The sequence below is a fragment of the Cannabis sativa genome, chromosome 7, assembly GCF_029168945.1.
Source record: "Cannabis sativa cultivar Pink pepper isolate KNU-18-1 chromosome 7, ASM2916894v1, whole genome shotgun sequence".
NCBI lineage: Eukaryota > Viridiplantae > Streptophyta > Magnoliopsida > Rosales > Cannabaceae > Cannabis > Cannabis sativa.
The window spans coordinates 59,921,949-59,994,037 of NC_083607.1; the positions used below are offsets into that span (position 1 = coordinate 59,921,949).

General features: G+C 31.5%; 5 protein-coding genes across 5 annotated transcripts in view; 3 read left to right on the plus strand and 2 right to left on the minus strand.

Annotated features, from left to right (window-relative positions):
* Positions 1–17,538: 17,538 nt before the first annotated feature.
* On the minus strand, positions 17,539–19,411 carry LOC115697370 (small ribosomal subunit protein uS7). Its single transcript, XM_030624349.2, has 4 exons — positions 19,142–19,411; positions 18,218–18,489; positions 17,927–18,130; positions 17,539–17,817 (listed from the first exon to the last, which is right to left on the minus strand). The coding sequence occupies exons 1-4, from the start codon at positions 19,211–19,213 to the stop codon at positions 17,763–17,765; spliced, it is 603 nt and encodes a 200-aa protein (XP_030480209.1). The 5' UTR covers positions 19,214–19,411; the 3' UTR covers positions 17,539–17,762.
* Positions 19,412–20,856: 1,445 nt separating this feature from the next.
* Positions 20,857–23,486, plus strand: LOC115696773 (aspartic proteinase NANA, chloroplast). Its single transcript, XM_030623658.2, has 2 exons — positions 20,857–21,655; positions 22,534–23,486. The coding sequence occupies exons 1-2, from the start codon at positions 21,081–21,083 to the stop codon at positions 23,360–23,362; spliced, it is 1,404 nt and encodes a 467-aa protein (XP_030479518.2). The 5' UTR covers positions 20,857–21,080; the 3' UTR covers positions 23,363–23,486.
* A 372-nt stretch (positions 23,487–23,858) lies between these two features.
* LOC115697371 (prefoldin subunit 6) lies at positions 23,859–26,449 on the minus strand. Its single transcript, XM_030624350.2, has 5 exons — positions 26,289–26,449; positions 26,068–26,138; positions 25,801–25,925; positions 25,152–25,212; positions 23,859–24,104 (listed from the first exon to the last, which is right to left on the minus strand). Exons 1-5 carry the CDS (start codon positions 26,374–26,376, stop codon positions 24,048–24,050), a joined length of 402 nt encoding a protein of 133 aa, XP_030480210.1. The 5' UTR covers positions 26,377–26,449; the 3' UTR covers positions 23,859–24,047.
* Positions 26,450–49,540: 23,091 nt separating this feature from the next.
* LOC115696775 (potassium channel KAT1-like) lies at positions 49,541–56,070 on the plus strand. Its single transcript, XM_030623659.2, has 11 exons — positions 49,541–49,629; positions 49,865–50,083; positions 50,256–50,414; positions 50,497–50,554; positions 50,636–50,953; positions 51,722–51,961; positions 52,469–52,567; positions 52,676–52,711; positions 53,554–53,739; positions 54,045–54,267; positions 55,498–56,070. The coding sequence occupies exons 1-11, from the start codon at positions 49,541–49,543 to the stop codon at positions 55,629–55,631; spliced, it is 1,761 nt and encodes a 586-aa protein (XP_030479519.2). The 3' UTR covers positions 55,632–56,070.
* Positions 56,071–69,138: 13,068 nt separating this feature from the next.
* The window catches only part of LOC115697463 (protein DUF642 L-GALACTONO-1,4-LACTONE-RESPONSIVE GENE 2), a 5,807-nt gene continuing 2,856 nt past the window's right edge, over positions 69,139–72,089 (plus strand). The window contains exon 1 of the mRNA XM_030624479.2: positions 69,139–69,423. Within this exon, the coding sequence (XP_030480339.2) occupies positions 69,345–69,423 (79 nt within the window). The 5' untranslated portion in view covers positions 69,139–69,344. The remainder of the gene's footprint in view (positions 69,424–72,089) is intronic.

Genomic DNA, 72,089 nt, shown 5'->3' on the forward strand with positions numbered 1-72,089 from the left:
GGGTAGCCCAAGAAAATACATTTTAGAGCTCTAGGCTCTAAATTACCAATGATTTGTAATGCATATGTTGCACATTCAAAAAATTCAAATGAGACAAGTCTGGTGGTATATCAGACTACCTTTTTTTGGTGCTTTGAATTCAAAAACACTTGATGGACATCTGTTGATCAAGTATGCTACTGTAAGTAGTGCTTCTCCCTAGAAATCATTAGCTAAACTAGCTAGAAATAGCATGCACCTTGTTTTGTAATCCTTTCTGACACACCATTCTATTGTGGAGTTAGCCTAACAATTCTGTGTCTTTGAATATATGCTCTTTTACAATATGTGTCAAACGTATCATTTCAAAACTCTAGTGTCTTGACCTTTTTGTTAGTAAGATTTCCATTACAATTTTCCATTCTTGGAACTTAGCGAATGCATCATTTTTATATTTTAACAAAAAAAAAACCCAAAATTTCCTAGAGTAGTCATCAACTATAGATAGAAAATAGCTACAACTCCCATGAGTAGGTACTTTTTCTAGACCTCATAAATTAGAATGAACTTATTCAAGTATATCGTTAGATCTTTGTGTCATAACCTTAAACTTAAGCCTATGATGCTTACCCAAAATAAAATACTCACAAAAATTAACTTTACTTAACTTTATATTTGCATAAAATATTTTGCTCACTCATTAGTTAGAAACCTCATTCACTGATGTGCCCTAGTCTTCTGTGTTATAGAGTTGCTTTATAGTCTTCAGGTGAGTTTGCTACTGTGTTGTGGAAATTAGAAATGGGTTCCCCTCTGAGGAAGTACAGGCCCCCTTCTTTGTAGCCTTTTATTATAGTCATGGAATCCTTGCTTAGTTTCATTGTACATATTTCAAATTTATTCATAACACCAAGGTCATCTAGAACACTTATAGAAATTAAGTTTCTAGCTAGATTAGGTACAAGTCTTACCCTTGTTAAAGACTTTATGACATGTTTGATTGTTTCCTAGGATGACCTTCCATCCTTTAGATTCCCTGAAATCAATAAGTAAACATGTATCATTTTGTCATATAAAAAGTACAACCTGAATCAAGAATCCATTCGTTCTTAAATTTAGAGCTAGCAATATAAGCTTCTCCACTTTCATAGCCATCACTCAGATTGGCTTCTGTTTGTTTATTGCTCTGTTTTGAGAAGTAATTATCTCCTTGGTTTGCATCATGTCTTGATCATCAGGTTTGTTCTTCTTATTTCTTTTCCAGTTATAACAGTCCCTCCTAAAGTGCCCTAGCTTTCTACAGTGAAAGCAACCATTTGGATATTTGTGTCCCCTGGATTAAGACCTGCATGTACCTTATTTTCCACCTCTGTTGAGACCCCTACTATGACTTCTCCCTCTATTTTCCACGGCTTCTTCTAATAAGGCCATCCTCTGTTTAGGTTAAGTTCACCATTAGAACTGCCCAACTTATCATTCTTTACTTCCAAATCTATAAACTTTAAGGTAGAAATAATTTCATCCAAAGTTATGGAAGTCTTTCCATACATGATGGTTATTTTGACTTTTCTATAAGATTCTGGTAGAGAATTCAAGATGATGATTGCCTGGTTTTCATCACTTAAAGATTCATTCTATTTAGAATTATCCAACTCAATGTCCATCCTTAGGAATTCATCTAAGTTCTCAATGTCCATCCTTAGGAATTCATCTAAGTTCTGCTCAAGATTCTTAGATATGTTCATCTTAAAACTAAAGATTATTTTCTTAAGAAAGATCTTATTGGTTAAAGACTTTAGTTGGAATTTCTCTTCTAGTTTTCTCCAAATCCTTGTTGGAGTCTCATCTTTATCTACTAATCTGGAGATTGCATCACTCACATTAAATATGACAATTCAAGTTGTTGTTTCTAGGTATTCATCTTGTTGAATGTTAGTTGTATTTTCTGGCCATTCAATAGGTTCTTCTAACACCCTTAGTAAATTCTATTGAGCTAGCAAGGATTTGATTTTCCTCCTCCATACTCTGTAGTCACCTGAACTATCAAATTTATTAATGTTAGTATTAATACTACTCATATTAAATCTGTCAGAATTCAAATCAAGGATAGGGTTAAGGATTTCTAGTAGATCATTTAGTGGTATATCTAACAAATCACACCAAGATCAAGGCCATCTTCTTGATCCAATCTTTCTTGTGATTAAGGATCAACCTCCTCCTGATATTAAGGATCAATTGCTTCATGACCTTGAATATCGATTTCTTCCAGTATTGCTTGTTAATTGTATCAAACTATACCTTTAATTCTTGGAGAAAAACCTTGCTCTGATACCACTGTTAAGATCTGCAGTTCCTAACACGCTCAAGATACACAATTAACACAAAGTTGATTTTATGTAATTTGCAAATTTGTTATACGTCCAACAAGCCAAGCCTCTCACGAGAATAACCCTAGCAAGAGACTAATTACTCAATCCAAAGGTTCGAGATTCAACTCAATATTGTATCTCTCTGAACCAGAGAAGCACTAGGGTTCCAAGATCAAGTAGATCTAACTTGATCTCTCAGATCAAACACACACATATAAATCATAGTATACAGTATCAAGAACACGAACACACACACAACACAGAAGAGATTATGGTTAGAGATTTAGAGAAACAGACAGTGTAACGAAGAAGAGAATACCAAAATTTGATCTCAGAGTTTACCCCGAATCAGTGGGCTACGTCTCCATCAAGCTACCTCAGAGTGCTTGATTTTCACTATGAACAACAGGTAATTACAACTTCCTTTTAGATTTCAAACCACAGTTTCTTTTGGTTGATAATCAATGTTTTCTCTTTGTTTTTCTTTCTCTTCTCTTCTCGATCTAATTCTTTTTGTTTCTCTCTTTTGTGTACGGTTACAAATGAGCTAGCTCGAGGGCTTCTCTCTCTCTCTCTCTCTCTCTCTCTCTCTCTCTCTCTCTCTCTCTCTCTCTCTCTCTCTCTCTCTCTCTCTCTCTCTCTCTCTCTCTCTCTCTCTCTCTCTACAACAATAGCTCACAGAAGAAAAATGGCTTCAGGTATGAAATTCCAGCTCTTATTTGAAATTTCATAGGGTATAAGAATAGATTAGGTAGTTAGAGTGTTTGTTGCCGATCATCTTTCTTCTTGATGTAATCTGTTATTCGAGTAAAAAATTTTAACTAATTTCTATTTTGAGTCTTTGTATTTATAGTCCTTTTTATTTAGTCCGAAGGGCATGTATTTTCTATTTTGTATATAACTTAATTTCAGATTTATTTAACACTCTCCTTACGTAAGTCGGATTATCCAGTTAAACTTGTCTTATCTTATGTAATATTTACTTATAAATCAATGCTGTTTCAAAATATATAAATATATATAATGTTAATATTTTGAAAAGAAATTATTTGAAAATAATCTTTGGATAGATCCAAAGGATACTTTCTTGAAATTATTATATATTTGGACTTTCAATATATATATTTCTTCCATTAGTGTCACTTCACAACAACAACAACAATAAAAAAGTCAATCAAATACACACATACATACATGTATATAGAGAGAAATGTTAATGTCTAATACATTTTTACGTGCTAATATTGTTATTAGTTCAATCAAATATTCGGTCCTAAATAACTTAATACAATAATTTTTAAAGAATACTGTAAGTCTATTGTAAGACGATACATCTAGAACGTATTCAACACTATTAGTACCTACTAACAATACTCATATATATATATATATAATATTTTAGTATTATTATATTCTGTTATATATTATATATATGTATAGGTGCAGTAATTATTAATAAGAAGCTGAGTGTAGCCCAACTCATTGGTACTTGTGGCCAATACAAATTTAGAGCACGAGCAAAATGGGCTCATATTATTATTATTATTTTTCATTTTTGATAAGTGTACAAGGTTATAATGCTCCATTAATTTGTGCTCAGAATGGCCAACATTACACTTAGATTATCTTTTGTCTTATGTTATTATATTATTTCTTTCAATCAACTACATCCAAAAATTATTAATAATATAACTAATGGATCGAAACATAGTTAATTAGTTTATATAATATTGAATGTAAAAACCTATATAGCATGATTATTTATTGGTATAATTTTTACTTTAATCATTCTATGGGAAAGTTACACAAAAACATGTTGCATAAGAAGTAACAATATTATAGAAATTGTTTATTAGGCACATGTAGTATTTAACACTTTTTAAGTAGCACTTCAAGATTAATTAGTGATATTTCTTAAAAATTATTTTTTGAAATTATATGAGACTCAGTACTTAACTATATTAATAACAGTATGATACTGAAAAAAATACTAAACACTAATTATATATTTTAGTAATTCTAAATATCATATATATTGTGTATATGTGTATGTACGTATTAGTGTACTTTTCCAATCAACTTTCCACTCAAATCACTCTTTGCTTCGTAATGTGCATGCTTAGTAGAAAATCATTTATATGTATACATATATAAACATGTGTAGTTATATGACTAATCAAACCTTAAATTTTCCATGGCTTTTATTTTATGTCATTATACTTCCCATGATTGTTTAATAATATGATCACCTAAATATTATGATCCACATCATCATTACAATTAGTGGTATATCACTATATTTTAATAATTGGTTGATTATAAGAATTAAGAAGTTAAATATATTAATTGTTAGTGTCTTTCAATTGAGTCGGCAATCCCCTCTTCTACTCGTACGAGAGAATCTATATAAATATATATATATATATATATATACACCTTATTCCAATTATTATTATACTTTTAGTCACAACAAAATTTGTTACTAATTATAAATTATTATTTCTATGTTGTGACTAAAAGGTCCGTAGCTAAATGTATTAGTCACAGAAATTACAATTTTTTGTGACTAAATGTATTTTAGTCACAATACTTGTTGTGATTAAAACTAAATCAGTGACAACTTGTAATTGAATACTACGTTTTAGTCACAAGTAACACTTTGTTGTGACTAAAAGTCACATTTAGTCACAAAAAAATTATATTGTAACTAAAAAGTTGTCACTAAATAGTGATAGCATAACTAAAAATTTATGCCCAAACTATTTAAACCAATATAAATTATACAAGCTTTTCTTTCTTCTAAAATGAGAAAGCCAAGAATAAATCTTCCTCATAATTCCATTCATTATACACTTGCCTATTATATAAAGAATTATTTCTAACCTCCCAAATATTATAGACCATTGCATTCAAAACATCAATATAAACTTCTCTCTTGTATTTGGTCCTTCTAAATTTTTGCATCCATTTCAGGCACTACTCCAAGTCATTTTGTTGAGCATATCCCAAATAAAAGAAAACAATTTCTTCCTCTCTTTGTCCCTTGGCCAAAGCTTGGAACACATAAGCAAAAACGCTAAAGTTCATAGATGTGAACTTAATCAAAGTCATTTTGCTTCGAATCAAGTCTTTGGTCATAACACAATTTTCTTTCAATACCAGCTAGAGTTTCGTGGAATTTTATACTTCCACCAATCATGATTTTTGAGATAGATTGAGTGAATCTACCGCACCAAAAGATTGTCTTTTTTGGTAGCAATATCTCACACATACTTACAGCCCCTACATTCCAGTGTTCTATATCTTTAAATCTAAGGCCACCATCACTTTTGGATTGACAAATAAACTTCCAAGCAATCTAACCTGGACTAGAGGAATTGAAGTCACCTTTCCATAAGAAGGCATTGCAAATACTATTAATTATCCCAAGAATATACTTAGGTAGAATCATGAGTTGACCCCAATATATGTATGAATGGCCAACAGAACAAAGTTAATCAAAATGTATCTATTAATATAAGAGACATGCCTTAAGCTCCACATTTTTGATCCTAGCTACTATTTTCTCAATAATAAGTCACAATTAGCCTTAGATATTTTGGAAGCACGGACTGAAATACACAAGTATCTAAAAGGAAGAGTACTTTGAGAAAACCAAAACTATCAATAATAAACTGAACATCATTATGAGACATACCCGAACAAAAAAAAAAATTGATTATTTGCTTGCATTAGATTGCTAGCCCTGAGGTATCAAAAAATTATTTAAAGGCCTGTTAACGTAGATTTTCGTTAACTAAAAATAATAAGCTTTTTCGTAATAAATATCATACATAAATAATTACAAACAATGCATAAATAACTCGGGATATTTTTACGTAGTTTTACAGTTAAATTTGCATACTCCACGTTAGCTATTTTATTAAAGATTTTTCTGAATTCCAGATACAATATATGATGGATCGTATCTCTTTTTCTCTCCCAAATTTTTCGTCCCTTTTTCTGTGGGATCTGCCCCTATTTATAGGAAGATAGATTGGCAGTTAACTGCTTGTTATTCTTATCCTTTCGATGGTTAATGCTGATTTAGACAATAGCATCTCGCTTGACTTATCGATGGTCAATGTTGATTTGGACATTTGTATCTTATGTATTTTCAAGTTGTTATCCTTGTCTGTTATAATGTCAATCAAATGCTAAGTGTTAGCAGATGATTCGTTTTACCAAGTTCCTTTAAAATAGCAAGGTGGATGTCACGCTATATGTAACCCGCGGTTGCTTTGGGTAATCACCTTTTTTCCTTCGAATAAACAAATTATTTCTTTGGGCCTGTGTGCCCCAAGACAAGTATATGTCTCGTCGATATAGGTTTTAATAGTTTTCTATCCTTGTCTCGCTTAAGACTACATAGTCAGCGAGTTATGAATATTTTCTATTAATCCTTTATTTAACGAGTTATTCTTTTTCTTCGCATTAAATAATATAACTTCATTATACCAAGTGGTTCATATTCCACTATATGTGTAACGTCCCCGCTTCAAGCCTCCATTGGGTCCTTACACCCACGGAAATAATGGCTCTTATACACGAGTACGTCACTCTGGCTGCTTCCTGGATTGATGACTGGCCCTACAGACCAACACGAGTGTTTTCAGCGTGCTTTGTCCTCACTCACACGCATCCTGGGAAAACTTCCCAGGAGGTCACCCATCCTGAAATTGCTCCAAGCCAAGCACGCTTAACTGTGGAGTTCTTTCGAGATGGGCTACCGAAAAACAAGATGCACCTTGTTGACATAAGTAGTACCAATCAATCCATTTAAGCCCTCTTTAACTGTGTAGTCCCATACCTACACAGTCTCAGAATCATCCCACTTGACCTTCCCCAGGCGGTGTGGGATTGCACAGCTTACCCGATATTTCCCCTTACGGATCACGGGACTACTGACTGTCACAATCACCCCCCCTTACGGGGTCCGACGTCCTCGTCGACCACACTTCCGGCTGGGTCAAGGCTCTGATACCATTTGCAACGTCCCAATTTTATCGGATGTCCCATCGGGGACATCCGATAAAATTGGGACGTTACAAACAATGGAGGCTTGAAGCGGGGACGTTACAATATGACACGTCTCATAATTAACAATTAAAAGTGTTAGGCTATTTTTAGCTAAAGTTTCAGGTCACTTTTTATAGTTGTTTTTCTTTTTTGATATTATTTTTGGAATAGAATTACACTTGTCTTCTTTAGTTCCAAAATTTTGACGCTTGGAATAGATAAATTGGTCAAATTTCAGAAAACAATGATCTATAAAATAGAGAAAATTTTGTAAGAAAATAAAGCTGGAACTTCAAGCTTAAATTCGACCATGTTCTGATCAGATTTTAGAAAAAAGTCAAAACATAAAAGTTTTAGATCTCTTTTTCAAATTTCTAACGCATTTTGAATTAACTCATTTGGAGTTTGTATGTGAAAGTTATATATATTCCTGAGAGAGGTCGAAACAAGAACATTTTGGCCGCGACTAATATTTGTGGCTGCGAGGAGCACAACTTATGGTGATGCACGAGATGGCCACAAAAATGCCTTGAATTCAACTTTCTATAGCCCTTGCAGCAAGGCTATTGGTGGTCGTGGCGCTGACTCTGTACGGGTCAAGGAGAACTTCATCTTTTCTCGTTTTTGGGCTGAAATCTCTTTTTTAAGGAAAGAGGGTCGTGGATTATAGGGAGATAGACATTATAGAACCCTAAAAATAGAAAAATAAGAAGCTTGGAGCGAACTTGGACAATCTGTGACAATCCTCCATCTAGTTTCCTTCTCTTCTCTTGATTTTTTATGTTTTATATGTGTCTAGTTTAATTATAGATTTAATTATGAACTAAACTCCCTATTTAGGGATGCGATGGGTATTGTTTGGAATTATGTTATGAGTTAATATTAGTTCATTGTTATTTCTTCCTTGATTGCTTGATTTATTCATCTTTGTGTTTATTGCATCTTTAAACTTAATCACCTTATACATGATTTATGATCCTAATGTGAAATCTGAAAAGTGAATGTTAAGAATACTCTAAATGAATAAACATAGGTTTTGATGTGAAAGGAATATATTTGCATAGCTTATGTGACTTTTAGATTATTGCTTAACGTGAATTGTATGTTGATCTATCTCAGAGATTCAGTAGTGGGCATGCAATTTAGGACCTTAATGATCTGAAAAGAAATTAGGTTAATTTATCTGTCATCATATAGGAGGAAGAAGAATGGTAAATTAGTGTTAATAATTGGGTAATCAAAGCAATTGAAATCATATGTCTAATTTCACATCTATTGTTAAACCTTTTATTTGTTTATTTTATTTAATTTGCTTAGTTTATTTAGTTTTAAATTTTATTTATTCAATTGCCGAATAGAAACAAAAATTCAACTGATTGGCACTTAACTACAGTCCACGTGGAAACAATCTCACTTACCTGAATATTATTGTTAATGATATGTATACTTGTGTCTAAGATCCACAAAAATCTTATCTCTCTTTTATTCTCAATCAAATATAATCTTAGTGTAAATTCTTAAAACTTGGCATAGTCAATTTATGAATTTTAATTGATTTTTTTCCAAATGAAATACTTGAGTTCCTCAAGATGATGTTATCGTAAGCATTGTGGGGACCATGGGCCTATATAATCAAGTTCTGAAAAATTTGATCTTAAATTTACCACTATAAATTTTTTAACTTATTAATTCCTCATGACTCCACTATAGACTAGGAATTTACCACTAGGTCTGGGTTCGGGTCCGAGTTCGGGTTCAGGTCCAAGTCTAGGTCCGGGTCGAGGTCTGGGGTCTAGGGTCTAGGGATGGGTCCGATTTTGGGGCTGGGGTCAGGGTCCGGCGCCCGGGGCCCGAGTTCCGAGACTAAAATCCAAGTCCAGGTATGTGAGCAAAAAAGTAAAAAATAATGTTAAACAAAAAAATAGAAAATAAAAAACAACGTTTTGATGTTTTCTACTTTCTAGTTTTTTAAAACTCAATTTTCAAAAAACTATTTTTAAACAATTTAGCCAAACACCTCCTATTAGTTTTTGAAAGTTGTCTTCTGTTTTTAAAAACTGAAGTTTTAAGTTATGAAGCCAACAACCTCTTAGAACATGTTTGGCATTGTTTTCCAGTTTTTTGTTTTCAAAAATAAAAACAAAAAATTATTTTTCAAGTTTTCGAAACACAAGTCGTCTTTGGTTAATATTTTTTAAAAAATAATTTTTTTATTTTATTTTATTTTTTGAAAAATAATTCAATACTTTGAGATCCGTTATGAACAAGACCAGACCTGGATTCAGACCCTACCCCCGGACCTAGCCTTAGACTCGGACCCCGACCCTGGTCTAGACTCGCACCTCGGCCCTAGACTCAATCCCGGTCCAAGCCCCAAACCTCGACCCTGGATTCGACCCCGATCCCGACCCTAGACTTGAACCCCAACTTGAACCCCGGCCCCGATCTTGACCCCTAAGCCTGACCCAAATCTCGGACCCCAGACCCGAGGCCGAGACTAAGGCTAAGCTGAAACCGAAGCCAGGTCGGGCCTGGGGCCGGGACCAGGTCCGAGATCTAGGTCTGGGGTCGAGACTAAGTTCAGGTCCAAGTCTGAGTCCAGGATCCCGGTCGGGGTCCAGGGCTCGGGTCCAGAGTTGGGATTTGAGTTCAAGATCTGAGACCACCAGGGTCCTCGGGTAGTGATTCAAGTTCGGGGTCGGGTTCGGGGTTCGGGGTCTAGGGCCAAGTTCGGGATTCGGGGTCCGGGTTTAGGTCTAGGGTCGGGGACGGAGGCGGGGCCAGGTTTGGGGTTAGGGTCCGATCTGGGTCCAGGTTTGAGTCTGGGGTCCAAGTCCGACTCCGGGATTGAAACCGGTATGGGGTCCGGGTCTAGGGATGCGACCAAGTCTGACTCTTGGGTCTGGGGCTAAGGCTGGGGTCCAAGTCTGGGTTCCGGGCCTAAGGTTTGGGGTCGGGGTTGGGGCCCGGGTCTAAGGTCAGGGTTTGGGTCTGGGATTGGGACCAGTATGAAAAAATTATGAGTATGATGATGTGAGATAAAGTAGAAAAAATATTGACTAAAAATAGATTATTTTTTGTAACTTTATTTTCTGAAATTGTTTTCAAAACAATACTAAATGCACGCCTAATTGTTTTCAAAAAAAATAGTTTTTTTAATTATAATATCAAATATGTACTTAATTTCTTGTTGTTTTCTTGTAATAAAAAATCATTCTAAATGTGTTTGGATAAAAAGATAAATAAATAAAATCTCTTAAATCTAAAAGTCTTTTGGGAGAATAAGCTAAGATTTTGAACTTCTCACGATTGGAATTTAGAGAACCTAGTTTCTCAACCACATTTCACATTATTAATAATAATGTTTGAAAATATTACTATAATTGACCATTAACAAGTAATAATCTTGTTTGAAAATATTACTATGATTGATTAGAATAATAGAAGAGTTTTTATATGCATGTTAATTTGGATCACGTAATTATCTTTCTAACGGTATATAGTTCATTAAAATTGAACTTATAGATCGAAAGTTAGAACTAAAATAGTGTGACAAAATTATTCAAAAATAATTTAATTAAAAATTATCTAAAATATTTTGTTAAATGCTTACAAGAATTTGTTGAAGTTAAAAAGAAACAATTTGTTAAATAAATATTTTTAAAAAAATAAATAAACATAATTAAAAATATACTCTACTTTTTCTTTAATAAAAAGTTGCACACTTCATTAATTTTATAAGTCGTCCATCATATCAAACATCACTAATAATAGAATTAACATTGAAGCAAAAGTTACTTGTCAAATAGTGATGAGCAATCTTATTTGAAGAACACATAATAAAAATTAATAAAATATTGCTAGAATACAAAGACTTATAATTCTGAATAACTAAACCAAATGATGAAATCAAAGGAGTTGAAGTAAGACTGCAAACACAACTAAGAGAAAATTCAACCTCGTCGCTTGATCCAACTAAGTACCTCATTTACTCTTATTGTCTCTGCTCGCCACCTCCGTGGATCCCAACCACATGTGTTTTTAAGACCGTCTCCAATGGCACTTTAAAAATCTATTTATAATGTAGTTTTTTTTCAGAAAAATGCATCCTAGAAAATGTCTGAAAAAACCTGCTACGGAACTACCGAAAAGGGTGAAAAAACCTATAAGTATAAATATAATTTCAACTGTAATCAGACAATTGGAAATCAGACAATGACAGAGCACATCTGTAACTAGAAAAGCTTTATTTTGTTTTGTTCTCATTCTTCAGTTCCTTCTTCTCGCATCCAAGGGGAACTTCTCATAGTTAGAATCTTTTTGCGGTGGGCTGTTCATATAAACTGAAAAATCGCAGTTTAAATTCGGACCACGACAATCCAAATCACTGTAAACCGTAACCGGGAAAAATATTTTTGGTGGTTTGGTCAATCCGGACCATTTACGACATAATGGTTCGGTTGCGGTTAGTAATAAATAGTTAATGGTTGAACCGGACCGGACCGCACCATTTATAATAAATAATTAATTTATATATTTGTTATATATGACTATATGTATAATTTTGAACTTTTTTGTGTGTCAAGTTTTTTATTGCATGAATTTTGAATTTTTATGTTATGTTTGACTTTTGAGAATATTTTTTATCGTTATTTATATGTTATAGATCTATTACTTATCATGTTAAATATATATATATATATTTTTTGAAAAATAAAATTTAAAATTTAGAAAAAAATAGTACAATTACTTAAAAAAATAAGAATAATTATATATTCCACTTAAACCGTGGTTTCGAATCAAACCAAACCGTTCTTAATGGTTTGGTTTGGTTTGAAAAATTTATTGGTCTGGTTTGGTTTCTAATATTCAAAAAACTGTTATACTGGTTTGGTTAAAAAACTATGAAAATTCGGACCAAAACAATCCATGAAACCCTTACTCTCTTATCTTTAACACGTGATAGGTCGGGTTTTTAACTACACCAACTAGGTAGGAAAAAAGAGAAAGAGTTCACAAATCCCACAAACTAGGCTGAGAAAGAGACTTTTGTTGTGGAATTTCAATCCACAAAAAAGAAAAGGGTTTAGAATCGAATGATTAGAGTGTTGGGTTTTATGCCCTAAATAAAACTCATTTCAATATAATCAGATTTACTTATTAATATAGATCAGAAATAACATTTAATGTTGCATGGTTCACATGATTTATTTCATGATTATATGTACATAATGTATGAATTCATCTGAAACCCTTTTCACATACTTGATCCTGTTTATTGTGCCGTCAACACATTGGAAAGTAAACATGACTATGTGAATAAAGTTTCCTAGATTTATCAGACATAGGGTTTTACTGATATGATAATCTACAACAGAGTTTACTTGCATTTGGAGAAATGCTATGTTCTTTCCAGAGCATTGGTTAAAGTAAAGCTCAGGTTGGATGCATGGAGTATGCATCGGAAGGGACCGATATTGAACTTTGACTTAGATTTATTAAACTTACCGTAATATCTATTCAAGTCAATATCGCCTAGTTGATCCTAGATCAAATGATCTTAATCCTGTTATGATTAGGCTCAATCTTGAAAGGTTATTCGTGTTCTTTGATTTGTTAGTTAAGCCTACTTTTAGGTCAGGGTGATACGTACATTTTGGGAACATGGTAGTGCAATTGAGTGAGAGCGCTAGCATAAACATGGAATCTATAGCTTCTATCTGGCGAATAGTAAGCAAAGGATGATCTCCTTCGAGCTTGACCAAACGAACATAAATGGTGGAGTACTCATTTCACATAAGCTGAAATATCATTTATACGGGGTCAAGTGTTTTAAGGAATAAATACATTGTAGGGTGTAACGGTAATTTAATCCCTTAACAGTGTAGATCATTCATATAGAGGATCAGTGATCACATTAGGATTATAACAATGGATAACTAATGATGTGTCTATATGGTGGAACATATAGAGCATTCTATATACTGAGAGTCCAATTCTAAGTTCTATGCGTGGATTCAACGAAGAATTAATAAGTTAGTGAATTTTAGTAATAAATTCTTGATCTACTTATTGGAAGCTCGGTTATATAGACCCATGGTCCCCGCACTAGTTGAGATAATATTGCTTGTAAGACTCATGTAATTGATTTTGATTAATCAATTATAATTCTCAAATTAGACTATGTCTATTTGTGAATTTTTCACTAAGTAAGGGCGAAATTGTAAAGAAAGAGTTTTAGGGGCATATTTGTTAATTATGATACTTTGTATGGTTCAATTAATAAATATGATAAATGATAATATTATTTAATAATTATTTATAGTTATTAAATAGTTAGAATTGGCATTTAAATGGTTGAATTAGAAAATTGGCGTTTTTGAGAAAATCAGATGCAGAAAAGATAAAACTGCAAAATTGCAAAAAGTGAGGCCCAAATCTACTTGTATAGGGCCAGCCAATTTTGTAGGAAATTTAAACTGATTTTTTCATTATTTTAATGCCAAATAATTCAAACATAACCCTAGTGGAATGCTATAAATAGATAGTGAAGGCGTCAGGAAATTTACACTTAAATTTCTACACTTCTGATTCAGAAAAAACTGAGCCTTCTCTCTCCCTATCTTTGGCTGACCCTTCTCTTTCTCCTTCCCTCTTCAATTTCGAAAATCTTAGTGTGAGAGTAGTGCCCACACACAGCAAGTGATACCTCAATCATAGTGAGGAAGATCGTGAAGAAAGACTTTCAGCGAGAAGGAGTTTCAGCATCAAAGATTCAGAGAAAGAGATCCAGGTTCAGATATTGATAATGCTCTGCTACATAAAGGAATCAAGGGCTAGATATCTGAACGGAAGGAGCCATTATGTTCCGCTGCACCCAATGTAAGGTTTCCTAAACTTTATATGTGTTTATTTCATCGTTTTAGAAAGTTCATATTTAGGGTGTTAATAAACATACTTGTGAGTAGATCTAAGATCCTGGTAAAATAATTTTCAACATAGAATTCCCACGCTCTCGAGCTTCTTTTTTCTTCACGCCAAATGAGATGATGATTAGTTGTTCAGGTTGAGTGTGTGCTCTTGATCACAATCACTAAAGGGGGGGAGGGGGCTGCCTTTTCAATCAATCTCTAGCCATTGTGCGAGTTGTAAGGAGTCTTGGTCTCGAGTCTAGCTGGAGGCCTGGAGCAGAAAACTTTAATTCGGCAAGAATCTTATTTTTTGGTAGTACAAAAGGGGAATTAGCCCAAAATTGCATTAGAAACATATTAAGCACTTCTGCCAGTCGACGAATGTGGGCTCCGGCTGTAGCAATGTTGAATGAACGGTAGCTTTGGAACAGACCAGGTAACTTTAAATTAAAGGTCACTACAAGAAATGTCACTTTTGCCAGCACATTTTTGTGCTGACAAAAGTTAGTATTAGGCTGGTAAAATAGAATTTACTTGTGATGTGTTGGCAAAAGAGGGTTGACAAATCAATGTTGGTATTAGAACTTTTGCCAGCATAAAATGAAAAGCGCTGGCAAAAATGACTTTTCCCAGCGCGTAAATGCGCTGGTAAAAGTTAGATTTTAGCTACTGCAAATGTAGGCTGGTAAAACTTTGACATCTTTGCCAGTGCAGTTTGCGAAATGCGTTGGTAAAAGTTACTTTTACCAGCACCGTAGCGAACTGTGCTGGTAAAAGTGACATTTCTTGTAGTGGGTGGTCCCGATCTTAGATTCTCAAGAATCGGTAATTATTTTGGTGTGCCGATTTAAGTGGTACATGAGTTGGGTTTAGAACTTCGTGAGACAGTTCAGTTCCTTTCTACCGTTTGAATTATAGGGAGAACTACGAAAAGCCAACCCTAGTCCATTTTTGGGGACTAGCCCGCTCCCCATTACTTAAGAAAGAAAGGAATAAAGTAAGATAGGAGGCCCGCGAGTCGTATTGGTGACTCCAACAAATGATCATTGGAGAAGGCAGTGTAGGGTTTAGTGCCTCAAATAATGAGGCTGAGTTTGAGGAAGTGCTCAACGACCTTCGGGCGGCACTGGAATGGAAACTATACGAGATTTTTGGTTGAGCAACTTTAAGCTTCTTATCTACACAAGCAATCAAATTGAAGTCATGGAACATGACTTCCTTAGGTCTCAAGGTGAAAGTAAAACCTATTATTTTAGATCACGACATTCTTCTTTTTTTTTTTTCTTTACTTTATAATAGTTAAATAATTTATTTATCAAGTAAATATTTTTATTATATTCATAAAATAATATTATAATAAACAATATAATTTTTAGTATTATGGTTAGAATTAAAAAAAAAAAATTAATGCTAAAATAATACTCTATTTTAGTGTTAATTTTATACTAAATTTAAATTTTGGCATTAGAATTGCACTAGCATCATTGTAGACAATATGTTGTAGAGGAGTTTGTAGATACCTCATATTCTTAATTTATATTGGGTCATATTTAGGATTAAATATAAAAGCAAGCCATATTGTATTTGACACCATATAATTTGTTGTTTCAAATTTATTATCTCCTAAAGCTATATTCTTTGGCTAACACTCCATTATAAGAGTTACTTTTTTTTTCTTTGTTATATTTTGTAATGAATAATTTGCATATTTAAGGAAGAGCCTTGATATTAACATTTCTTTGTCATTTCAACTTCTTTTCACAAAGAAAATGAGAGATATTTGTGGTGAGTGAATTATGTGATCCTTGTCTTTTTAATTATCTGAATCATAATTTATTATTTTGGTCTGCCACTCCCATTCAAGTTAATGAAATTTGATTGGTGAGAGAATGATACTGATAGAACCTTCTTAACTATTTCTTGCAATTTTGCAGCAAAAAAGAAAAACTATTGTTGCTGGAAAAGCCCAGATCTTCATTGGGCCAACATTTTGAACCAAACGTATTTTAAAAAAAAAATAATAATAATAATTACAATAATTACAATAGACACCATTTTTTTATAAAAAAAAATTACATTTTTTATGTTTAAAAATTTTTTATTACTTTTTTACGATTTTTCATAGAAACAACATAAAAATAACAACAAAACTACATAAAAGTAACATGAAAATAACATCTAAATAAGAACAAAAAATTAACAATAAATTAATAAGAGTACAACATAAAAATAACGTATAATCTATAAATAAAATCAAAAAAATCGTAAAAATATTTTAAAAAATTTTAAACCGTATTTTTGTAATTTTTTTGTTGTTTTTGTGTATTTTTAAAATAATCCTAAAAAAAAATTACATTCTATACTCACTTTTTATTTCCTATTTTAATTTTTACTTTTATTTTACTACTCTTTAATTTTAAACATTTGTACAGAATTTTATTTACATAAAATGCGACCTTTTAATGTATTTTTTTTATATTATACTTGTTATTTTATTGTTGATTTTTATTATTTGTATATTAATTTTTATGTTATTTTAATATTATTTTACTATTATTTTTATGTAATTTTTGTTGTTCTTTTTATAAACACCATAAAATGTAAAAAAGAAAATTTTTAAACTGTAAAAAATTTACTAAAAATAATAGTTCATGTAAATTTCACAAAAAAAAAAAATCAACACAACTCAAAACTGTAAATAAGTGTTTTGTCAGACCTCGTATTTTAAAATTTTAAAAAGCCCGCAAAAATACTAGTCGTGTTATCCCAACAATTCTATAGGGTAAGCTCGACACGTCCAATATTTTTGTATAATATTTTACTCAAATCGGCTTAAACTCGTGCTGCTCCATATTTTTACATTTTTATTACAAGCTAACTACTAAACTATTTTTGCAATTTATAGTTTTCATATTTATTATCAATTTTTTATATATATATATAACGAAAATGATTATTCTTCAATAATAGCTCTTTTATATGCTTTTCATTCCATTAAGAAAATTTACATAGGAATCAAATGTGATGTTGAAATTGTGAAAATTATAATCTAAAAAAAAAAAGCATCGAACCTCCATACACAATATTGGAATTAAACAAAATCCAATATATCATATCATCTTTTTCATGTAGCAAAATCTATTCAATTAATTAGATTGAACAAATCCCATTGTGGCAAAATTGAAACATTTTGCAAGAATCCAAAATAGAGATAATTTAAGTAACAAGAACAAAATCCATGATGCATATGCAATAAGAGCCAAGATATTATATCTTCATACACTGCAAATTATCAAAGAGAGAAAAACTCTTCCTTCCTAATACAAAGGGAAGCACAAAAATTCCATCTTCATGTTCAAAGCATACAAAAACTAACTCAATAGAAATTTTATCTAATTAATAAATAAAACAAAACCTCATGTGACCTCCAAAATGTTAGACGAAATTAACGATTGGCCTTGGCAACCCTTTCGATCTCGTCCTTTTTCTTTATCGCATAGCTGTATACAACAAAATGGACAAAAAGAAAAATCAGTTAGTAACTACAATCGAAGGAGCTTGTTCGAGGTTAATTGACAGAGCACGTCACAAAAAGTCGTCAATTATTACCTGTTGGATGAACCTTTGGCGGCGTTAATGAGTTCATCAGCCAAACATTCAGCAATGGTCTTAACGTTTCTGAATGCAGATTCACGAGCGCCAGTGGTAAGAAGATAGATAGCTTGGTTAACCCTTCGAAGAGGAGAAATATCAACAGCTTGACGCCTGACCACACCAGCAGATCCAATACGAGTGGCATCTTCTCTCGGTCCACTGGTTTTACAACAAACAAACCAATCAAACATCAAGACAAAATGTACAAAAGAAACATTTCAACACAAATGAAAAGCATTCAAATACCTGTTAACAACTGCATCAACTATAACTTGAATTGGGTTCAAGTCAGTTAGCAAGTGGATGATTTCCATGGCATGCCTAATAATCCTCACTGCAAGAATTTTCTTTCCATTGTTACGGCCGTGCATCATGAGCGAGTTTGTAAGCCTCTCGACGATAGGGCACTGAGCCTTCCTAAACCTTTTAACAGAGTACCTCCCAGCAGTGTGAGGAACATAAGTTGCATGTTTCGCCGGTACAACTCCAACATAATCAGCAAGCGAAATGTCACTTACCTAAAGGAACCAAAGAAAATAAGTTCAGTTAAACATTTTCAATTGATGAGAACTAAAGAAATTTCTATATGAACCCCAATAACAGGGCACTTGGGCATTGAAGAAACATAAAACTATGGCTTATTAAGCAATGTAAGTAAATTAGATCAAAATTCATGAAAACAAATCACCTATTCAAGTACAAATATAGATATAAGAGACTAAAATAAACAGGGCAAAGACTTGGAATTACCAAGAAAAACCATAAACATAACCGAGAAAGAAGAGTTCTATAAATTTCAAGTTATGTCATTTATTTTGAGTTGATTGTTAAAACAAAAACAATAATCTGAAATTTAAAGCTTATGTAAAGGTGTACATGTTCGCATTTTTGTGAATATATTAGATCAAAAATATACACATGTGAGCTAAAAAAACAATATTGGGCAGAAATCATAAACATTAACGATGAAAAGATCAATAATGTCAAAATATCTCAGTGAATTATAATGATTCTAGCTTTAAATCTCTTCTAAACAAAGACATTCTATTAGCTATAATGGCTTAAGAATCATTACTTGAATACAAAAATGAAAATCGGTATTGAAAATCTTCTTTCGTGAACTTAAGATCCAGAAAAAAAAAATCTAAGGGAAAGAACAGAACGGGGTACCTGAACATCCTCGAAGCTCCAACGATTGAAAAGCTTCACTTCGTGTTGCTCCTGAACGATCGCTTCAGCCATTGTTAGAGTACAGTCGCCGACACCGTACAGGCCAGAGAGAGAGAGAGAGATGGAGGGAGGAGGAGGCGTCTGCGTTAGTGAGAGAGCGAAGAGAGAAGCAAAGATAAGAGTTTGGAAAGTTAGGGTTAGGGTTTGGTTAGGGTTAAGGTTAGGGTAGAATATTTGGGCTGGGCTTCTTCTTCATTTGGGCCTTTATTTCGTACAAGGTCCATATTGATAAGGGGAGTTGTTTTATAAATATCTGAAAAAAAATATTTATATTTTAGTGATTTGAGGCATAACCTTAAGTTTAATTCTAAATAAATATCTAAATTTAATTTTTAGTAGTAATATCTAAGTTATAATTTTGAAACTTTTGTAGGTACTTGATTCTTAAGTGTTAAGTAAATTACACGTGGCAATTATTGATTAGTCTTAGTCATTTATTTTAATAAAAAAAAATTAATTTAAATGTACCAATAAGAAAATGACACGTGTATAATGATTTAATATTTAACAGTGAGGTTCTGTATTAAAAAAATATAATTTAGGTATTATTATCACCAGAAATTAAACGTAGATATTTATTTGCAACTGAGAGTTAAACTTAGGTATTTATGCCGCAAATTACTCTATATTTTTTTTTTATAATATTCATCAAATCGCCCACCCTGTACAAACCGCCAGCACCACACTACATAGAAAATACAATTTAAAATCCTTTGCGGTACGATTGTGATTTTTATTTTTCCAAATTGCACAGTGCAGTACGATTTACGGTTTTGAATTTAATAATTACAGTTCAAACTGCATTGCACTATATATTAGAAAGTTACCAATTTTTACAATAGAATTTTTATTTTTTTTAAGAACAAATATATGTAACATATGTGTACATTATATTATTTTTTATTAAAATTATTTTAATAATTTTTTTTTATATTGCCAAAACTTTATTAGATTAATTTTTGAATTTTCATTATGATTAATAATGATAGTGTAAACCGTTCAAATTGTACCGTGCCACACAGTATTTTAATGGTGTAATTTTTGCAATTTTAAGATCTCACGTTGCGATTGCAATTTGAGAAATTACAAAAACTACGTACGCAGTTTGATTTGAAAAAATATTACAACTTGCACTATCCGCACCGCAAACACCCCAAAATAAAATACTCCACATGTCTCTCAGAATACTTTCACAATTAATTCAAAAAATAAAATCATTAATCAAAATATTTGATAATTAAAATCTAATCCTAATAATTAATTTTATATATTTTATAAATCAAATCAAATCATTTCACTTACCCAATATATAACATATAATTTATTTATAAATAGAGTGTGATAAAAAAAAAATCACGTTACTATAAAATTTTAAAGAGCATAATTAACAAATCGTATACTATAGGAGCACAATTTGATATAGTGTAAATAATTCATGAGCAAAAATACTAAATTAAGCATAGTTACTCAAATTTTTCTTTTATTATTTATCAATACAGATTTAAAATTTTTAAAATTGATATTTATAATTAATTTATTTTAGTAACTATCATTACCTACCTTATATAAAATATTTTAGTATCTACGGTAAGATCAAAACTGATAATCTCACCAAAAAAAGGTTTATATATATATGGTAAGATCAAATAATTGTGAAGTATTTCTATATATATATATAGGCTATATGAAGAAAAATGACCTGTGTAATCCTAGTATATATATATATATATTATATATATATAGCCTAAAAATTTACATGCAACGTTGGCCTCATATGTAAAACCGCCTTACAAATTTTCTATGTCCTTCATTCAATTCCATCTTAAAAATCTCAAATCTCTTCATTTCATCTCAATTTTCAGTCCCAACAAAAAAAAAAATGAAAATGAACTTCCTCCAATCATTTTCCCTCCTACTCCTCTCTCTAATTTTCGCCACAACAAATAACATCATTCATGGTTTTCACGACGACGGCGAAATTGTAAGGTTCGAGTTGATCCACCGAAACTCTCCCAAACTTTGTGGCCACGATGGCCACAATGTCTTCTTGGGAGAAAAACCGAAAACCCAAATGGAAAACCTAAAGCAGTTTCACCAACGAGATGTTTCCAGGAGGGCCATCCTTCTGGAAACATCGTCATCATCAGTGAAACTGCCTATAAATTCAGGGTCGGATTATGGAACTGGAGAGTACTTTGTTCACGTGACGATCGGGACACCGGGGCAGAGATTCGTGTTGGTTGCGGATACGGGGAGTGAATTGACATGGATGAATTGTAGATATAAAAATTATGAGCCTAAAAAGAAGGGTAAAGAGCCCATATTTAAGGCTGATGAGTCTTCTACGTTTAGAACTGTGTCTTGTTCTTCTCGTATGTGTAAGATTGATCTTGCTGATCTCTTTTCTCTTGCCAAGTGTCCTACTCCTTCCACTCCATGTGGCTATGATTACAGGTAATATATATATATGTATATATGTATATGTATGTGATCTTCTGTATATATACGTATGCATGTATACGTATATATATTATATTTCATCATATTGTGATGTGTTGATCATATATGAACAAATTAAAATTGGCTTGGTTGTTGGTTAGGATTAAAAAGAGGTTGAGAGACATTATTGTTTAGCTATTCAATTTTATTTATTATTGGAATAGATAAAAAATATTAAATTCTTCTAGGAATTCTAAATATATGACTTGAGATAATTATTGTTTTTTTAAAAATATATATATATATATATATCTACACATATATATAGGGTAGAAACTTGTTAGGTAGAGCATCATTTTTGTTTCTATAACTTTTTCTATTTGTAAGAAATTATATTCTAAACTTTTGTATGTGATGTTGTATAATATAGTTGTAGTAGATATTTTTGTTAGTTTTTTAGATTTATGATCTTAAATAAAATATATATTAGACTGATATAAAATAAAATAAATACAGTTGTTTGATACAGTTGTTTGAATCTTATTTTCGGTATCTTAAAATTATTTAGAATTTCTAAAAAGTAGCCGGATGCCTAATATAAATATAATTTACATTATCATATAAATGAATTTGCATTTTTTATACCAAAAATAGGAAATCCTTTTTACATTTTTTTTAATTACATGTAAAAAATTATTAAAAATAAAAATATATAATTTTTCATTTTTTTTCTAATGTATTGTCATTAATTGATATAAACTAAATAAATAAATAAAGACTGAAAGAAGTTAAAAATATAAACATTTGGATTTATTTATTTAGTTTGAAAGCCTTCATTAATTTAAATTTAGTCCCTTTTTGATTTCTTATTTTGTTCCTTTACCAACTATTAGGTACCTACAAGGTTCTGCAGCATTGGGCTTCTTTGGCAATGAAACTATATCAGTAGACCTCACCAATGGCAAGAAGAAAACATTGAACAATGTCCTAATTGGCTGTACTCAAACGATTAAGGATGAGCAAGGCATTTTCAAAGGAGCTCATGGTGTACTTGGCTTAGGCAATGGGAAGCACACATTCACATCAAAAGCAGCTCAAGATTTCGGTTCCAAGTTCTCGTATTGCTTGGTCGATCACTTGAGCTCCCAAAACTTGACAAACTACATAGTGTTCGGTTCCACCAGGCCTAAAACCGCGCTCTCGAGCCGTGTGCAGCGTACCCCTCTTGTTTTGGGAGGCGCTCTCGGTCCACTCTATGGCGTGAATATTGTGGGAATCTCAGTTGGGGGTCAAGTGGTAAACATACCACCGGCTGTTTGGGATGTCAACCGTGGAGGTGGAACGGTTCTTGATTCGGGAACAAGCTTAACGTTTCTAGCAGAACCAGCTTACAAACCCGTGACAGCTGCATTCAGCAAGTACATGTCGAAATTGCAAAGATTGCCTGACGATGGAGGACCATTCGAGTTCTGTTACAACTCAACTAGGTTTCAAGACTCTTTGGTGCCGTCGCTAAAAATCAAGCTTGCAAATGGTGCTGTGTTTGAACCCCCGATGAAGAGCTATATCCTCGATGTTGCACCAGAGACTAGGTGTCTTGGATTTGTTTCGGCTAGTTGGCCAGGCACATCTATCATCGGCAACATCATGCAGCAAAACCACTTGTGGGAATTCGATCTAGGGAAAAGTCTCTTAAGCTTTGCACCCTCTACTTGTACTTGATTAATTCTTACACATACACATACTATTGTGTGTTACAAAACCCCAAGATACTTTCATGATCGTATATTCCACTGTGGGATTGCTAAGATTTCAATACTATTAACTAAAATTATTGCTACTAAAACACATCAATTAACAAAGTTAGCAAAATTGGACATGGTAGCAAACTAACAAACCTAGTATGACATTAATCAACGACGATAAGCATCTCGGGACAAAGACAAGACACTAGAGCACTCGATCACAAGCACTTAGTTTAACAAAGAAGATAGTATTTTACCCTTTTCTACAAATAGGAAGAAGAGAGAGCCTTCTAAGAGAATTTTCTAAGCTATATTTGGACCGAGGCACGTTAAAAAGACATGCACGATTGTCCTAACCGCTACCATTTCTTTGTTCAAATGCTTCGATTGTCTACAAATGACAGTACTAATTCATTATAAGCATTCCAGCTACCCAACAGTGTAAACAGTAAAACAGTTTGATATACCACATGAAAATAAAATAGCCATTTAACATATATATATATAAGATTGAATCTAACACAATACTAAAATCACAATAAAGATTTGTAAAAAGCACCATAGCTGAAACTACAAACAAGAAGGAAAATAAATGCTTCATTCAAGCTTTTAAATTAAAGTCCAAAGAAATTGTTACATCTGATAGCATTTGACTCATCATGTTAGGCCTTGGCTTTTCCAGCCTGAACTGATTGGATTCTCTGTTGCAACTTTAGGATCTGCAAGATGACATAACCGATGTAACTAATTAATATTCATCTTGCATTTTCGAGATTCTATTACAGTAATCTTTTGAAAGCAGGACATAACAGAAAATCGACTAGAGTACACGCATGTTCATCCACTAGTAATTCAAGAATAACAAATGTAAATTATACAAGCACATGAAACTTTCTTCCAGCCTCAATTAATTCAAAATTAATCAGAAAACAAAAGCTTATATAAGTATGAGCTTTAGCCACCAGAAATGAATAAGGAGCTTCAAATAAAGACATGTTGCCAATGCATTTATTCCTATAGAATCATACTTAAGCAATTTTTGAAAGTCTAAATTACCGATGCAATGCTACCGGTTATATGTTATGGCTATTTTTTTACTTTTTTTTCTGAAGTTTAAAGCTCACACATCAATACTCAAGTTCAGGTGAACCTTCACTTGATTTGTGGAATAGGTTCAAACGCTAGTTGCGTCTCGGTCTCAGGTTTCAATATGTAATTGAAGTTGACTTTCATGTCTTCTGCAAGTTTTGTGATTAAAATGTCCAATTCATGGTATTTGAGTTTGTAAATTAAAGTGAAATGTAAAAGGGTCCTACGATTTCCTAATAATCTGTATAATGAGATAAATAATATAACAATGTTGAAAAAATTCTTACAACCTATTAAACTATGATGAACTATGAAGCTTAAAAAAATGATGATTTTAACCTTATAATTAAAAATTATTTGGAGATACAAAAAGGGCAGGCAGGACTAGCTTTCCACATCATTTCGAGGAATCTAAAAGCTGCAAGATCATTTTAGATTCCGGATTCCCATCCCTACAACACCTCATACCTTATGAGTACTAAAGCCTTAGATCTATTCTACTTCAGAGCTATGAAAGATAGACCTTGATGAGAATCAACAAATAAGTAACCAATGCAATCAAAGTTAACATAACAATTCACAATAATACATACTCGAAACACACAGATACATATCATCACAACCTATTCACAAATCAATATACTAATAAGACATATGAAGTGAGAAAGAAAACAAACCGCTTCTTTTTTGCTATTTTGCTTCTCTTCTAAATCTTGAAGAGTTCCATCAAGCCGTTTCCTGTTTTGCATCAATACATAAATTTACACTCAACAATTTGCACTGACAACTAGAAGAGATCAAAATATAAAGCAGTGAAAGCAATTGTACATGTTATATGGCATTATGTTATGAACTGCAATTGCCTAAAATGCAATACAAACGAAAGAAAAACCCCATTATGATTGCTTAGTTATCATATCTTAGCTCCATAACTATGAACTCAATATAGAATAAATCGAAACTTTACCCCTGAACTATTACACATGTAGGATTGATGTGGCCAGAAACTACACTAATATTACAGTAATTAGGCCTATTTAACTAACTTAAGCTAGCTAGAACTAAGTATAATGATCTTAAACATTCAAATATTAACTCTAAAAATACGATAAAGAGTCTCTGATTTTCTCTTTAGAGTATTACCTATGCGATTATTTTTTGCATAGACTCTCGAATTACAGTAGACTAACCATTAATCAATCTTACATTAAGAAACCAAACTGTTTGCCAAAAATCCTATTTTATTTTTTCATATATCAAAAGAAAGCTCCAAAGTTTTAGTTTTACAATGATTCATAAAACAAGAAAAGAGAAGCAGAAACATACAATTCAGCAGAGATGTATTCAATTCTCTTTTTCACATTTGCATTAGCCTCTGCCAAATCTTGCTTCACAAGAACTGGACCAATCAATTTGTACACATTTGCATCTTCATTCAATAGGTCTAACTCCTAAAAACAAAAATTCAGATTAAAAATCAGTAAAGGGTATTCAATTTATGATTATATAAATCAATACAAATCACTTGGGCCCCAAAAGATTTTTACACAAAACCAAACAGAAATTGGGGGAAAAAGAAAATGAAAAAATAACCTTGAGGACAAGCTCGTTCTCGCCTAGTTGAATGGTGTACTTCTTTCTCACTTGGTGGTTCTTCGAAATATCTGTTCAAAAAAAGAAATAATAACATTTCAGATCAATATTCGATCGTAATGATCTCCATGTGCTTGAAGAAATGCATGAACAATATATATATATATATATATTAGGTCTAAAGGTGAAATTTTGAAGAGAGTATGGTAATGGGATTTTACCCTTTTGAAGTTTGCTTAGATCGTTAGCTTTGTTCTCCAATTCTCGCTGAAGTTCTTTGACGGCGGAGGAGGAAGAAGATGAAGCCATCGTTAAGCTTTGGAACTGTTGTTGTGAGTTACTCAGAGATCTTTTATTCTTTTTCTCTGTTCTGTTCAAAATTAGAAAAATACCATATTTTAACACATTTTGCATAAATACTTAAGTTTAATTTTGCAGATAAATATTTAAATTTTATTTTTTACGACAATAATACTTAACTTATATTTTTAAAAAATTTATAAGTATTTAGCCGTCAAGTGTCAAGTAAATGATTACATGGCAATCTCTAATTGATTCATATCATTAAATTTTTATTTTTATTTAAAGATTATGTTAAATATACTAAGAAAATGATACGTGAATAATAACTTCATACTTGATGGTCATGTATCTATAAAAGCTCCTGAAATATAATTTAGGTACTATTATCGTCAAAAATAAAACTTAGGTATTTATCTACAACAGAGAGTCTAACTTGGGTATTTACGCCGTAAATTACTCTAATTTTTTATAATTTTGGTGCAAAAATATAATTTTTTTTTTTTTTTCAAAAATGATATTTTATGGGAAAGTTGAAGAAAAAGTTGAAAAATATAGTAAAATGAAGTAAGGATAACTAAGAACCTTTACGATAACTAGACGAGTAACTAGTTACCATGGGGTAATCGTGTATCTTATGTTATTTTTTACATATTTTTTAACTGTTTTTTAAAAAAAATTCATAAAAAATTTTTTGAGAAAAAATTATATTTTTACAAATTTATATTTTAAAAACCATAAAAATGAAAATTCTCCTTAATTTTAATTATTTTATTAAATAGTGACATCCTACGAAATTTTGAGAATTTAAAATGATTTACAATATAGAAAGTACAGTTTTTATAATAATCCATAATTTAAGGGGCACAACTTTTTTTAATAAAAACTTAAGGGGCATAATTTAATATAGTATAAAATATTTAAGAGACAAAAATTCTAATTATTCAATTTAGAATATCATATTTTATTGTAAAATATTATGAATTAGATTATAAAATGTAAATATTTAAAGCTTGAGAAGTATAAAAAGATAGTATGAAGTATTTAAATATTTCATTGGCATATACAATAAATTTTAAGAAATTTCTAAAAAATTTAGTTTTTTTTATATGTATATATGTATTTGTAAATGTATTTATAAAAACTCAATTTTAAATGTTATATCTTGATGTTTAAGGTTTTTGTTCCTCCTCTCTTCTTTCTCCTCATTCTTCTCTACAACTGAATAACATCATAGACTAACACAAACTTCCTCCCTGACATTAACTTAAACAAGAGAAAAACATGTTAATTAGATAAACTAAATAGATAAGTTATAATCATTGTTGAGGTGTTAGGGTGTCTTTTCTTTATTAAGACATCTATAAATATATATATATATATATATATATAATATTTGGACTAGTAAAAAAGTATTCCTAGTCAATATGGGACTAACCACAAAAGATAATTTTTTATTTATTTTTTTCTAACAAGATTTCTGTTAATAGATTTTTTTAAGGCATGTTTGGTACGTATGATTAAATTGGATTAGACAAGTTAATTTGTCTAGTCTAATGATATAATTTATCCAACTAATTCTATCTATTTAGAGTTATTTATCACATCTAGCAGTGTATGATAAATAATCCATATAAGTAGATTTTTATTATTTATCATTTTTTTTATTTTGATTTTATAAATATATGTTGAATTTAATAATAATTTAAATAAAAGAATGGTTACAAATTTATTTATATATTTTTTTGTTAAAACTTATTCATTATAATTAATAAAAAATATATAATTTTGAAATATCATATATAGGGATCGAAATTGCAGCCATAGGTATGAGGCCGACAAGAATAATTTTCTATCCTCGAATGTTAAACAAGAAATAGCACCCCCACCCCGATGGTGACCCATTCAAATTTTAATTTATTTTGTAATATTATTTCAATTATTATACATTAACTCTATTTAGCTTAGCTTCTTATATAATATACTAGATGAGAGTTACGTGGCGAGCCACGTAAATATTAGTTTTATATAAGTTCTAGTGGTTTTTGTTTAAGAATTCAGTAACTAAGCAACGACAACAACAATGGTAGATAGATCTATTTAAGTTTTTCATATTTGTAAAGATTATAAATCTAAACTTTTAATTTTCTTGATTTGAGATTTTGAATTGTTCTGATTTATTTGTTTATGAATTTATTGAAATACTTGAATATTTATTTGTTCTGATTTATTCATACTTGAATATTTATATTGATAATTGTTAATGAAATTAGTCTGTAACTTTATGTTTTTGGAAAAAAAAAAGTATTTTTTAATATAGAGTTTAAATTTAAGAATACAAAGAAACATAATAGAATAATTTATATTAAAAATGATAAATACTTACGTCAAAAAAAAAAAAATAGAATACAAAGAAAAAAAATTAAGAATTAGATATTTTGAAAAAGATAAAAGAAAACTAAGTATATGTATATAATTGATGTAATCGCATATATTTATTATTATAGCTTTTTATTTATTTAAAATAATTAATTTTAATAAAAAAATTAAAACAAAAAAGAGAAATTAATTTTATATATAAATAACTTAATATGATAATAACTATATTATATTATATAATTTTTCATACGTAACCGATTAATAAAAATTAAATATATAAGATTTGTATATGACATTTTTTATTATTAATTTGGTGAACAAAAGGAAAATGGGTGAAAAGTAATTCACGTTAAAAGTAAGATGTGGTGAATCCACAATTCATCTCATTCAAGAACACACAACAAAGAACAAATTAACATAAAACCAGAAATCGAAAATCCAGTCCAAAAACCAGCAATGAATTCTAACCAGTAAGAACTTTAAGCAATCAACAATTAAAGAACTTTGAACAGATAAAATGACACCTTTCTTTTACGAGGTTCGAACATAGATCAATGTAATCTATGCCTACATCCTCGGGAAACAATCAGCATACTTCTTTATTGATTATTCAGGAATGATTACAAGTGATTTGATCACAACAGAAAGGATCAATTACAGAAGGAGTCTAGCTCCTAATCCTCTCAATCACTCAGTCTCAATTCTCTCTCACTCTCTGATCTTGTGTCTCAATTAGTGTCATGTTCGAATTGTCTTGGTTTAGAGTTTATATAGGTGTAGTACATGAAGAGAGCTTTCCCTCCTAAACCAACTAACAAAACTAACATTTGAACTTGTCCAATCCGAGAGTGCCACATGTCCTGAATATTAGACTTATGTCTAAAAATACCACAATTATCCACCTTTTTAGTCATAAGTCTGAAAGTATGCATGCTCAATGTTTCCTGGTACCTCCGAGGAGGTCTGTTACTGCAGTGTTGTGATGTTGAGCAAGTTTAGACAATGTTTAAACTTTGCTAATGTCACACACTTGGTCATCACATCTGCAGGGTTGTCATCTGTCTTAACTTTCTTCACTTGCACTTCACCACTTGCAATAATTTCTCTAATGTAGTGGAGTCTAATGTCAATGTGTTTACTTCTTTCATGGAACATTGGATTCTTCATCAAATGAAGAGCACTTTGATTATCACAGTAGACAGTGATATCAGTTGCATTAATCTTCATTTCTTGTGCAAATCCTTTCAACCAGACTGCTTCCTTTATTGCTTCTGTGGCTGCCATATACTCAGCTTCAGTTGTAGATAGTGCCACCACCTTTTGTAGATTAGATTTCCAACAAACACATCCACCTAGAACTGTAAAACAATAACCAGTGAGGCTTCTTCTGGTGTCTATGCTTCCTGCATAGTCTGAATCGACATAGCCAGTGACATCACAGGGAGAAATGTTGTCTTTGTGAAATTTTAAACCAATGTCCAAGGTTCCCTTGACATATCTGAGAGTCCATTTGACTGCTGCCCAGTGTTTAGTGCCAGGATTGGCAATGAACCTACTTACAACACTCATTGCATAGGCCAAATCTGGTCTTGTGCATACCATAGAGTACATAAGACTCCCAACACATGATGCATATGGTATGTTATCCATGAACCTTTTGTCTACTTCAGTTTTAGGTGATTGAGCTTGTGTAAGTTTGAAATGAGGAGCAATGGGAGATGTTACATGTTTAGCCTTGTCCATGCTGAACTTGTCTAGAACCTTTTGAAGATAACTCTTCTGAGATAGCATAATATATTCTGGTCTCTTTCTGATAATGTCAATTCCCAGTATCTTGTTTGCCCTCCCTAGATCTTTCATATCGAATTCACTACTCAGTTTCATCTTGATTTTGTCAACTTCACTCCTTAGTTTACCTATGATCAAGATATCATCTACATAGAGAAGTAGATAAACCTGATCATTGTAGTAAACACAGGGATCGTATTTGCTTTTATTAAAGCCAATTCGAATCATGAACTCATCAAATCTTAAATTCCATTGCCTTGGAGCTTGCTTGAGGCCGTATAGGGATTTCTTGAGTTGACACACTTTGTCTTCTGAGTTTTCAACTTCTAACCCTTCTGGAATGGCCATGTAAATTTCTTCATCTAGCATACCATGCAAAAATGCAGTCTTAACATCCATCTGATCCACCTCATAATCGAATTTAGCAGCCAGAGCCATCATGATTCTTATTGATGTTTGTTTGACAACAGGGGAGAAGATATCATTGTAATCTATACCTTCTTTTTGACTAAATCCCTTTGCTACAAGTCTTGCCTTGTATCTGACCTTGCCAGTTCCATTGTCACTTTCTTTTTCCCTAAAAATCCACTTGCAGCCTATGATTCTCTGTCCTTTAGGTCTTTTCACCACTATCCATGTCTTGTTCTTGATCAAAGAGTTCATCTCTTCATTAACAGCCATTAACCATTTTTCTCTAGCCTTACCCTGAATTGCTTCAGTGTAACTGAGAGGTTCAGAGTTTTCAATCTCTTCTGCAGCAGCAAAGGCAAAAGCAGTACATTCTGAAGCAGAGTAATCTGCATAACCAAATCTATCTGGGGCTTTTGCTTCCCTTCTTTCTCTGTCCCTTGCAAGTTGGTAATCACTTAGATTTTCTTGATTTACATTGTCATCCTTAGATTCAACTCGAGCTTCCCCAGTTTCTGTCAGTGGTGCTTCTGGTGTATCACAGTTTTGACTTGGTTCATCTTGATCCACCTGAACTTGTACCCTTCTATTCAAAATTGAATTCTGTCCAGGTCTCATAGCCATTTCATTCTCCTTGAACACTACATCTCTACTAATAATGCACTTCTTATAACCATCTTCCAAACACCAGAGCTTGTATCCTTTCACACCATCTGGATAGCCTAGGAATAAGCATTTCAAGGCCCTAGGTTCAAGTTTGTCTTGTCTAACATGAGCATAGGCAAGACAACCAAAAACCTTTAAGTGATCATAATTTGGTTTGTTTCCAGTCCATATCTCTTGAGGTGTTTTGAAATTTAATGCAACAGAGGGACATCTGTTGATTAAATAGCATGCGCCTTTCATCGCCTCACCCCAAAAATGTTTCGCAATCCCGCACCCTTCAAAGATACACCTAACCCTCTCTAGAATGGTTCGTTCATTCTCTCGGCCCAAGCCATTCGTTGAGGTGTTTTAATCACCGATTTGTGTCTCTTGATTCCGATCTTGGCACAATAATCCTTGAATTCATCCGAGCGGTATTCCGGTCCATTGTCCGTCCTCAAAACCTTTAGTTTTCTACTCCGTTTGGTTTTCCATGAGCTTTCTCCAATTCTTTGAAGGTTTCCAAAGCTTGACTCTTGTTTCTCAACATGAAAACCCAAACCTTCCTACTGAAATCATCAATGATGCTCATGAAGTAATTGGCACCTCCAAGGGATTGTGTTCTTGATGGCCCCCACAGATCTGAATGTACATAGTTGAGTGGTTCCTTGGTGATGTGTATGCCAGTAGGGAACTTTACCCTGCAACTCTTTCCTAATACACACTCTTCACAGAACTCTAATTTCCCATTCAACTTATCCCTTACCGTACCCCGTTTGTCTAGTTCAATTAGACCTCTTTCACTCACATGCCCTAATCTCAAATGCCACATTCTAGTTTTGTCCCCAGTACTGTCATTTACAGCAGCATTTGCTGTTCCCAACACTGCCTTTCCATTAAGAACATAGATACCATTTCTGATATCACCTTTCATGACCACAAGTGAGCCTTTTATTACTCTTAAAGACTCATTGATCTTAATAGAACATCCACTAGCAGCTAATTCTCCAATAGACAGTAAGTTTCTCTTAAGTTCGTGGACATACTCGACATTTTTGACTGTCCTCTTGATGCCATCATGCATGGTAAACAACACAGATCCAATTCCTTTGATCTGACAGGCTTTGTTGTTTCCTAGGAGTACATTTCCACCTTGTATCTCCTTGAATTCACAGAACAGGTTTCTGTGAGGTGTCATGTGAAATGAGCACCCAGAATCTAATATCCATTCTCTGCCTGATTCCTTGCTAGACACTACCAATACATCTGCTGATTCGTATCCATCTTCTGCAACATTAGTTTCACCTCTCTCTTTACTTTTACCTCTAGAATTCTTTGCTTTTAATGCCCTACATTCATCTCGAAAGTGTCCTTCTTTCTTGCAATAGTAACAGAATTTCCCAGTCTTGAATTTGGATTTGTTCTTGGATTGACTGCTGCTTCTAAACTTATTCTTGAATTCTCTCTTGTCAGGTCTTCCTCTTCCAATGTACAGACTATCACCATTCGAATCTCCCCTGTCATCAGTTTTCTTTTGAATTTCCTTTGAGTTGAGTGCAGCCTTTACCTCTGACATTGTCAATGTATCTTTTCCATAAAGAATGGTGTCTACAAAATGCTCATAGGTTTTAGGTAGAGAACTCAGCAAAATAATTGCTTGATCCTCTTCCTCGATCTTAACACCTATGTTGTTCAAATCAAGAACTATTCTATTGAATTCATCAAGGTGACATCTTAATTCTTTGCTTTCATCCATTCTCATTGCATAGAGATTTTTCTTTAGGTACAGTTTGTTGGCTAGGGATTTCTTCAAGTAGATGGAAGCAAGTTTAATCCACAAACCAGAGGCAGTAGTTTCATCTGATACTTCTCTCAGGACTTCATCTCCAAGACTTAGTAAAATGGCACTGTGAGCTTTTGATTCTGTGTCTCTTTTGATCTTTACATCTGTTAGTTCTTCAAGTTGATTAGGTTCAATAGCTTCTGAAATTCCCTGATGAACAAGCAAAGCTTTCATCTTGATTCTCCATAAGCTGAAGTCGTTTGTCCCTGTGAACTTGTCAACTTCGAATCTTGCTGATGACATTTTCAGGTTGTGTTCTTTGAGTCTTGAACCGATTCTTGAATGTCAATTCTTTCCTTAACCTTGCTCTGATACCATTTGTGGTGAATCCACAATTCACCTCATTCAAGAACACACAACAAAGAACAAATTAACATAAAACCAGAAATCGAAAATCCAGTCCAAAAACCAGCAATGAATTCTAACCAGTAAGAACTTTAAGCAATCAACAATTAAAGAACTTTGAACAGATAAAATGGCACCTTTCTTTTACGAGGTTCGAACATAGATCAATGTAATCTATGCCTACATCCTCGGGAAACAATCAGCATACTTCTTTATTGATTATTCAGGAATGATTACAAGTGATTTGATCACAACAGAAAGGATCAATTACAGAAGGAGTCTAGCTCCTAATCCTCTCAATCACTCAGTCTCAATTCTCTCTCACTCTCTGATCTTGTGTCTCAATTAGTGTCATGTTCGAATTGTCTTGGTTTATATAGGTGTAGTACATGAAGAGAGCTTTCCCTCCTAAACCAACTAACAAAACTAACATTTGAACTTGTTCAATCCGAGAGTGCCACATGTCCTGAATATTAGACTTATGTCTAAAAATACCACATAAGAAAACAAAAATGTGAATGATTTGGGGAGAGAATTGGATTTTAAAAGTAAGAAAACAAAAATGTGGTTGATCGTAAACCAAAGATTGGATTTTAAAAGTAAGATGATTTTTTTTAATTTAAAAAAAGATTGTTTAAGTTTTTAGGTTTAATTATTGGATTTATTTGTTAACGGGAGATCAAATCTATTAACATCGTTAAATTTAACAGAATATTCTTTTATTTTTAAGGTATATTCTGTTAAACCAAAAAATATCGTTAGATAGACACTTTTAATATATAAAGATATATATTGACACATAACGAGTTCATGTCGTCGTGGTGTAGAGTGCGATCCTCATCCTTTTGGCCTTGGCAATTAGTTGGATTTCCACATTCATGTTTTGACAATTAGTATGTCAAGTTCAAGGGTTATACGACTCTTATGGTATTATTCCTTAAACTTTTAACTAAGATCTGGTTAGTTAGTTAGTTATCCATTAACTAACTTAACTGTCAAATATGATAGCAAACATATTGGATCTTTTGGTCTATATAAAGAGGACTTCACAAGAGAATAAAATAAATAACAAAAAAGACACAACACACTAAAGAGACGTCAGAATTACAGAAGTTAATTCATATATATCAGAGTTAAATTTCCTACAACTCTTTATCAAGGAATTGAACCAATCAAGAGCATAAGTGAGAGTTGTTGATTTTTGTCTAATTTTCTTAGGCATTCTTTATTAGGGTGGCACATTCGTACTCAAAAACCCACCCACCTAGGAAACTCGCCTAACTCGAAACCTTAAAAACTCAAATAAACGGGTTTAAAAAATTATAGGATGGGTTCAGGATACACCCAGTTACCCACCGAGCCAAGTTTGGGTTCTAAAATTGTGACACCCAAAAATCTGGACCCACCCGAAAAATCATTTTATATATATAGATACCTAACCCCTTTAAAAACAAAAAAAAAAATGTAAAGAAAATGTGATATTTAAAAAAATGTGAAAAAAAGTGATCTTTTCTTTAATTGTAAAAAAAGTGAAATTATGTGTACTTTTATGAAAAATGTAGAGAGAGAGAGAGAGAGAGAGAGAGAGAGAGAGAGAGAGAGAGAGAGAGAGAGAGAGAGAGAGAGAGAGAGAGAGAGAGAGAGAGAGAGAGAGAGAGAGAGAGAGAGAGAGAGAGAGAGAGAGAGAGAGAGAGAGTTCGAAAAAAAAAGTAGCCAACCCAACCCGAAACCTGATCTTGTCCCAACTCGCACCTGATCCACGCGAGCCTGACACCCAAAAACCTAGTCCCTCACACAAGCAAGTTTGGTTTCAATAAAATACAAACTCAAAATCCGAAAAAAAAACACTCAATGTGCACTCTTATTCTTTATTATTATTGGTCCTTTTCTTATTTAGTTGCTCTTTTTGATTAACTTCTTATCAAGTTGCTCATGAATTAGTTTGCACCTCCTTTGGCTAAATAATATTGTAATTTCTTTTTATTTTGAATAAATTTAACCATACTAAATACAATATCTATCTAATATCTAAAATTCTATTGAAGTTAAAATTTGGTAGCTACAATTGTCCATTTATTTTTCTATTTCCTAGAATTTAAAGGGATTATTTCATATATATACTAAAATGACAAAACTTTATATTTTTACCGATCTATTGTTTTTATATATATAAATGCGGAGTGTTAATTTTTCATTATTTTTCAAAAAAAAAAATATTGTTTTAGCGTTGTTGCTACGGGAAAGAAATTTTTTTGTCTGAAAAAAAAAACCTAGCAAAAACCTGTAAAAACAATAATCAGTAAAAATATAATTTTCGTAAAAGTATAAATAAAAAAGTCCATAAAAATATTAAGAAAATTATTTTAGATGTATTGTGTGTAAATTTTCTAAATTTAAAATGATACAAAAAATACTATTTGTGCTACCACTATTAAGTTAAGCCTAGTAGTAATAGCTATGCTTCATAACAAAGTGGTGATAGGTTTAGTTAAAAAATTTGACACATAATATTAAAAATTTTGCAGCATAAATACTTATTTTATTTAATTTGTTACTAACAAATACTTAAAATTAAAACTTACATATAAAAAATTTATGTTATTTCTATCAGTATACATTTTGACACTCAATTAATTGTTTTAAAAATAACACATGTCAATAACTAGTTGACTTGATAATTTATAATTAAAAAAATATATTTTTTTAAACATATTTTTTTTTTCTTTCTTCTTCTTTCTTGCTATTAAGTTACTGGTTACTGATGGTTACTGGTTACTTAATATATTACTTAGTATATTCTGTTTCCCAGTATATTATTGTTTCCCAGTATATTATGTTAAGTGGTTAGTGTACATATAGGTTGTTTTATCCCTTTAGGCATTTCGGTTAGTGTCAGTAGTTAGTTAGTTAATTTAAGTTGAGTCTGTTATGTTGTTGTTTCTTTGAGTCGGTTGTAATGAGGTCCAAGGCTATATATATAGCTGACCTCTCCTCTGTTCTGATCAACGAAGAATTCTCTCTTCTCTGTCAAAAACATTCATCTCAGTTTTCTCAATATGGTATCAGAGCGGGAAAGATAGGCTTTCCCGTCCGATCCTCCCAGCTGTCGTGTTTCCTTTCTCCGGCATCGCTGTGTATTTCACGGTCATCTTCTCCGATCTTCTTCCTTCTCTGTACATTGATTCCACTCAATGGCTACAGACGAAACTCAAACCAGTGTTCCTTCTGAAGTCGCAGATCTTGGAAATCCCTCAAATCGAGCTAATCAAGGTCTTCAAATCACTTCCATCAAGAATCCATTGGAGGATCCAGCCAGCCCTTTCTTTCTTCACCATGGTGACAACCCAGGGAATGCTTTGGTGTCTCAACCACTTACTGGACAAGACAACTATGTCTCATGGAGCAGGGCAATGCAGCTCGCAATTTCTGTCAAGAACAAAATCGGATTCCTCGACGGTTCTATTCCTAAACCCTCTATTTCTGATCAAAATCTTTACAATGCTTGGTATCATAATAATAACATTGTGATTTCTTGGATCTTGAATTCGGTTTCCAAGGAAATCTCTTCAAGTATTCTTTATGATGAATGTGCATCGGGTATTTGGAATGATCTAAAGACCCGTTTCCATCAGAAAAATGGTCCTCATATATACAATTTAAGAAAAGATCTCATGAATCTTAAGCAAGAAAATCAGACCATTAGCATATACTTTACTAAGCTTAAAACTATATGGGAAGAACTAACCAATTACAGGCCATCATGCACTTGTAATGGATGCACTTGTGGAGGAGTCAAGAGAATTCAAGACCACTACCACATGGAGTACATCATGTCATTCTTGATGGGACTCTCGGATTCTTTCTCGCAAGTTAGAGGTAGCATCCTTCTCATGGACCCTTTGCCTGAAATAAATCGTGTATTTCATCTAGTTACTCAAGAAGAACATCAAAGGGGAACTACCTCAAACAACAACAACAATAACTCTGCCATGGCATTTGCCTTCCAAGGGGACAAAAGAGGGAACCAAAAGGATGATAATCAATCCGGAAAACCCCATCCTCCTAAAAGAAATCGTCCATACTGTACTCACTGCAATATACACGGCCATACCATTGAAAAATGCTATAAAATCCATGGATATCCCCCGGGATTTAACAAGCAAAACAGATCTAAGGAGGCTGCTGCAAACCAGGTGCAAACTGGGGAAGAAAACAACTCTGCTGCATCAGAAAATCATGCGATTCTCCCTCAGCTTTCCTCGGCTCAGTACCAGCAACTACTCAACTTACTCGCCTCTCAAACTAATGGTATGAATGGTAATGATCCTAGTACTTCAGCAGGTAATACAGGTATCATTCTGTCACACCATTCTATTTCTCCTTTTCTGAATTCCTGGATAGTGGACACGGGAGCAACTAGACACATATGTTCTGATATTAAAATGTTTCAATGTATATGTAAGACAACACCAACCAAATTAATTCTTCCAAACAATGATAGTGTTACTGTGAATCAAAGTGGATCTGTTGTTCTACAAAACAACATTATATTGACTAATGTTTTATATGCCCCACATTTCAAATACAATATCATCTCTGTAAGTTACCTCACTAAAAATTCACCTATTTCCTTTTATTTCACTGCTGATGAGTTTATAATGCAGGACAAAACCAGCAAGAAGACGATTGGAAGAGGTAGTAATATCAAAGATTTATACATTCTTGATACTAAGCCAAGTCAATCTCAAGTCTTCTCTGTCTCAGCTGAAGTTTGGCACTCACGGCTTGGACATTTATCCAATAAACGCCTGAATTTGCTTAAGAATACTCTCAGTTGTAACACATCTGATTTACATAAAACTTCCCCTTGCTATATTTGTCCTATTGCTAAACAAAGAAAACTCCCATTTCCTAATAGCAATACGGTTTCTAATAAAGTTTTTGATATTGTTCATTGTGATGTTTGGGGGCCATATCATGTTTTATCACACACAAATCACAGATATTTTTTGACTTTAGTTGATGATTTTTCTAGATTCACTTGGATATTTTTAATGCAACACAAATCGGATGTCAGCTTCATTTTACCTCAATTTCTGACCTATGTTCAAACCCAATTCAAGCAGGTTTTTAAAGTTTTCCGTTCGGATAATGCACCAGAGCTGGTGTTTAAGGATCTGTTTTCTAAACACGGCATTTTGCATGAGTTTTCGTGTGTTGAAACGCCTGAGCAAAATGCCATTGCTGAACGAAAACATCAGCACCTTCTAAATGTAACTCGATCTCTTTATTTCCAGTCTCGTATTCCCATTAAATTCTGGAATGAGTGTGTATTAACCGCTGCCTATCTAATAAATCGAATTCCTACTCCTTTGCTGAATAACAAAACCCCATATGAGTTACTTTTTGATAAGTTACCTAATTACCAACATCTAAGGTCATTCGGATGTCTGGTTTTTGCCTCAACTTTATCAAATCAGAGAAATAAATTCTCCCCAAGAGCCCGTACTTGTGTCTTTATGGGGTACCCTCAAGGTGTAAAAGGTTACAAACTCTATGATATCAATAATAAACAAATGTTTGTATCTCGAAATGTTGTGTTTCATGAAAATATTTATCCATTTCAAAAGCTCAATAATGAGAATGCTAACATAGATCCTTTTTCTCTAACTATACTTCCTCATTCTGTGACAAATGACTTACCTGGCTGTGAGTATCCTACAAGTACTAGCAATGACTTCAATGATGCCCATCACATAGACGATCTCAGTCTTAACTCAGATCAAATACAAACAGCTCCTACTCCCACTGGTGCACCAGAAACTTCATCTCAACATGCACCTGACACCACGGTTACACCAGAAACTTTACCTACACCAACAGTTTCACCACAACAAACAACACAGGAACTGCCAAGAAGATCCAGCAGACAATCCAAACCACCAGGCTACTTGAGAGATTTTGAGTGCTACTCACTCATCCAAGACCATTCTTCTACTCCACATAAAATTGATAAATTCATTTCATATTCTAACTTGTCTGAAACTCACAAAGCTTTCATACTTGCAGTGTCGTCCACCAAAGAGCCAAGATCTTACTTTGAAGCCATACAAACCTTGGCTTGGTTGGAAGCCATGCAATGCGAATTAAAGGCTCTTTCAGATAACAAAACTTGGTCTATAGTTCCTCTTCCAGCCAACAAAAGAGCCATAGGATGTCGCTGGATTTATAAAATTAAATACCATAGTGATGGGAGCATAGAAAGACTAAAGGCTCGTCTTGTTGCGCAAGGTTACACGCAACAAGAAGGGCTAGATTTCTTTGATACCTTCTCTCCCGTTGCAAAGATGGTCACTCTTAAACTACTTCTTGCTATATCAACCATTAAGAATTGGCACATTTTACAACTCGATGTTAATAACGCTTTTCTTAATGGGGATCTTAACGAGGAAGTTTACATGGAAATACCACAAGGTCTAACCGTGTCTTCTTCTCTTAATGCAGGAACTAAACTGGTATGCAAATTGCACAAATCAATTTATGGCCTGAAGCAATCTTCTAGGCAATGGTACAAGAAGCTGTCCGATGCTCTTCTCCAAGAAGGATTCAAGCAATCTCAAGCCGATTATACCTTATTCACTAGAGGATCTGAAGACACTTTCATAGCCCTTCTCGTGTACGTTGATGATATCATCATTACGGGTCCAAATGTGTCTAATCTACACCAGCTGCAAACATCCTTACATCAAAAATTCAAGCTCAAAGCTCTTGGAGACCTCAAGTATTTCCTCGGTTTCGAAATTGCCCGTGCTAAGGAAGGCTTGTTTCTTTGCCAACGCAAATACACTCTACAATTACTTGAGGATTCAGGTTTCATAGGCAGCAAACCAAGCAAAACGCCCATGGACCCTAAGCAAAAACTCAACAACGAAGAAGGAGAAAGTTTGAGCAATCCATCCCACTATCGACAACTTGTTGGGAAGCTTCTCTACCTCACCTTGTCAAGACCCGATATTACTTATGCTGTAAACGCTCTCAGCCAATTTATGGTGAACCCTCGTACTACTCATCTTCAAGCAGTTCATCACCTCCTAAGATACATCAAAGGCAATCCAGGACAGGGGCTGCTCTATTCAAGAAATTCCTCGCTGCATCTCCGTGGGTTCTCCGACTCAGATTGGGCATCTTGCCCCATCACAAGACGATCTACAACCGGTTTCTGCATCTTTCTTGGAGATTGCCTAGTGTCTTGGCGAACGAAGAAGCAACCAACCATCTCCAAAAGTTCAGCTGAAGCTGAATACCGAGCGTTGGCTGCTACAACAAGTGAAATCACTTAGCTACAATATCTTCTAGATGACTTTCACATCCATCAACCACACCCCGCATTCATCTACTGCGACAACAATTCTGCCATCCATATCGCAAACAATCCCACTTTTCACGAGAGAACGAAGCACATAGAGCTAGATTGCCATTTCATTCGTGACAAAATAACAAACGGCTCCATCAGACTAATTCCTATTTCCACCACCCTACAACTTGCCGATGCCTTCACCAAACCACTGTCTTCAACAATTCTCCATTCTCATGTCTCCAAGATGTCAGTGTACGACATACACTCTCCATCTTGAGGAGGGGGTATTAAGTTACTGGTTACTGATGGTTACTGGTTACTTAATATATTACTTAGTATATTCTGTTTCCCAGTATATTATTGTTTCCCAGTATATTATGTTAAGTGGTTAGTGTACATATAGGTTGTTTTATCCCTTTAGGCATTTCGGTTAGTGTCAGTAGTTAGTTAGTTAATTTAAGTTGAGTCTGTTATGTTGTTGTTTCTTTGAGTCGGTTGTAATGAGGTCCAAGGCTATATATATAGCTGACCTCTCCTCTGTTCTGATCAACGAAGAATTCTCTCTTCTCTGTCAAAAACATTCATCTCAGAAGATCCATGGCCTCTGGGTTGAGGAAATGAGAGCTGACAACATGAAAAAATAAGAGCTAAATAAAAGAGAGAAGATCGCGCAAGAGGGTACAAGCTCCAGAGGTTCTCAGGTTGGTTAAGAGTTTTGATGGAAGAATCCATCCAATCTAGGCATAAGCGAATATATGTCGTCGAAACTAGTTTCTTCATTTAGAGACTAAAAAAGTGAAATAGAGGATAAAGTTGTGGGGTATTGAATTTAGAGGGCCATAGAATTTCGTGGTAGTACTGGTTTCTTCATTCATAGACTGAAAAAGACAGAGTTATGCCATGTTGGGAAGAAAAAGGAAGAAAAACAATATATTTTTTTTCTAAAATTATCAAACTAATTAAAAATCAACACGTGATATTTTTAAAATAATTAATGAATATTTAAACATCGACGAAAAATAATAGTAACTTGTGATATTTTTGCTGCACATTTTCTTATATTATATCCCATTATAATCGGTATAGTGTTAGACATCCTATATTAAGGGTCTAAATACACTAGTTGTGCTAAAAATATTTATTTATGATATCTCAAATTCCCACTACAACTAATGCTTATATAATTTGAGTGGTTTTATTTTAGAGTAGATTCTGTCAAATGTCTCTATAGTGTGTGATTATCCCACTACATTATAACAAATAACTATTTATGTGTCATTGTTAATATCACTATTAAATTACTTAATTTTAGTGGCACTTTTTTATTTTCTTTGCTGCATATTGCTATAGTGTATATTTTTAAAACACTTTTATAATAGAATATCATTTATTTGATGACATTCTCTAATATCATCTAATCAAATTATTTGAGTCATTTGTGTTACTAATCTATACAAAATCACTATATATATTCAATTAACAACATTTTTTTCTACTAAATTTAATTATATATGGAAGTGGATATATGGATCCATTTTAATCCTTGATGTGAGTTGGTGTATTAGAAAAATGATGATCACATTCATGGTGCCATATAAGGGTGTTTACGGATTGGTTTGATCCGGATTTTTATAGTTTTTATTAAACCAAACTAGTATAACGGTTTTTCGAATATTAAAAACCAAACCAGACTAATAAATTTCTCAAACCAAAACAAACCAAACCATTAAAAACGGTTTAGTTTGGTTCGAAACTACGGTTTAAGTAGAATTTATAATTATTCATATTTTTTAAGTAATTGTACTATTTAATTTTATTAAGTTTTTAATTTTATTTTTCAAAATATATATTTAACATGATAAGTAATAGATCTATAACATATAAATAACGATATAAAAACATTCTCATAAGTCAAACATAACATAAGAATTCAAAACTCATGCAATAAAAAACTTGACACACAAAAAAGTTCAAAATTAAACATATAGTCATATATAATATATATATATAAATTTATTATTTATTATAAACGGTCCGGTCCGATTTAACCGTTAATTATTTATTACGAACTGCAACCAAATTATTACGCCGTAAACAGTCCGGATTGACCAAACCACCAAAAACGGTTTCTCCGGTTACGGTTTACAGTGGTTCAAATTGTCGTGGTCCGAATTTAAACCGCTGTTTTCCAATTTATATGAACAACCCTAGTGCCACGCATTACTATTGCAAATTTTATCTCCTATAACGTATTTTCACACGTGGAGTCCATATATATATAGGGATATGATTTTGTACCGTGATGTACTTTCACGGAATGTATTCTGTGGTACATTAGGTGGGTCTCAGGGTACATTAAATGAGTGTCAGGGTACGTTTCTACTTTTTAACTCTAATTACCCCTAGATCAATCTCAGTCGTTAGATAAAATAACTCCCTCATCTGAGGGCTGCCGTACATCACGGATTACAATCCGTGAAAGTACAATAACAGAACAAAATCATATCCCTACATATATACTTTTTAAAATTTGGAAAATATAAACTTATGTTGTGCCAGCATCTTATAGGGTAGGTTCTATAGAGTCTATGAGCTTATTTTTATTTCGTTCTCAAACTTGTGCCCGATTCATTTTTTTTTTAAATAGATTAGTCAATGTTATACGTATAAGCTCTGTGATTCACTTTTCTATTTTATTTACAGTTAATAATAATATGTATGATATTAGAATTTATTAAGATAGAGTAAAGAAGTTAATGTGCTTAATTTATTAATAGCAAGCAAGTATAATATTTTTCTTGATAAAATCATACCATTATTCAATTATTAAAACTCTATTCTATGATTATAACTTATCATTGTTTAGTATAATATTGTTTAGTCAATATATATGGATCGTGTCACAATCATTCAAGAGCTAATGATAAATCCAAAGACTCACGACTTTGATCAAAATGATATTAATTAATTAATTGAATTTTGTTTGGATTAATTACATTTTTTCTTTTAAAACATCGTGCTCTCTCTCATACAGGGTCGGCCTTGAGTAATAATGTGTCCAAAAAATTTGTTAAATATATGTTTTATTTAAGGGATAATTGCGGCAAAAGTCCCCAAAAACTTGAGGTTGATGCCGATTAGTCCTCAACCTCAAAAATTGGCGGTGAAAATACCTAAGGTACCAATTTTTGTTTGTCCGTTGGTCCCTCTTTCTAACAGATCCGTTAAATCAAAATAAATGCCACGTGTCAATTTTTTATTAGTCCAAATAACAATTTTAATTAAAAAATTTTAAAATAATATAAAAAATAAAAAGAAATTATTTTAAATCATAAAATTACTTTTTTTTCTCTTTTCTTTTTCTTCGTCATCTTCTTCACACAATTCCCAATCCCAGCCATGACCCTCACCCCATGCCCATCTCAGCCACGACCCTCACCATCCAAATTCACTAAGAAAAATCATTTCCAAAAATTAGGGTTTCTAATTTTTTTTATTGTAAAGTAAAAAAATATCTCAGATGGGGAAATTAATGTCTAATCTCGACCAACATTGCACCAAAGCCCTCAATCTCATCGTGCTTCAAAGATCGATCTGTTCATCGAAGAGATTGTGATCACTGATGCTCATGTCACTTTCTACAAGTTCAATATCAAGAGCAATCAATGGGTTAATGTCTCATTCTTCTTTTAACTCCCATTTTTTTGTTGAGAATTTATATAACAAGCAGAAAAGATATATTTTTTCTTTTTGGTGTTAGATCCTTAGAATCTTACGATTTGATTGTAAAGGAGCTCCATTTTCAAGTATAATGGAGAACTCTGGTGGTGGTGCTCTAATTAGATCCAACTGGTTCTCTCTTATTTATTCTCATCTGTATATATATATATATATTCGATTTTTCTTTATTATTTTATCAAAACAATGGTGGTGGTCTGAGTAAAAAAAATAAATTTAAGTTTTTGTTGGAGATTTGGTTCGTGAGTGTAGCAAACAGGGTTTTGTTTTGTTTTCTGGTTGTCTTTGATGTCGACGGTGGTAGTTGGTGACCGTGGCTGGGAATGGGGGTGGTGGCTGGGGATCGGTATGGGTATGAATCGTGTGAAGAAGACGAAGAGAAAAAAGAAAATAAAAGAGAAAAGGAAAAAAAAAATATTTTATGATTTTAAAATATTTTTTTTAGTTTTTAACTTTTTTAATTAAAATTATTATTTGGACTAATAAAAAATTGACACCTAGCATTTATTTTGATTTAACGGATCTGTTAGAAAGAGGGACCAACGGACAAACAAAAATTGGGACCTTAGGTATTTTCACTTGAGGACTAATCGGCATTAACCTCAAGTTTTTGAGGACTTTTGCCGCAATTATCCCTTTATTTAAAGTAAAATGTGAGTATTATTGGACCTCTTTTTACAAAAAAATTTTAAAAGTATTATTTTTTTCAATGTAAACTATATAAAAATTTTGAGTATTGGATTTAAGTAGGCCTTAGACACATGCTTAGCCTACCTTAACCTAAAGTCGGGCCTGCTCCCATATAACATTTATTGTGAATAAATAAATGTACTTTTAATAAGTATAACCAATAAATTAATGAGTATTATTAAGAAAATTTAAATTTTCATAATTTTGCGATCTAATTATAAAAAAATATCTTCATTTTATTTTATAAGAGCTGATGTTTTTCGAAGGTGAGAAATATAAAAAAAAAAAAGTTGACTGAATTATTATTTGATATTTTTTGAACAATATATAAAACATATTTTGATATAGTGTGAAAAGAGAGGTTTTTTTAAATTAATTAGCAAAATTAAATATATAAATTCAAATTTTTCTTTTATTATTAGTCATTAGATGAAATTTAATGATTCAACATTTTTAAATATGGAAGTTTATATATATAGATGCACTCTTAATAAGTGTTTACCGAGTTTTCTGAAACTAGATATTAAGTAAGGTTAAGCTAAAGAAAATTGTTTAAAAGAAGAAAATAACACGATTTAGTATGTGGTTCGAGTATTAATTAGTCATAGTCTACGAAACAATTTTATAAACTTTTATCAATAGAGTTTTTACAGCTCTAGTATTTCTTTCAAAGTCGTGAACCCTTTGTATGGAGGTGATAATACCTTATTTATAGGTAGTCCTCCTTAATGGGACGGACGAGGAGGGTTTTTTTTAATGAAATATTAGCCTATAGATGGGGTAAAATACATTTTTTTAAATATTATTTTGAGTTATTGGGTTAGGTAGGTGAGGTCCAATTCTTAAAAGCAATCTGTAAGAGTGTAGTACTGTTGACAATGACAGGTGCAGACGTGCGCATTCGTTGGAAAAGAAAATGTCAGAATGGAGGTGGACCCCTCAATAAGGTGATCTTTTTTGTTGTGTCATTTTTCTAAGACTGATAGAAGGGGCAAATCCACAAATTTCTCGAGATCCTATCAGAGGTGTGCCACGGAAGCAACCAATGACTGTCCTGAATACTCTTTCAGCTTCTAATCCCAAACGACCCTTGAGGGTACTCTTGTACACTTTAAGATTCTTATAAGTTTAAGTTACCATTTGTGGTATAGCTATCGTGTCTGAGAAGTTTATAAATTTAGAAAATCATATGGGTTTCGAACGCTTTCTCTAGGATTATCTTTATTGATGAGAACGACTGTTGTTGATCTTCTTGGGTGGGGTGATGGGCCTAAAACCGGTTGGGCCTTAGCTAGAGGCCACCGGTCGCCTTCCAAAAACGCAGATAACAATGGATATTACCCATATATGAGTATTATTGGAAAAAAAAAAATTCTATGCCTTTGTTGTTATCAAATTAACAAAAAAAAAATAATAATTTTTACATTATATGGGTTTGAGTTGTTTCATCGGTTGAGAGAGATAGAAGAAGTTGAGTTTGCGTTAGATACTTTTGATATAGTATAAAAAGAGAATTTTTTTTTAATTAATTAGCTAAATTAAGCATAGAAACTCAATTATTTTTTGGCGAATTTTTAAAAATACTATTTTTATGTTTTATTTACAGTTTTACAACTTAAAATTTTTAATTACAAAAATACATTTGTAAAGTTTTAAAATTATAAAAATATGTTTTGCTCAGCAAAAAATAAAAATATAACTAAAAAATAATGAGAAATCAACCTCACGACAACTACAAATAAATTATAAAACAACAAAAAATAATTACCATAAAACAATCTCATAATAACTATAATACAATTATAAATAAATTATATAAAATAAAAAAACAATTTATTATTCTTAGTGAAAAAGTATTTTTGTAAATATAAAAATTTAAAGAGTAAAAATGAAATTTTTTCTATGTTGATGTATTTTTGTATTTTTTTTTTTTTTCAAATTTTTGGTTTATTGTGTAAATTTTTTGTTATCGACTATTGAATCAAAATCTAATAATTTAATATTTTTAAAATTGATATTTATAGTTATTTTTCTTAGTAATTATCAATGGTAATACCCATTAAAAAATATTCTATAAATATAGTAATGATACTTTGGCAACTAATTAAGCTAGCTAGTTCTTGATAGTTAGTTGCTAATATCATATAAATATATAATTAGTTTATATATTTATATTAGATAATGCTTTTCGTGATAGTTAGTAGCTAATATATATTTTTTGATAAGTGAAGTTAGTGACAATTTTTCCAAAAAAAACAAAACAAAAGTTAGTGACAATTTACTATTCAAATTAAGTGCGTGCACACACACACACACATATTATATATTATTTTCCTTTAAACAATTTCATAGCTAATAAAAAATATGTAAGAAAATAATCAACTTAAATATATAAAATCATATCTACAATTTTCTCTTTTGTAAACGAATTGAGATATTTATCAACTTTCATTTTGCTCACTAAATCTTAGCTTATTGATAAATGTAGTTAAAAAAATACATTTTAGTTAAATTATTTATTTCCACCACTTTTCTATTTTCTTAAATAGTTTACAATATATACTAAAATCAAAGTTTAAAATAGTAAATTACACATTTATAAAAAAAAAAATATATATATATCTTTATATATTAAAAGTGCCTATCTAACGGCATTTCTTAGTTTAACATTCTTGGTTTAACAGAATATACTTAAAAATAAAAGAATATTCTGTTAAATTTAACGATTAGGTTTGATCTCCCGTTAAAAAATAAACCCAATAATTAAACCAAAAAATTAAACAATCTTTTAAATAAACAATCTTTTAAATATTAATAATCTCTTTTTAAATTAAAAAAATCATCTTAACCACATATCTCTCTAACAAACCTATCTTGGAGAATATTAATAATTTTTTTATTTAATATGTTTACCTTATATGTTTGTGCTTATTTTTAGTTTTATTTTTAATTTTACCACCAAGAGGAGAAGGTTGAAAAATATTAGAATATGAAAATATTATTGGTGCTTATTAGTAATTTGCAAAGATTGTGAAAGTCTATAAATATATAGTTGTGTAGCTATTATTAGATATGAAATGAGATAATAGATTTTTTTTCAATTAGAAGATTAATGTACATTTTACTATTAATAACATACATTATTATAACACAACTATGTTTTACTTACTAAATATACTGACACATATTTTATTTTTATAAAACAAATCGTTCAAATAATTATACTATTTTAATTATTAATTAAAATAAAAAACTAAAATATTAAATAAAACTAACACTACGTGGCTTGGCACGTAACAATTACCTAGTATATATATATAACTAAATATTATAACATTGTTTTCGTGTAAATTATTCAATATTTACTTAAAATTTATGGACATGACCGATCTTAGGTTAAGACAGGTTAGACCCGTACTTAAGGTCCACTTAGCTGAAATGAGAAAACAAAAGTCATCTTTTTAACCATTAACTTTAATAGAAAAAAATTATTAAACCAATAATTTTCATTAGATATCTACATTTAATATAAGAGATATGTATTAAAAAAGTGAATTATAATTATAATTTCTTCAATGCCAAAAATAGAGGGAAAATAAAACTAATGCCCTAGCCAATATATGATTGTTCATTATAAATATTACTTTCTTTTTGCATAAATATTACATATTTTGATTAAGTGCACTAGCTATATTTTTTTCCCAATCGGCCTTTTAGCCAACCACAACTACATTACTATCACTATCAATATCACTAACTATGCATGAAAAAAAAAAGAGCAAATGTGTAATAATAAAAGGCATATAATAGAAACTTAACTAGTGTCTCTCCTATCTTTGTATTATATATATGTGCAAAAACCTTTCTCATAAGTACAAGACTTACTACTCTAATTCAAATCATTAGTAGTTACAAAAGAAAAAAAAATGTTGCTTCCATGCACAAAAAACTTTTGTATTGATGATCATGACTTCCAAGAAATGTTACCACCACTTGGAGCCACAATCAACCAAAACCAAACTACTCGACTCAACAAATATATTGTTTCTCCTTTTAATCCTCGTTACAGGTAAATTAGTTCGCTGAGCTTCTACTTTTGCTTTTAGTTTTTAGTAAGTTTTTCCTCGAGAAATTCTTTCTTTTCTTAAGCTAAAAGCTGAAAAGATTATTTTCGAAGTTTTAGAAGTCTTAAATAGTTTTTAAAAGCTTAATCAACCAACCGTTGTGTGACATATGTTCTTAATTATTTCTTAATATTTATTCTCTCATGTAATTATAATATTAATGTGGTTTGATGAGATTAGGGCTTGGGAGATATTTCTTATTGTTCTTGTGGTTTACTCTGCTTGGATATGCCCCTTTGAGTTTGCATTTTTGCCAAATAAAAAAGACGACGCTTTATTCATAATAAACAACATTATCAATGGCTTCTTCGCCATTGATATCTTTCTTACTTTCTTCGTAGCCTATTTGGATAGCAACACATATCTTCTAATTGACAATCCAAAGAAGATTGCAATTAGGTAAGTATATATTACCAGAAAAGATCATTTCTCGTCGGTTAACTTCTTTAATAAATCGACGCAATAGGTTAATATGTCTATTTATAACAAACGTAAAAAAAAAAGTCTTTTTTTGATAGTGGTAAACTAAACTCTAGTTCATCATGACAATATTTTTTTTCATCTAATTCAGGTACCTATGTACTTGGTTCATTTTCGACGTGTGCTCTACTGCCCCGTTTCAATCCATTAGCCTTCTTTTCTCAAATCATCATGGTAGTGAACTTTGTTTTAAACTCCTTAACATGTTCAGGCTCTGGCGCCTCAGACGAGTCAGCTCTCTCTTTGCAAGGTTTCATTCTATTCTATTTCATTCCATTTCATCATCGATCATATGATTATATAAATATTTATTATCTTTTTCCTTTTTTCAGACTTGAGAAGGATATCCGATTCAACTATTTCTGGACTCGTTGTACAAAACTTATTTCAGTATGCACCTGCCTGAACAAAACATATTATTATACTATGTTATGATTATCACTCCATTTTCTATTTTTTTGAGCTTTTTAGGTGACCCTTTTCGCAGTACACTTGGCCGGATGTATTAACTATTTGATAGCGAATAGATACCCTAATTCAAGCCAAACATGGATCGGAGTTGTGAACCTGAATTTCAAAAGAGATAGTCTTTGGAACAGATATGTAGCTTCGATTTACTGGTCCATCACAACACTAACCACCACAGGTTATGGAGATTTGCATGCTGAAAATCCAAGGGAAATGCTTTTTTATATCCTATACATGATTTTCAATTTGGGATTAACATCTTATCTCATTGGGAACATGACAAACTTGGTTGTTCACTCAACGAGTCGCACCAAAAATTTTGTGAGTATATACGTTGTTATTTGTCATCTTAAGATATTTAATACTCTATAAACTATGTTAGAAAGTTTTAATTATTATGAAAATACTATTTATAAAATTATAGACAACTCTATTTTTCACTAATTGTGTGGTGTTGAGCACCAAGATTAAAACTTATATAAGATTTTCAACAATGCATAATTTTAAGTTGTCAACAATTTTTAATATTACTTATTACATTATATATAGCTACATTTATTTGTACAAGTAACAAAATAACATTTTGTAGTATATGATACCTTTGACCATCTCCACTAAAGTGTTAAAGAGTTTAATAGATATAAAATTGTCTAAATTTAACATATGCTAAAAGTTGTGTTAAACTTAGCACAAAATATAGTACAAGCTAAATTTTATATCACAAGAAATATTACTTTTTTATTTACTCGTTTGCGACATATTAACATAATTAATAATTTTGTACATTTATTTATAAATTTAATAAGATTTTTTACTCTTAATGCATTCGAGTACAACCTAAAATTTGAAATAAATATAGCAATTGATTTATTTTTTAAGCTAAATTTAACTCAAATTATACACCATCAATTAAAGATGGCCTTATGTTCTATTAGGCATTGTAGTTTCACTGTAATAATAATTCTCACGATACCAATAATGTTATTGGACACTGTAATTACTCTTATGCAATACTCATATTAATAACGATATGACATTTTATGTAGTATTGGCGATTGTACTTTTAAATTAGTACTTGTGTTTATGCAGAGAGATACGATGAAAGCAACTTCAAAATTTGCTCAACGAAACCAGTTGCCTCGCGGAGTTCATGATCAAATGTTGTCACACTTATGTGTAAGGTTCAAAACAGAAAGATTGAAGCAACAAAAAACCTTGAACAGTCTACCAAATGCCATACGTTCAAGTATTGCATACCATTTATTCTTACCTACACTTCACAAAACATATCTCTTCCAAGGAGTTTCTCAAGATTTTCTATTCCAATTGGTAACAAATTAACCCTACATACATGACTTTAATTGACATAGTATTTTTTTTATCCCAAATCATTTCTTTTAACTTTTTCTTCTTATTACATTACAAAATTATTTGATCGAGTCTAAGACAGACTAGACCCGTGTTTTGGACTCTGAAATTGAAGTACTAGAGAGTAAATTTTAAGATGTCCTTGCTAAGATTTGAACTTTTAACTTTTAATATAAGTAAGAAGGTTTAATAATTATACCAAACATGTTTAATTTCAAAAAAAAAAAAATTAATTATACCAAACATGATATACTATTTATACGTGTCATTATAGATATATATTGTAACTAATCAAATATATATACATTTTTACCCGATTAAAAATGATCCACATATATGTGAGTTCGCCTATGATTATGAATAACTAAATCAACATTTAAATAACTAATTGCACATTTATTTTGATATTTATTCAGTTATAAATATTTATTTACGAGATAATAATATTTATTTTATTTTAATTAAAAGATTTCAGAGATGGAGGTAGAGTACTTCCCAGCTAAAGAAGATGTTATTTTGCAAAATGAGGCTCCAACTTATCTATATATACTAGTTTCAGGATCTGTAGTAAGTTAATTAATTTAGTTTCAGTCCTGAATGGATTCACAAAATAATCCTAATTTAAATTATAATCTTTAATTTCTAACATAAAGTTTTTACTTGAAAATATAATAGGATTTCATATCAAATACTACTCCTGGCCATGATCAAGTAAGTGTAGTTGTTATATTCACAAATTATATTTTATCAAATACATAATTATGTGGAGTAAATAAATTATTTTGTATGTATTTAATACTATCATCACTATATATTTACCAAAAAAAAAAAAAATATACTATCATGACTATATGTCCTATAGTTAATTGTATTTATAAAAATAAAATTATGGTCGGTTCTAAGATTGTGTAGATTTTAAGAAGAAAAAAAATAGGCTATTAAGGATTTTTAATCCTCAATTTTTTAGTTTGTTGAAAATGGTTTATAAACTATTCACAGTATTATAAATTGATTATTCTGTCAAGTTTTATCACACGCGGCAAATAAAATAATGACATTATCGTTGCTTAGCTAGTTGTCGTGTCAATGAATGCTACGTGTGTAATTAATTTTATAATTTTTTTTTATTTAATTTTACGTAATTTTCTTAATCATGATTTGTTTTTTAATTTAATAATTTTTTAAAAATGCATAATTTTTATTTTTCTTAATGTAGTTAAATTATACATGTAGCGCTGATGTGACAGTTGGCTAAACAGTCATGTCATCATTTTGTTTGCCACGTGTGACAAAACTTGACCAATTTACAATATTGTGAATAGTTCAAGAACCATTTATAACAACCTGAAAAGTTTAGGGCACAAAAATACATATATCATAGTTCGGAGGGTGAAAATTCTAAATAGCCAAAAAAATATTATTAAACCCTTTTTTATTTTTATAAGAAAAAAAAACTTTTTTGGAGCCTCTAAATAGGCGGACCGTAAGTGCAAACCTATCTCTTTTAATCGAGAACGAAACCTAACCCTAACATTCTATATGTGGCTTCATAGGTTATTGGAAAAGCACATGCAGGAGACACATTTGGAGAAATTGGAGTTTTATGTTACAAACCACAACCGTTTACAGTTAGAACAACAGAGCTTGCTCAAATATTATTGCTCAACATAACACCATTGATGAATATCATACAAGCAAATGTTGAAGATGGGAACATCATCATGAATAATTTCATTATGGTAAAGCAATTCAATTTATGAGTGACATGTCCACTCACTACCTATACTCAAATATTACATGCAATAGGAAATAATTTCATGAGTTTTGGTAAAGGTCGGGCTTGGATTAAGATGGACTAGGTCCGTACTTAGGACCCACCCGATTCAGGGGCCAAAAAAACTTTTTTGCCTTTAAAATTATACGTATTTTTTAATAGTATAAAGGGCACAATAATTTTTTTTTCTGAAGGCCTACCCAATCTTAAAACCGACCTTATTCGGTATCAATATTTTACTTGTCTTTAATATTTTTTTTCCTTGTACAGAAGATGAATAATGGGGAAGAAACTAGCTTGGGATATAAAATGAATAATATTGAGAATGATTATTATTTCAAAGGACCAAAAGAGAAGAACATAATATGTGACACTACAATGAAGAAAAGAGTTATTATCCATCATCATCATCAACATCAACAACAACAACAACAACAATATGGGAAGCTAATAATCCTACCTGACTCAATTCAAGAGTTGTTCAAGGTTGCTGGTAAGTTTTTATTTATTTACTTTTCTAGTAAATAAAAGGTTAATTAGGATTTTTGCCCCTGAACTTTGACATGTACCTAATCATGCCCCCTGAACTTTTAAGGTCGTTAAAAATGTCCCCTGAACTATTGAGATTGTTGGATTTAAGGACTTTTGTCTAATTTCATTCAATTTTACTATTTCAATGATTGTTTATGTACTAAACCATGATCCCCAGACTTTAATATCTACCAAATCATACCCCTCGAACTTTGACATGTACTAAATTATGTTCCTTGAATTTTCATCCATGTTAGACTTTTTTACTGAAATTGGAAAAAAAATCATTAAATCCAACAATCTCAATAGTTCAGGGGGCATTTTTAACGACCTTAAAACTTCAGAGGGCATAATTTGGTACATGTCAAAGTTCAAGGGGCGAAAATCCTAATTAGCCTAAATAAAAATATGAACCTTCAATATGCTTTAATAAATTACTCCAACATTTTCTATTTTATTCTTCAAAATTTAACTTGCTAAATTTGACTTTTTTTTTTTATTTTACTTTATACTTTTATATTATATTATACATTAAAAAAAAGTTAAAAATATATGCACCATTTAGTACTCGTTTATAGGGATGGTAATTTAACTCGGAAACTCGTTTAATTACCCGTAAATACTCTACTTATATAAGTAGGGTATTACTAGTTGAATTAGAATTTAGAGTAGCTAGGTAAGAACATGAAAATATATACCTGATGCGGTTATAAGGTAGGGTAATTACTTAGGGTAGTTACTTGTTATTTAGGTAATTATATATATAAATATATTGATAATTTTTTTTTTTACCATTGAACATAATAATTTTATTAATTTATTTAATTATTTTTCTTAAAAATTATTAGGGTAGGGTTAATTACTCGTGGGTACTCTTTTTTTTGATTTAAGCGTTTATATATTACAACATGCATAACCTGGGACTCGAACCCAGGACCTCCAACACACACGCACCCCTTATGGCCACTTGAGCTAGCCTCAAGTGGTTTACTCGTGGGTACTCTATTCATTTATTTGTAGCGTAGAAAATAATTATGAGTTATTTTACTTTATCTGTCGTCGTTTTTCCATTTATTTCTTTAAATTTATAAATAAAGCTTTAGTTTTTAACTATTACAAAGAAATTATAAGATTGCACTTAGGTATATATATATATGCATATAGTTTCTTCTTAGTCCTTGTAAAACTACAGGTGAAAAGTTTGGAAGCAAGCCTACAAAAATCATCAATGGAGAGAGTGCAGAAATTGATGACATAAGTACAATAAGGGATGGTGATCACCTGTTTTTCTTATTTATTTATGATTACAAGAGAATTGTAGAGTAGATTGAAAATTTTAGCCATTGTAAAATAATGAATATTGTATAGTAATTAATGTTTTTGTTTTTTTTGATAAATCAGAGATTATATTGCACAAATCGATATTTACAACATATTAGCACCCTCAATCGGGCCTAATCAATCTATACACAATCAATCTTTCTATACATTACTCTTCTATAGGTTGTTAAACCAATCTCTATCTATGTCTTTGATCTTTTTAGGCAAAAATAAAGCAATTCTCATCTTTACACACTCCTTTAATTATTTCCTCAATCATTCTGCTGGTATTAATGACATTAGTTTGCCACAGTATAGCATTTCTAAGTCTCCATATGTTGTACACCAAGGCTAGCAGCAACATACACAAGCTTTCGAAATTTTGTGATTTTGGCCCTCCCGATCCATCTGATCAGCTGGGGAAGATTGGTTGTTGTTGCTGTCAATCTTATGTTAGGGTTTATAAAACACTTAAGAAATATATAAATCACAGATCCAAACATATTCCTAAAAGTGCTTTAATATAGAAAACCCTAATTCATAAATCTATAAAACCTTTGTTAAATTAAAGAAGAAGAAGATAAAATATGAGCGGAAGCACTAACCTAAAGCCATTGTTGGAGATTGCAGAGAAGGTTTTGATCTTCCAAGAATACACTATTTTCTAGAGTATTTTCTCTGATGGGGAAGGAGAGAATACAGAAACCCTAGTGTTTCTTGGGGACCACTACCTATTTATAGAGTCATCTTAGAATAACTCTTGGGTATTTATAATTTGGCCCCTCAACAAATTATAAATTAACTTATGGTATCTACACATTAATTCCATGACACTTTAATACCCATAACATAATTGGTCACTTAATTTTGTATCACACTTTATAATAGCATATACATTATACATATGTGCCCACAAATGATTTTTAATCCAACATCTTAGCCATCGTTTGATCTCCATCAAGTTTTGCCAAGCTATACCATGCATTCAAAAAATAAATGCAAGTTGGTTTCGTTTTGTTCATCACACAAACAACACCTTTCACTCACTTGCAACCCAAATTTCACCAACCTGTCTTTAGTTTTTAACCTGTTTAGCATCGCCATCCATAGTATCACACTATGCTTTGGGGTATTTAATCTAGCCCATACTTCTTGGCACCAGAACATTTTACAAGAAGGGGGTAAAAAGAGCTTATAGCCAGCTGCTATGGTGTATTTTTGCCCCTAAAATTCTGCAATGTCTGTGACAGCTTTGAGTTGTTCTTTAAGAGCTACCAACTTCTTGTAAAATGTTATTATAGTAATTTTATTATAGTAATTAATGTTTAAAATTGATAGTAATTACACCTAGTTTTTATAGGGTTATGAAATGGGATAATGTATTAATAATTTTATGGATGAAGAGAGGTAAAAACCTTAATAACCCAAAGGGTCAAAGTAAGTAATAACTATTTTCAACGGTGCAAATATATAACCACTTGAGTCTAGTTCAAGTAGTTATAGGAGGGTGTGTGTGTTAAGGGTCCTGAGTTTGAATCTCAAATTATGTATTGTAATATATGAACGCTTAAATTAAAAAAACGGTGCAAATATATGCACCCTCAATCCGTAGCATAAGGCATCTCGGACAATTTATTGTAAGATTATTGTATAATTATTTGACTATATAAAATTTAGTAATTATTCTGCATCACATCTAATTCTAATTATATGGTGGCTTTCTAGATACATTCTTATGTCCCTATATATATGTTGGAGAATCTCATATTGCTAATGTATCGAAAATATATCAAGGAAATGATGAGGAATGAGCTAATTTGGCAAGGAAATGAGCCTAATTGGGTACATCTAACTGCCAAAATCAAAGAAAATGTAAAAGCAAAGAATAATCCTTGTATGGACTAAGAAAGTTAGTCAAAAAGATGAGATTTGGTTCAACAATTTGTAAATTTTATGTATAGAGACAGATATATCAAGGCCTTAGCAAACTTTGTTAAGGTGCTTTTAGATTGTATAAACATTGTTGTGAGCAATAAAATTTACACTGATTCATCAAAAAAAAATATATCGAAAATATAATATATAAGATAAATGAGTACGTTACTCTTTTTATTGTCAATTAATTTTAAGATAAAACTTCATGCATTTTACCCCACACAATTTTTTTTACATTTTCAATCATACACTTCCACAAATTATAACATAGGTATCATAGCCTAAAAAAATTCTAATAAGTATCCAATTCAAATCTAATAACAGTCAAAAAGATAAGCCAAAAGAGCCTCTTATAATTCAGAGATAGTGAGTCAAAAGTGTTGTCGGTAAAAAAAACAAGCAAAAAAAAAAGCCGCTTGTAATTTAGTAAGCCAAAAATGCTGCTTGAGATTTGTTATGACAATTCATTAGTTACATGTTGAGTTTGTTAGAGTAGTTAGTAGTTAGTAGTTAGTTAGAGTTAATTTGTAACTAGCTAAAGCTTATATATATAAATCAACTCTTGTTGATTAATTCATTCAATAAAAACTAATTTTTTAGATCCATTTTTTCCTCTTTTTCTTTTACTTTCTTTTCTTAATGTCCAAACATTTCAACATGCTATCAGAGCGGGAACTTTTACCATTGACAATGAACGTGGCTCAGATTAGAGCTCAAGTTAATGGTCAATGTCTTCCAATTACGAACAGAACCACTAGAGATACTCAGGCTACTAGCCAAGGTCTTCTAACTACAAATAGAGCCATCATAGACGATTCCGCATCGATCTCCCTCAATCATAGTTTGTCGATCCATCTCAATAATCACAACTATCTACTTTGGAAACAACAAGTTCTGGCAGCCATAAGAGAAACAGATTGCAGAGATTCATTTTCGATCCTCTTCCGCCTTGAATGATGAAAATTGCATTCTTCGCAATGTCAGTCTTGCGTTCAACGATTAGGAAGTTCAGGGTCACCTTCTGGTGTCTTGACTTATTTCCTCAATGACAAAAAGTCTTCTCAGACGCATGGTTAGTTGCGAAATAACTCGTCATAACTCAGTCAATATTGATCTTATTGACACGACTCCACTTGTGTTTGAAAGCTCGTTTCAAGATCTTTCAAGTCATATTTTATACATATTACAATTCTGAATATTTTAAGTCAAAATTTTGTCCTCAAGTCAAGTGCGATTTTTTCTACAGATAACCCAAAAAATGATCCAACGGACACGACTTGAGCTCCAAAAATTAACAATTTTCATCTATAGTCAAATTTAGCCATTAGATCATCATCAATGGTCAAGATCAAGCCAGAGTGATTTTTTCATATTTTTTGTATTATTTTAGTGGATTTTCTTGCCTATAAAGTGAGAGCTCCATTAGCTTATTTTTCACATTCAAAAAAGTCCCTACAAGGTCAAGGCATCTCTCTCTAGAAATCTGAGCTCTTGCCTTAGTTAATTTTCTTGTAATTCTCTTGAGAAATAAAAACTCAAAGTAGACGTAATTCTATTACTGTCGTGAGACAATAAGGAGTGAACTACTATAAATCTTGTGTGTGTCTCTTATTTACTTACTTAACTCTTATCTCATCTCGTATCTAGCAAGCGAGTGTTGACCAGTTTTTTACAACAACAATCACTGCTGAGATTGTTTGGCTACACTCTCTGTTTTCAAAATTACACATTCACAATAAAGACTCCCTACCATATGGTGTGACAACTTAAGCACATTTTTGTTAACTGTCAATCCAACGTTGCAAACCAAACATAGTACTTTATCAAAGAAAAGGTTCAACAAGGGTTTATCGAGGTGAGACATGTCCCAACATTTGATCAACTTGCAGAAAGTTTAAGCAAAGCCATCACTAGTGCACAATTTGCTAATTTTAGAACTAAACTCAAAATTAAAGATGTGTCAATTATAAGTTTGAGGGTTGGTGTAGCTCATTAGTTAGCTATTAAGTTTGTTAAAGTAGTTAGTTAGTTAGTTAGAAATATACCATTTATATGTCTGAGGTCTAATGGAAGTTGAATACTCTCAAATGTAGTTTGATGAGTCATTTTTGTTTTTATTTGGTTGTGCAAATGGGTTTTTTTTAATTATTTTTTGAGATCAAATCTATTTTCGATATAAAGAAATGCTAAAAGGTACAGTGATGTCTAGTATTATCTAATTTATCATATTAATTTAGTATAGTTAAGTAGTAAATCCTACATAATTTAATGTAATAATTTTTATAAAATATCCCTAATCATTCTTAAGATGTCACTATTAGTACTTAATAACAATGATCATTGATATACTTGTAAGAGAATAAGGATAGAAATTCAATTTTGTATTTTTATGTTTTATTTTAAAACATTGTTATAAAGAACTAGTAGTGCTTAATACTATTATGAGGTGGTGTTTTACAAATGATGATCGATATTCTACAATAGCTTATTAAATTAGAATATATAGAACTCAATACTTAATTCAATAGTGATATTAGATTGTCGAGAGAGGATGATAGCATTTCTCTTTAGATGAATACTACCGTCAACCTCTTAGTCAATCTTCGTGCTCGAAAATGTATGTCAGAATATTTTTTTTTATTTTTTCTTCATTTGTTATAGTTACAACATCACCCTGTAAATTTTTTAAAATTTTCAAATAGTGTACTGTGTCGAAAATAGATTTGAAGTTTTTCGAACACGCATGGTAAACTGAAATATAAGGAACTCTGTTTTTAATTTCGTAAACTATTCAGAATCTTTTGAAAATTTACACTAATGATATTATAAATATAACAAACACTGTTATAAAAAAAAATTGAAAAAAGTATTTCCACATGTAATTTTGAACGCAAAAATTAACTAAGAGGTTATAATTAGTACTCGTCTTCTCTATGCAATTGTCAATCATGGAGCAAATTATAAGGAGCATTGCTATTAGATACTAATATTAGTGTCAATTATAGGTGGCACTCTATGATTGGTTAACGATATTCTCTAAAAACTATGTTCTTAAGTTATATAAGATTCGATACTTAATTAAGTACCAATAGTACCTCTTAGCATTTCTCAATAGAGAATTACTAAAAAGCACCACTGACACTTAGCATCATCTTCGGTGTCATACTGATATTAGTGTAATTAAGTATCAAGTCTCATATAAGTTAAGAATATCGTTAACTAATCGTGAAATACCAACTATAAAAGGTGTTGGATACCACTGAGTATCCTATAATAATACATTTCTCAATAATAAGAGGCAATGAAAATGAGCAAGTGGTAAAAGCATGATGAAACGGCGGTGCGTAGGTCCCACATCCACACTCTCAAAACTCATTATAGAGACAATACTTCTTAAACTACGCAACTCATTTAAAAAGACAAAATTAAATTAAATTAAATAAACATAATACTTTGATGGGAACACAAGAAGAGCATAACCTTTTTTGTTTTTATTTATTTCTTTATTATCAATCCCACTTCTCTTTTTGCCAAATTAATCATATTATAAAGTAACTTTGATTAGCTATAATACAATTTTTGTAATTATAATTTAATTATATATAATTGTGTACATTCTAGTTATACTTAAAGTAATCACTTTTTTATTTTAATAGATATAGATTGATTGGGATTAAATAAAAAGAAATTAACAAAAGTCTAAAAAAATTAGAAAAAATTGAAAGAGCAAGAAAATACCGCCATCTCATCAAACCTAAAAAAAAATTATATAGATATATAGATAGATTATATTATATAATATTATAATTGTACATAAACTTATTATACTAATTTATATCAATAAATTCTTTAATTAATATTAGTAAAATTAAAAAACTACACTATTCATAATTTTTTTTAAAAAGATTATAAGTATAAATTGAGCTCCTAATATATAATTACAAGATGTGTCTGGATATAAGTTAATAATTATTTATAAATTTTAATATCTTTTTTGACAAAATAACTAGTAATTACAGAAAAAAATAATAATTTTTAGTACTTAATATTTAAAATAAAAAGTTTTAGAAATTACATAGTATAATAACACTCAATTTTCATAGGAGTGTAATTGTGTGGTTAGTCAAACACACAAAACTTTATAATTACCTTCAATTACTAATTGTAATTTTTTGTTGGCCTTCTAACGTACCTTAAAACTCACATTTTATTTTTCAGTTTAATTACTTGATTCATAATTTTTAAAATATTTATAAAAATAAAATACTATAATATTTTTCTCAATTGAAATTTATTCTTTACGTATGAACCTACTAATATTGGCTCCCAACTATATAATCTTGGCTCCGCTCCTGACTATTGATATAATTTATTATTGGATTACAAATATTTTGATTAAATAAATAATATAAAAAATCGTTAACCAATCATAGCATGCCACAATATTGAGAAAGTTCAGTCCTAAGTATAAACAAGCGAGACCTGTGCTCAGGGCCCACTGACCCAGGGACAAGAGCAAAAAAATATTTCTTTTAAAGTTATACATATTTTTTTTACTAGTTATAAAAATACCATAACTCATTTTAAATAAAGGCCCAAATTTTTTTCCTATGACCTACTAAAATTCAGAACTGAATCTAATATTTAACACTTTAAAATAGTAAATAAATTGAAAAATACCTATTTTTTATATCCATTAATCAAAAATACTTTCATAGTCTATTTTATTAAAATATACCTACTTTTATGAGTGAGTTCTCCAATATACCCCTACTTTCTACTTATGTCAAACATATAATTTACATTAACTTAAGGAGTATAATGTGGACATCATCTATAAAAATGAGTATATCTTGAAAATAAAAATAAAAATTATAACAAATAAAATAAAATAGGTATACTATATATTTTCTCCCTTAAAATACCTAATCAAATCATAATTAATAATTATTCAAAAACACAAAACACAAAACTCCTCCTTTTATTAGGAGAATGATGTTGGATTAAAAATCCTAAGTGGGCACATATGTATAATGTATATGCTATTATAAAGTGTGATACAAAATTAAGTGACCAATTATGTTATGGGTATCAAAAGGGTATTAAAGTGTCATGGAATTAATGTGTAGATACCATAAGCTAATTTATAATTTGTTGAGGGGCCAAATTATAAATACCCAAGAGTTATTCTAAGATGATTCTATAAATAGGTAATGGTCCCCAAGAAACACAAGGGGTTTCTGTATTCTCTCCTTCCCCATCAGAGAAAATACTTTAGAAAATAGTGTATTCTTGGAAGATCAAAACCTTCTCTGCAATCTCCAACAATGGCTTCAGGTTAGTGCTTCCGCTGATCTTTTATCATCGTCTTCTTCTTTAATTTAGCAAAGGCTTTATAGATTTATATGGTTTAGGGTTTTCTATATTAAAGCACTTTAGGAATATGTTTAGATCTGTGATTTATATATTTCTTTAAGTGTTTTATAAACCCTAACAAGTGGTACCAGAGCAACCTTTGTTTAATTAATTGAAGATCTGATGATTTGGTTTTATGAAATTTGGGGATTCTGAAAATTAGGGTTTTATTTATTTATTTTAGTGCTGCCGCATTTTTTTTTCTTCAGTTATATATATTTCGTTTTAATGGGTTGATGAGAATATACATATATGTATATATATACTGTATCTTTAGTGGACTTTGATCGGTGTTAATTATTTCAGAATTGATTTGTATTGATCATTATATAATATATATATATATTGAATGTTTGCTGTGCGGCTCAGTTAATATATATACTGAAATTATTTTAGTTTGACTACTATTTTGTTTCTTTTGTTATATATATATTGTTTTAAGAATTTGGGTATACAGCTTCAGTAGGCTTTTCATTATGCGCTTTGGATTCATTTCTTTTTAATGTTATATTCAATTAAGTGTGTTTGTTTCTATTGTATGGCTTCAGGGCCTTTATTTTAGAAATAATATGAAGCGTATATTATACGATGATGAGCTTTGGACTGTTATTTAAATATATGTATTACATGTTGTTTTCGTTTTTGGTTTAGAATTAATTTCGGTGTATATATATATATATTTTGGTACAAACAATTTAATTCAAATTTTGGTGTTGGTTTATGACTAATATTTTGAGTAAATTAGTTGAAACAATATGTCGCCAAAGTGACCTCTTTTGTGTAGATTAATTTATTTAAATATTAGGATGGTTGTGTGTTTGTATTTGATGCTTATATTGACTAGCCCAAAGGTAAGTGAATATTTTGCTAGATTTCAAACATACCTGTGGCAATAAATATGTGACAATTATAAGGTATTTTGTGTGAGCAATACGTTAGTCCAAAGATTAACCTATTGTTTGACACAGTTTTATTGTCAATATTTGATTGCTACACCAAGAGTACCGCTTACAGTTAATATTACTGTCCAAAGACTTGATATTAATGTGTGTTTGGTATCTTGAGATGGGATTAACCAAATTTTGAATTTATTGTTTAATTATGCATATTAATGTGAGCTTGTTTTATTTGTTCTATATTCAGCTAGTTCATCTTCTGCTGCTTCAATATCTGCTAACATTAATTCTATTCCTATGCTTAATGGGACCAATTTCAAGGATTGGAAAAGGAACCTACTTATAGTTCTGGGATGTATGGATTTGGACCATGCACTAAGGAATATTGAACAACCTGCACCTCTCAGTAAGGAAAGTTCCCATGATGATAAAAGGGAATTTGAGAGGTGGGATCGTTCAAATCGCATGAGTCTAATGATTATGAAACACAGCATTCCAGAAGCCTTTTGGGGCACAGAATCCGAAGGGGTTACTATGGCTAAGAATTTCCTTGAACAAATTGAGGAACGTTTTGCTAAAAACGATAAGGTTGAAATGACAACACTTCTTGGTTCTTTAATGAACATGAAGTATAAGGGTCAAGGAAATGTAAGGGAGTACATTATGGAAATGCATCATATTGTCTCAAGATTAAGGACACTTAAGATTGAGCTTTCAGATGATGTACTTGTACTCATGGTTTTGTTAACGCTTCCTCCACAGTTTAACCAATTTAAAATTAGTTACAACTGTCAAAAGGAGAAATGGACTCTCAACGAGCTTATTTCTCATTGTGTGCAAGAGGAAGAAAGGTTGAAAAAGGACAAAACCGAAAGTGCTCATTTGGCCACTACTCCTAAGGATAAGGGCAAGAAAAGGAAATTTGAGAATGAAGCTGCTAAGGGTCCAGTTCAAAAGAAACAACAACAGGATTCTAAGGGTTGTTTCTTTTGTGACCAACCTGGACATGTGAAGAAAGATTGTGCCAAATATCACGCATGGCGTGTAAAGAAAGGTATTAATCTTGCTTTGGTCGTTTCGAGGTTAATTTAGTTTCAGTACCTAGAAACACTTGGTGGATAGATTCTGGTGCTACTACTCACATAAGTGTTTCTATGCAGGGTTGCCTGAGCTACCGAAAGCCAAGTGATGGTGAAAGATACATCTTTGTGGGCGATGGTCAATCGGTGGAAGTGGAAGCAATTGGGCATTTCGCATTGTTATTAGGAACCGGTTCTTATTTGGATTTGAAAGACACTTTTGTTGTGCCGTCTTTTAGGCGGAATTTAGTTTCTGTTTCTTTGTTGGACAAATTTGGATATTGTTGTTCATTTGGAAACAATCGGTTTACTTTGTCTTTAAATTCAAATATTATTGAACCGGTTATTTGAATACTTATGACAATCTTTATTTGTTAGAAACAATTGCATCCTATAATGAAACCTTGCATGTGGAATCACGAGGTACTAAACGCAAATTAAATAAAGAAAATTCAGCGTCATTATGGCATAAACGCTTAGGTCATATCTCAAGAGGTAGAATTGAGCGTCTTGTGTCTGATGACATTTTAGAGTCTCTTGACTTCACAGATTTCAATGTACGTGTAGATTGTATCAAGGGAAAACGGACCAAAACTAAGAGATTAGGTGCCAATAGAGCTTCGAAGTCTTAGAATTGATTCACACAGATATTTGTGGGCCATTCCCTACGGCATCTTGGAATGGTCAACAATATTTTATATCATTCATAGACGATTACTCACGTTATGGGTACCTATATCTCATTCATGAAAAATCTCAGTCTGTGGACGTGTTCAAAGCTTACAAAGCTGAAGTTGAGAATCAACTCAACAAAAGGATTAAGAACGTCAAATCTGATCGTGGTGGTGAGTACTACGGTAGATATGATGGCTCAGGTGAACAACGTCGAGGACCATTTGCTAAATTCCTAGAGGAATGTGGTATTGTCCCACAGTACACCATGCCAGGATCACCTAGCATGAATGGTGTTGCTGAGAGACGAAATAGGACTCTTAAGGATATGGTAAGGAGCATGATCGCTCATTCTACCTTACCCGAGTCCCTACGGGGAGAAGCATTAAAGACAGCGGCTTACATTCGAATAGAGTACCAAGTAAAGCGGTTGCAAAAACACCTTATGAGCTTTGGACAGTCGAAAGCCTAGTCTAAAGCATTTCCACATTTGGGGATGTCCAACAGGCAAGGCCTTATAGGCCACATGAAAATAAATTGGACTCCAAAACGGTTAGCGGCTACTTTATTGGTTATTCCGAGCGATCTAGGGGCTATAAGTTTTATGATCCCACCGTCGAAATATTTTTGAGACGGGAACCGCAACATTTTTGAGGATGTTGAATTTGGGGGGAGAAATAAGGTTAGAGACATTGTTTTTGAGGAGGAATTGAATTCAAACTCAGTTCCTACTATCATTTTAGCCACTGTTCAGGCTTCCACACCTGTCATTGATCAAGAAATGAATCCGGAACCTCAACAAGATAATGTTGAACAACTCCCAAATCAAAATGAGGCTATTGTTCCAGAAGAACAAATTCAACACCCTCAAGAACAAGAGCCATTAAGGAGGTCCACAAGAGAGAGAAGAAATGCTATTTCAGATGACTATTTTGTATTTCTTCAAGAACATGAGGATGAAATTGGAATGATGGAAGATGATCCAATCAACTTGCATCGAGGCCATGAAAAGTTCTAACTCTCAAAAGTGGATTGATGCCATGGATGAAGAGAATAAGTCTATGCAAGACAATAAAGTTTGGGAAGTTGTCCCATTACCAGAAGGTGTAAAACCAATTGGTTGTAAGTGGTTACTTAAAACCAAGAAGGATGAATATGGTAATGTGGTGAGATTTAAGGCACGTCTTGTAGCAAAAGGCTATACTCAGAAACAAGGCATTGATTATACAGAGACTTTCTCTCCGGTTTCATCGAAAGACTCTTTTAGGATAATATTGGCACTTGTTGCTCATTTTGACCTTGAGTTACATCAGATGGATGTTAAAAAAGCGTTTCTCAATGGCGACATTGATGAGACAATTTATATGGAGCAACCAGAAAACTTTGTGGTTGGTGACCCAAAGAATATGGTTTGCAAATTAAAGAAATCCATCTATGGACTCAAGCAAGCTTCTCGTCAGTGGTATCACAAGTTTCATCAAGTAATTATCTCATTTGGTTTTGAGATGAATATTATTGATGATTGTGTATATCACAAGTTCAGTGGGAGTAAATACATATTTCTGGTTCTATATGTCGATGACATATTGCTTGCTACTAATGATATAGGCTTATTGCACGAAACCAAGAGATTTTTATCTAAGCAATTTGAGATGAAAGATCTTGGTGACGCCTCTTTTGTATTAGGAATTCAAATACGTCGAGATCGTTCTCGGGGTATTCTTGGATTATCACAAAAGAGCTATATCGATAAAGTACTCAAAAGATTTGGCATGCAAGATTGTAGACCAGGTGATACCCCTGTTGCTAAAGGAGACAAATTCAGCCTTAGACAATGCCCTAAAAGCAGCCTTGAAATTCAGGAAATGAAAAAGATTCCCTATGCATCAGTTGTAGGGAGTCTAATGTATCTTCAGGTATGTACGCGTCCAGATATTGCGTACATTGTTGGGATGTTAGGCAGATATTTAAGCAACCCTAGTATGGACCATTGGATAGCGACGAGAGGGTTATGAGGTATCTTCAGAGAACAAAAGATTACATGCTCACATACAGGAAATCAGATCATTTGGAGGTCGTAGGGTATTCTGATTCTGATTTCGCTGGATGCCAAGATAGCAGAAGGTCTACATCAGGCTACATTTTCTTGTTAGCTGGAGGAGCTATATCCTGGAAAAGTGTCAAACAGACACTTGTAGCTTCTTCCACCATGGCAGCGGAATTCGTAGCGTGTTATGAGGCATCAAATCAGGGAATATGGCTGAGAAACTTTGTCACTAGGCTGCGTGTTTTGGAGAATGTTGAAAGACCACTTAAGATATTTTGTGACAATAAATCAGCAGTGCTGTATTCCAACAACAATAGGAGCTCATCCAAGTCAAAGCATATTGACATAAAGTTCCTAGTTGTGAAAGAAAGAGTGCAGAGTGGACAGATTTCCATAGAGCATATTGGGACAAACTCCATGATAGCGGATCCGCTCACAAAAGGATTACCACCCAAGGTCTTTCATGAGCATACTGCTCATATGGGTGTAGTATTACTTGAGGATATCATGATTTAGTGGGAGTTTGTATTCTCTTTGCTTTATGTTTGTTTAAGACATTTATGTATTTGGTTATTTTCTGATCAGAAATAAAGTTTTCAGTTTATTCACTCTGTTTTGTTATGTTTAAGTTTGACCTCACTTTGGTTTAAGGAGGACCAGTTGGAAATAGGCATGTTCGGTTCACATTGCATGTAATTTCCATGCTACACATCCATGATTGATCTATGTCATTTGGCTATATTTGTATATGTGACCATTGATGGGTTTAGTCATGATTGATATGACGAAAATCGCTTTGATCCTATATGGGTATAGTTGATGGACGAGATTGTTGTGAATACCTTTACATAATAGCAAATTTTGAGCTCATAAGGTTATACATTTATCAGGTAACATATGTTGCCCAAGTGGGAGATTGTTGGATTAAAAATCCTAAGTGGGCACATATGTATAATGTATATGCTATTATAAAGTGTGATACAAAATTAAGTGACCAATTATGTTATGGGTATCAAAAGGGTATTAAAGTGTCATGGAATTAATGTGTAGATACCATAAGCTAATTTATAATTTGTTGAGGGGCCAAATTATAAATACCCAAGAGTTATTCTAAGATGATTCTATAAATAGGTAATGGTCCCCAAGAAACACAAGGGGTTTCTGTATTCTCTCCTTCCCCATCAGAGAAAATACTTTAGAAAATAGTGTATTCTTGGAAGATCAAAACCTTCTCTGCAATCTCCAACAATGGCTTCAGGTTAGTGCTTCCGCTGATCTTTTATCATCGTCTTCTTCTTTAATTTAGCAAAGGCTTTATAGATTTATATGGTTTAGGGTTTTCTATATTAAAGCACTTTAGGAATATGTTTAGATCTGTGATTTATATATTTCTTTAAGTGTTTTATAAACCCTAACAAATGATGGCTTATTATTCTTTTTATTTTATTTTATTTTAATAAAATAATGAGAGAAAAAAAATAATGTTAAGTGGAATCTTTTAGAGAAAAAGACACTCTTCTCTATTTTCTTCCCTCATCTCATCCCATTCCCATCTCTCTCTCTCTCATCACTCTCACTACTCTCTCTTTCTCTCTCTATAAAAATCCATTCTGGGCAGACTAAAAACAGACCCAGAAACAAAGCTAGAGAGAGAGAGTGAGCTTCAACAACAACAATGGTGGTTTCATCTACAACTCAATGCCTCTCTCTGGTTTTACTACTTCTTCTCTTCACTACTATCTTAGCAGAAGATGGTATGTTCTCTTCTTCTTCTTCTTTCACTCTATTTTATTTATTTATTATTATTATTATTACTTTTAAAATTGTTGATTTTTGGCAAATATTTGAGATCTGATATACAAATTTCCAATATTCTTTTATTATTATTATTAAAAAAATTAAGATTAACACGTGTCAACTCAAACCCATGTGAGAAAATCTCTTTTATTATTATGTTTTTATTTGTATTTTGGTTTTAATTTTCCAACATTGATATGGGTATTGATTTTGCTTAATATTGGTACAAAATATGATAAGAAAAAAAATATACAAGTGTAAAAAGAAATGCCCAAAATTTTAAGGTTTGTTAAATTTAATGTGACTATAGTAATAATACTATATAGTTAAAATTCATTTTGGAAAAAAAAAAAACAATGATGAATTCTCTTTATTCTTCAAGGCTATGTGGACCCACTACAATTGAGTGGTTCATGCTAATCTTGTTTGAACATTAATGTGTTTTTTTTTTAATGAAAATAATAATGATGTGAATTAAATTTACTTGTAATATAGGAAAGCTTCTTCTATTGTGGGTCTATGAAATCTGATTTTCTACATTATTGAAAAAAAAAAATTAATGAGACATATGTTTATTGGTAGAGAAATAATAAAGGGTAATCGTGAGGGTACTTGTGAACACTTTTTATTATGAAGTGTAATATTATTATGGTTGTAATTTAATATCGAATTTTACTTATTTTATTTTAATAATGATTATATTTATTATAAAGTGGTGCATAGTGGTGTTATATTACTATTATTGTAGTAATTAAGTATTAGATATCTTATAATAATAAAATAATTTTTAAAAAATATTGTTAACTAATCGTGAATAGAAGCCATCTATTTAAGGGTATGCTTAATTAGGGCTAATTCACTTGATAATTGACTCAACCAATAAATGGTGTTTTCTATTATTTAGAGATAAATGCCAATGACCCTTTTCCTATTTCTTCTTCAAAATGAGTAAAGTGTGTGCTTTTTCTCAAATACAATAAACAAAGTAGAAATCTTGGGTCCATACATACTAGCTTCGGTACCCTTTTTCTTTCCCCTATTCTATTATTTTATGATTAGGTAAAAAAAATGTACTTATTAGTGGGAAACAAACAATTTTCCCGCCAGATCAAATAGTCATATTATTACTTTTTTATTTTTCTTCTTTTTTCTCTATTTTAACAAAAGGGCACAGTCCTTTTCCCACAAAGGACAGTAGCCCTTAAAATAGACTTATAATTGAACCTTTTTTATTTCTTGGTTACCATCCCAATTTCCAGCTAGAATCCCTAAAAAAAGCACCACTAGTAAAATAAAAATAAAATCCACTTTTTTTTTCTTTCTACTTTTTTCTTCACATTAGTCAAACTTGGGAAGACTAAAAGAATTGGGCCCACTAATTCGGTGGAATTGGGCCCACACGGAGAACTGGGCCTCTGGGTCATGTTTTATTTAGATTAGACCCATCTTCTTTTGATATCTCTTTTTTTGTCCTTTTGCAAAAAGAGTAAATATTGTTTAGTATTACATTATTTATTTATTTATTTTTAATTTTAGCTATATATTTTTTTTTTCATTTGAGGTCACTACATGGATAAGGTTCTTTATCTATATACAAGTTGTTCTTATAACTTTTTCTTGCAATTTTGTGAGGCCTAAAATTTATATATTTATATTTTGGATCATTATTGGTTGATTTTTATTTGGAATTTAGATTTTTTTTAATTACTAAGAAGCTCGAAATTAATTATAAAATCATATTGGAAGTGATGATTTTTGTGGGATTCACGTGTGATATTGAGTAGTGTGCCAATATAATTTTTTTTATTATTATTATTATTAATGAAAGTGATACATAGTACTAAGTCTAAGAATTTAACGATATAGTATTTATTAATGGAAGGAATTGATATGGTTTGAAATTTTAATAATGTATTTTTTGTGTGACAACTCGACATTCAACTTTATTTTTTTTTAAGAAAAAAAATGCATTCATTAATAATGAAAATTAAATGTTTATGTTAAATTATTTTTTATATATTTCGAATAAATGCACTTTATTTTCTGAAAAGTACTTATGTAAACATGATGGGTTGTCAAGATGAAAAATGTGGGATTTTGTGTTATAAATTACAATTATTTTTGACATGTGAACTTCTTACAAATTTAGGTTTGTATTAATTATATGTACATGATATTTTAAAAATATTATAAATTGAAATTGTAAAAATTAAATTATTATTTTCTACATGAAATGAAACAATTCATTAAGAAAATAAAAGTGGTGTTGGTATCGATAGTGAAGTGTTGCCATGATCTCTATTCTCTATAAAAAATTTCAATTTTAGTGGGTCATATTGTCTCATTGTTTGCCTTTATGAAATCATATATGTCTATCTTTTTTCTTACAAATATTTTGAGTGAATAAAAACTCAAAATTTTACTTTTTTTTAATTTGGAAAAAATAAATAAAATAATTGTGGGTTAAAAGAGAATACACTAATTTTTTTAGCCACATAATTAATTATTGAATGTAGTAAAATTATAATTTTTATTTAGTTTCGTCGTTACAGATTTTGTCTTAAACAGGACACATGTAAGGTCACTAAACGAAAACATGTAGTATCAGTTATTTTCCAATTAA

What these genes read in the sequence shown, in the direction of transcription:
- LOC115697370 (XM_030624349.2), bottom strand. Translation starts at nt 19,213, where the DNA reads ATGGCTGAAGCGATCGTTCAGGAGCAACACGAAGTGAAGCTTTTCAAT. An exon ending in GTTGATGCAGTTGTTAACAG is followed by an intron (nt 18,131 to 18,217) that starts GTATTTGAATGC and finishes TTGTAAAACCAG; the next exon opens with TGGACCGAGAGAAGATGCCA. An exon ending in GCCAAAGGTTCATCCAACAG is followed by an intron (nt 17,818 to 17,926) that starts GTAATAATTGAC and finishes TGTTGTATACAG; the next exon opens with CTATGCGATAAAGAAAAAGG.
- LOC115696773 (XM_030623658.2), top strand. Translation starts at nt 21,081, where the DNA reads ATGAAAATGAACTTCCTCCAATCATTTTCCCTCCTACTCCTCTCTCTA. An exon ending in CCATGTGGCTATGATTACAG is followed by an intron (nt 21,656 to 22,533) that starts GTAATATATATA and finishes ACCAACTATTAG; the next exon opens with GTACCTACAAGGTTCTGCAG.
- LOC115697371 (XM_030624350.2), bottom strand. Translation starts at nt 26,376, where the DNA reads ATGGCTTCATCTTCTTCCTCCTCCGCCGTCAAAGAACTTCAGCGAGAA. An exon ending in GAATACATCTCTGCTGAATT is followed by an intron (nt 25,213 to 25,800) that starts GTATGTTTCTGC and finishes GATGCAAAACAG; the next exon opens with GAAACGGCTTGATGGAACTC. An exon ending in AAAATAGCAAAAAAGAAGCG is followed by an intron (nt 24,105 to 25,151) that starts GTTTGTTTTCTT and finishes GTCATCTTGCAG; the next exon opens with ATCCTAAAGTTGCAACAGAG.
- LOC115696775 (XM_030623659.2), top strand. Translation starts at nt 49,541, where the DNA reads ATGTTACCACCACTTGGAGCCACAATCAACCAAAACCAAACTACTCGA. An exon ending in GTCAGCTCTCTCTTTGCAAG is followed by an intron (nt 50,415 to 50,496) that starts GTTTCATTCTAT and finishes TCCTTTTTTCAG; the next exon opens with ACTTGAGAAGGATATCCGAT. An exon ending in AGAGTTGTTCAAGGTTGCTG is followed by an intron (nt 54,268 to 55,497) that starts GTAAGTTTTTAT and finishes GTAAAACTACAG; the next exon opens with GTGAAAAGTTTGGAAGCAAG.